The sequence below is a fragment of the Mercenaria mercenaria genome, chromosome 3 (genome assembly GCF_021730395.1).
Source record: "Mercenaria mercenaria strain notata chromosome 3, MADL_Memer_1, whole genome shotgun sequence".
Lineage (NCBI taxonomy): Eukaryota > Metazoa > Mollusca > Bivalvia > Venerida > Veneridae > Mercenaria > Mercenaria mercenaria.
Window position 1 is genome coordinate 2,398,224 of NC_069363.1, and position 72,089 is coordinate 2,470,312.

The 72,089-nt window shown below is 36.4% G+C and overlaps 1 long non-coding RNA gene across 1 annotated transcript; it reads right to left on the reverse strand.

Moving 5' to 3' along the window:
• Positions 1–8,763: 8,763 nt before the first annotated feature.
• On the reverse strand, positions 8,764–25,040 carry LOC128555463 (uncharacterized). Its single transcript, XR_008370074.1, has 3 exons — positions 23,171–25,040; positions 18,607–18,766; positions 8,764–9,097 (listed from the first exon to the last, which is right to left on the reverse strand). It is a non-coding gene; the product is annotated as an uncharacterized LOC128555463 (long non-coding RNA).
• Between the last annotated feature and the right edge of the window lie 47,049 nt (positions 25,041–72,089).

A 72,089-nucleotide genomic window follows, 5' to 3' on the forward strand; every position in this document is an offset into this window, starting at 1 on the left:
GTGGGACTATTTTTTTTTTGTTTTTTTTCGTTTAGGGCCCAATCCTTTTTAGGGGGTGGGTTTAACATATTTTATGATATTAAAAACCCTAATAAATTTAAAACGTGTAGATGGTATGAAAAAAAAAGGTTTCTTTTTTCATCGGGGAAAAAAGCCTCGGTTTTTCAAACGGAAGAATTTTTGCGCTCCAAAAATCGGGGAATATTTTCGCTTTAAGAACTTGTGCATATTTCCCCGATTTCAATGCAAAAAACCTATAAATTAAAACCCAAAGATCCAAAAAATATGTTTTAACAAAACACCTGGGTTAAAATTTGTATTTATAAAAAACCTAAAAAAAACATAAAAGTTATTTTTTAAAAAAGAAAACACAAAAAAAACCCAAAGTTCCAGAATTTCCCAAAATAACGCCCCCCATAGCAAATTAAAACCCAAAAAAACCCTTTTTTTGCAAAAGGAATTTTTTAAAAAATTTTGTGGTTGTGTAGTAATTTTTGAATTCTTTTTCCTTTTTTTTGAATCCACAAAAAAAATCCCTTTTCCCGGAAAAGATACCTTAAAATTTCACCTTAAAATTTTTAAAGTAACATCTATGTTTTTACCCCCAGAAAAGTGGTCTTTGGGTTTGTCCCTACGGTCAATTATATAAAAAAGTTAAAAATATAAATTAATTTTTAGCAGAAGTTAATTTTTAAAATAACAACTAAGGGGAAATTTAAACTTTAAAAAAAAACAAAGGCAAGAATGTCAAAATATACGCCCAACGCAGCAAATTTAAACAAAAACCCAAAAAAAAAAAACACAATGAAAAAAGTCCCTTCCCTTTTATCTGACCTTTGGCCCTAAGTGTTTACCTTGACCTTAGACCTATTCTTGTGCAAAACCCCCATTTCGTGGTGGGAAAAAAATTGTTGGGCCCAAAATTAATCAAAAAACCCCCCCATCATGAAGAAGAAATTTCTCCTTTGGACAAAGTTTTCATTCTTGTATCCTTTGACCTCTGTGACCTTGACCTTAGACCTAGGGACCTGGTTCTTGCACATGATACTCCGTCTCATGATGGTGAACAATTGTGCCAAGTAACATCAAAATCCCTCCATGCATGAAGAAGATATGGTCCGGACAAAGTCATTCTTGAATCTGACCTTTGATCTCTAAGTGTGACCTTGACCTTACACCTAGAGACCTGGTTCTTGCGCACGACACTCCGTCTCATGATGGTGAACAACTGTGCCAAGTTTCATCAAAATCCCTCCATGCATGAAGAAGATATGCTCCGGAAAAAGTCATTCTTGAATTTGACCTTTGACCTCAAAGTGTGACCTTGACCTCAGACCTAGGGACTTGGTTCTTGCGCATGACACTCCATCCCATGATGGTGAACAATTGAGCCAAGTTTCATCAAAATCCCTCTATGCATGAAGAAGATATGCTCCGGAAAAAGTCTGTGGACGCTGCTTGCCTGCCAGGGGCGTTCCCATAATACGTCCCATTTTTCAAACAGGCTTATAAAAATTAAACAAGAGGGTCATGATGACCCTGGATCGCTCACCTGAGTAAAATGAGCTACATGTTTAAAATGTCAAATTGATGATAAAATATTAAGTCAGTAGGTCACATTCATGGTCAATGAAATTCAGTTTTACGATTTGTGTGCTAAACTGTGTATGTCATCAAGAAAGTAGAAAGTAAGGTCAAAAACAAGAAAGTAGGTCAGTAGGTCAAGGTCACAGTCAAGTGACATCATATTACTTGGGGTCGTCAGGTAATTATAATTAAACAGTCTTGGAAATAAGATCAGATGATTTTTAAGTATTTTTCCTAACTCACATAACTAAATCACCCCAGGGCGAGCCTCTTTTAATCCCAGGGGCATAATTTGAACAATTTTGGTAGAGGACTACTAGACAATGCATCATACCAAATATCAAACGCCTAGGTCATATGGTTTCAGATAAGAAGATTTTGAAAGCTTTTTCCTATACAAGTCTACATAAAAGATTGGACCACCAGGGCAGGGCCTTTTTTCACCCCAGGGGTACAATTTGAACAATTTTGGTTGAGGACCATAAGACAATGCTACAAACCAAATATCAAAGGTCTAAGTGTTCTGGTTTCAGACAAGAAGATTTTTTTTTCTATATAAGTCTATGTAAAACTTGGGACCCCCAGGGTGGGGCCACATTTGACCCTAGGGGGATAATTTGAACAATCTTGGTAGAGGACCACTAGATGATGCTACATACCAAATATCAAAGCCCTAGGCCATGTGGTTTTGTACAAGAAGATTTTCAAAGTTTTCCCTATGTAAGTCTATATAAACCATATGACCCCAGGGGCGGAGCCATACTTGACCCTTGAACAATTTTGGTAGAGGACCACTAGATGATGCTAATACCAGATATCAAAGCCCTAGGCCCTGTGGTTTTGGACAGTAAGATTTTTAAAGTTTTTCCTTTCGGTTGCCATGGCAACCAGAGTTCCACATGGAATTCAATTCTTTGAACAATTTTGAAAGGGGGCCACCTAAGGATCATTCCTGTGAAGTTTGGTGTAATTCTGCCTAGTGGTTTTCAAAAAGATGACTTTTTTAGAAATTGTTGACAGATGACTGACGACGAACATCAAGCCGTCACAATAGCTCACCTTGTCACTTCGTGACAGGTGAGCTAAAAAAGACAACAAAAAAAAACAAGAGGGCCATGATGGCCGTATATCGTTCACCTGAGTACCATTGCTTTAACCAAAAACAAAAAGAAACAAGGAGCTGCGTTCATTGAACGCTTGATGCCCCCGGTGGCATCCTTGTCAATAAAAAGCAACATAAGTCCAAAATGAGGTCAAGGTTAAACTAAGGTCACATGATGTTTGAAGATGAGGAACGGTCACAGGTTACATCTGTATTAGTATCAATTCATTCTTGTAAATGGTATAAATGCTCGACAAAAAGGTCCCATTTGGTTAACCAAGAGATGGCCCATATAAAGCAACCTAAGTCCAAAATGAGGTCAAGGTCAAACTGAGATCAGGTGATGTTTGAAGATGAGGAATGGTCACAGGTTACATCTGTAAAAGTATCAATTCGTTCTTGTAAGCGGTATTGATGCTAGACGAAACAGTCCCATTTGGTTAACCAAGAGATGGCCCATATAAAGCAACCTAAGTCCAAAATGAGGTCAAGGTCAAACTGAGGTCAGGTAATGTTTGAAGATGAGGAATGGTCACAGTTTACATCTGTATTAGTATCAATTCATTCTTGTAAGCGGTATTGATGCTAAACAAAACGGTCCCATTTGGTTAACCAAGAGATGGCCCATATGGAGCAACCAGAGTCCAAAATGAGTTCAAGGTCAAGGTCACACTGAGGTCAGGTGATGTCTGAAGATAAGGAATGGTCACAGGTTACATCTGCAATAGTATCAAGTCATTCTAGTAAGGGGTATTGATGCTAGACGAAACGGTCACATCTGGTTAACCTCGTACGGACTGACAGACGGAGGGACAGGACGATCACTACATGCCTCCCGCATCAGCAGATGCCGGGGGCATAAAAAGTTACTAAATAAGCTATTTATAGTAACATAAAAGGGAAGTAATTAAAACAAAATTATTGTAAGCGAACAAAAGAAGGATCTGCCAAATAAAAACAAGAGCACTGCAATGCAACGCAAATGCAGAGCAATATTCACACAAAACAGAGTCATATGACCTTTGACCCCCAAGTGTGACCTTAACATTGAAGTGAGCCAGGTGAACATTTGTGTTGGGTTTCTCTGAAATCCATCAAGGGGTTCAAGAGTTACAGAGCGGAAGGGAAATTGCTAACCAACACACAGACGGACACAGCGGCGATAACATTATACATCCCTGCAGGCATATAAAGAGGAATTGAGATTTTATAGCGATACAAGTTGTGTGCAAGTTTGATTAAATTCAAATCATAAATGAAGCTACTATTGTGAAGGTCAAAATAGCTAATTCTGGCCCTTTCAGGGGCCATAACTCTGGAACCCATAATGGAATTTGGCAGTTCAAGAAAGGAACTAAAATCTTATGGTGATACAAGTTATGTGCAAGTTGGGTAAAAATCAAATCATAAATAAAGCTGCTATTGTGCAGACAAGGTCAAAATAGCTAATTTTGGCCCTTTCAGGGGCCATAACTCTGGAACCCATAATGGGATCTGGCCAGTTCAAGAAAGGAACCAAGATCTTATGGTGATACAAGTTGTGTGCAAGTTTGGTTAAAATACAATCATAAATGAAACCATTATCGTGCAGACAAGAAATTGCTGACAGACACACGGGTGGACGAAGGGTGATCACAAAAGCTCACCTTGTCACTATGTGACAGGTGAGCTAAACAAGAGGGTCATGATTACCCTGAATCGCTCACCTGAGTAACAGCAGTCACATGTTTCAAATGGCAAACTGATGCTAAAATATTAGATAGTAGGTCAGTAGGTCAAATTCATGGTCACTGAAAGTCAGTTTTAAGATCGTATGCAAAACTGTACATCTCATCCAAATTTGAAGGATGTATCTTAAAAAACAAGAAACAGGTCAGTAGGTCAAGGTCACAGTAAGGTGACTGGCAATCACTTGGGTGCATCAGGTAAATATGATTAAACATTCTAGAAAATATGATCTGATAATTTTTGAAGTATTTTTTTCCTACACAACTGGTATAACAAGTGAACCCCAGGGCAGGCCTCTTTTTACCCCAGGGGCATAATTTGAACAGTTCTGTTGGAGGTCCACTAGGCAATGCTACATGCCAAATATCAAAAGCCTAGGCTTTGCAGTTTCAGACAAGAAGATTTTTAAAGTTTTCTCCTATATAAGTCTATGTAAAACTTGGGACCCCCGGGATGGGGCCTCTCTTCACCCCAGGGGCACAGTTTGAAAAATCTTCATAGAGGACCACAAGGCAAAGCTACATACAAAATATCAAAGGCCAGGGTCTTGTAGTTTCAGACAAGAAGATTTTTAAAGTTTTCTCCTATATAAGTCTATGTAAAACTTGGGACCCCTGGGGTGGGGCCTCTTCTCACCCTAGGGGCACAATTTGAACAATCTTGATAGAGGACCATTAGATGATGTCACTTGCCAAATATCAAGGCTCTATGCCTTGCAATTTTGGACAAGAAGCTTTTTAAAGTTTTTCCTTTAGGTTGCCATGGCAACCAGAGTTCTGCATAGAATGAAATTATTTTAATAATTTTGAAAGGGGACCACCCAAGGATCATTCCTGTGAAGTTTGGTGTAATTCTGCCCAGTGGTTTTCAAGAAGAAGATTTTTTTAGAAAATGTTGACGGACACACGACGGATGACTGACACCGCACGACGGACGACGGACATTGACCAGTCACAAAAGCTCACCATGAGCCTTTGGCTCAGGTGAGCTAAAAAAAAAAATCAAAAAGAAAAAAAATTCTATGTCCACACAAAAATCCTTACCTGAGGTAGAGATAGGTCAAAATACACATCAACTACAGAAATTCCCTATGACTAGTAATGAAAAAGTTACAATATAAGCTATTTATAGTAATAACAAAGGGAAGTAATTCTAAAGAAAGGACCTGTGCATGACACTGTCTCATGATGGTGTACAATTGTGCCAAGTTACATCAAAATCCCTCCATGCATGAAGAAGAAATGCTCCTGACAAAGTCATTCTTGAATTTGGCATTTGACCTCTAAGTGGACCTTGACCTTAGACCTAGGGACCTGGTTCTAGTGAACAACAATCCGTCTTATGATAGTGAACATTTATGCCAAGATACATCAAAATCCCTTCATGAATTAAGAAGAAATGTTCCAGACAAAGTCATTCTTGTATCTGACTTTTGGCCTCTATGTGTGACCTTGACCTTCGACCTAGGGACCAGGTTCTTGTGCATGACACTCCGTCTCATAGTGGTAAATATTTATGCCAAGTAATATTCAAATCCTGTTTTGCATAACAAAGTTATACACCAGACAGGAAAAATGTCCCATTGACCTTCGATCTCCGATTGTGACCTTGACCTTTAAGCTAGGGTTCTGAGTATTGTGCATGACACATCATCTCATCATTGGGAACATTTATGCCACCTAATATTAAAATCCCTTGATGAATGACAGAGTTCTGCACTGGACAGGAAAAACTAGATGCCCATGGGCAACATGTCCAGCCCGTCAGCTGTCAAAAGGACTGGGAGCTGCACACAACACTCTGTCTCATTGAGGCAAACATTTAAAAGATTGCAAAAAGTTACAATATAAGTCATTTGTAGTAACAACAAAGGAAAGTAATCTAAAAAAAAAAATAAAATAAAACTAGAAATGTGTCCATGAGACACAGATGCCCCCACTACATGACAAAGGACACAAATTTTTTCCTAGGTCAGGGGCCATAACTCCTACAATACTGAATGAATCTGGACACAAAACCCCAAATGCACAACTATACATGCTGACCAACATTCCTGTAAACTTTGGTGACTCTAGGTCAAATACTTTTGAAGCTAGGCGCGACACAACATTAAAATGACCAATTTTTTGCTAAGTCAGGGGCCATAACTACTACACAACTGAATAAATCCGGACACAAAACCCCAGGTGCACAACTTCACATGCTGACCAACATTCCTGTAAAGTTTTGTGACTCTAGGTCAAATACTCTTGGAGCTAGGCGCGACAAAACATTAAAATGACCAATTTTTACAAAGTCAGGGGCCATAACTCCTACAAGACTGAATGAATCCAGACGCAAAACCCCAGGTGCACAACTACACATGCTGACCAACATTACTGTAAAGTTTTGTGACTCTACGTCATATACTTTCGGAGCTACGCGCGGCACAACATTCTCGGACGGACGGACGGACAAGGGCAAATCTATATGCTGTAAAGTTTGGTGACTCTAAGTCAAATACTTTTGGAGCTAGGCACGACACAACATTAAAATGACCAATTTTTTACTATTTCAGGGGCCATAACTACTACACAACTGAATGAATCCGGATGCAAAACCCCAGGTGCACAACTACACCTGCTGACCAACATTCCTGTAAAGTTTTGTGACTCTAGGTCAAATACTCTCGGAGCTACGCGCAACACAACATTAAAATGACCAATTTTTTACTAAGTCAGAGGCCATAACTCCTACATGACTGAATGAATCCAGATGCAAAACCCCAGGTGCACAACTACACATGTTGACCAACATTCCTGTAAAGTTTTGTGACTCTACGTCATATACTTTTGGAGCTACGCATGACACAACATTCTCGGAAGGAGGGACGGATGGAGGACCGACAAGGGCAAATCTATATGCACCCCTCAAAAGTGGGGGCATAAAAAAAATTCCAAGTCCACACAAAAATCCTTACTAGTAGAGAAAGGTCAAAATACACCTCAAAATTGGATGTCACATGCATGTTGTACTACAGAAAAGTTGTCTTGATTTTCCCTATGACCAGTAATACAAAAAGTTACAATATAAGCTATTTATAGAAACAACAAAGGGAAGTTATTCTAGATTTTTGCGCATGACACTCAGTCTCAAGATGGTGAGCAATTGTGCCAAGTTACATCAAAATCCCTCTATGCATGAAAAAGAAATGCTCTGGACAATGTCATTCTTTTATCTGACCTTTGACCTCTAAGTGTGACCTTGACCTCAGACCTAAGGACCTGGTTCTTGCTCATGATACTCAGTCTCCTGGTGGTGAAAATTTGTGCCAAGATACATCAAAATTCCTCCATGCATGAAGAAGAAATGCTCTGGACAATGTCTTTCTTTTATCTGACCTTTGACCTCTAAGTGTGACCTTGATCTCAGACCTAATAACCTGGTTGACCTCTAAGTGTGACCTTGACCTCAGACCTAAGGACCTGGTTCTTGCTCATGATACTCAGTCTCATGGTGGTGAACATTTGTGCCAAGATACATCAAAATCCCTCCATGCATGAAGAAGAAATGCTCCGGACAAAGTTGTCATTCTTGTTTCCTTTGACCTCTAAGTGTGACCTTGACCTTAGACCTAGGGACCCGATTCTTGCACATGACACTCCGTCTCATGATGGTGAACAATTGTGCCAAGTTTCATCAAAATCCCTCCATGCATGAAGAAGAACTGCTTCAGACAGTCATAACTGAATTTGACCTTTGACCTCTAAGTGTGACCTTGAGCTTTGAGATAGGAACCCAGGGTTTGTGCATGACACCCCGTCTCACTGAAGTTTACATTCATGCCAAATATAAAAAGATTGCTCCATGCATGTCAAAGTTATGGTCCAGACAAACAAATCCGGAGAGACGCACGCACATACACAGCACAGACATTTGGAAAACTAGGTCTTCGCTTCTGCAAGCGGACTCGACAAAAACCTACTGACCTTTGACCTCCAACTGTTACCTTGACCTTTAAGCTAGGGGTCCGGGTTTTGCGCATGACACGTCATCTCATCATGGGGAACATTTGTGCCAAGTAATATTAAAATCCCTTCATGGATGGTAGAGTTATGGTCCAGACAGGAAGAAAGCCCTGTTGACCTTTGACCTCCAATTGTGACCTTGACCTTTAAGCAAAGGGTGCGGTTTGCGCAGGACATGTCGTCTCATCATGGGGAACACTTGTCCCAAGTAATATTAAAATCCCTTCATGGATGGTAGAGTTATGGTCCCGATAGGAAAAAAGCCCTGTTGACCTTTGACCTCCAATTGTGACCTTGACCTTTAAGCTAAGGGTCCGGGGTTTGCCCAGGACATGTCTCATCATCGGGAACATTTGTGCCAAGTAATATTAAAATCCCTTCATGGATGACAGAGTTTTGGACCAGACACGAAATTGCGGACGGATGGAAGGACAGATGGAAAAGTGATTCCTATAGTCCCCAAAACTGATTTTCAACCAGTAGGGGACTAATAAGGTGAAAGCCATGTGTCTAAGTCGGACAACTGATTTAGCTAAACCCTGTCTAAATAAGTTCTGTAATACAATACTCACTTTAAATTGAAGGTATACATCTGGTTGATCCGTTCATAGATGTCTTCCACACAAGGCAAGGTGATTTCATGCTTACAGCCATTGGAATACAACCACTCATCCTGAAATTATTAATAAAAAGAAAAGAAAAAGCTGCCAAAAGAATGGAAGAAACATGGCCTAAAATATTTGAATCTAGTAGATGTCAAGTTATCAAGAGATACTATCAAAAGTTTTATATTTAAATAGAGAAAGTATCAATTTTCAGAGAATTGGCAAATAGACACTGTCAGGAACTGGCTATTAAATTTGAATAATTTCTACTGTGATACTGACTTACTTCCAAGAAAATTCTTTTAGTTACTGAACAGATGCTATTAACTGTCACAATTTTTACCATTTCATTGATCTAAACTATTTGACCTATGTGTCGTTTTGGTATAAAGAATTATATTCAACAGGAGAGTATAACATAAGTCATAAGTATTTTTTATAATTATGAAAGTGTATGTGAGCTTGTTCTGCATGAGCAGCTACACCAAGGCCTTATGTCCAATAAACTTAAAACTGCTTACATTATAACACTTCTTAAAAGAAATTAGACTGAATACAAAAAATTAAAAAAATATTTGACAGTACTTGGTAAAAATTCAGATGGCTTACAAAACAATTCTGTCATATTTATCATTTGAAAATTAAGTTTTGGAAAGTCCTTGAAAAAAGAAGTTCTGTCCAGTGTAATTGCAAACAAGTTAAACAGATATCAGCAATTGCTGGCAGATTAAGACCTAGTACAGAGACAAATCTTGAAAATCCTTGATTCCATCTCTCTCAACACAGGAACAACAGTCGTCTAGCAAACCGCTGGCCCAGAAATGTAGTTCTGTTACTCCCAAACGACATCATGTTGCGGATATATTGTCACCAGAATCCTTAATGGCACCGTTAGTAGTCTTGATTGGTTGTCAAAAGGATCAAAGAATTTATCACAGACAGACCTTGAAATATGGAAAAGAAACAAATGCTGAAAATGGAAGGCGAAAAGAACCTGACAATTTCCAATTCCCATCTCTCTCAACACTGGAGAAACCTTCATCTAAACACTGCCGGCCAAATATTGTAGACCAGTATCTCCAACACGATTCCATGCTGCGGATATACTGTCACCGGGATCCTAAATGGCATCGATAGCTGTGTGGATCAACAGTAAAGGGATCTGTCAGGCCTCAACACCAGTAAAAAATGGAGAAAAAAACTTGGCCACAGCCAGAAAACAGCACCAATGGAAACCTATCATATCAGAACTTTACTTATCAAAGTTAACAATAATAATTTACTGCTAAATCTTAAAGACCATAACAAAATTTAATGAAGCAAAAATTATAATAATTCAAAGACATGTTTAAAAATCTCCAAGGTGTAGCAAACTCATGACTATCTTAAATCTACTGGCACTACATTATGCATTGCTATCATTTCAGCTTCCTACATTTTAACCTTCACCTGAACAAATATTGCAAAGATGACTTATCAAAAGAAAACTGAAAATGAAAGATATACTTTGCCAATGTTTTGAAAAATTAACGTTTGAAAGATAAATCCTAAAGCTGATACTGGCAACATGTAATTTATTTCAAAATGTACTTTTCTAAACTTTTACTCTATCTCAATAAAAAAAAAAAACTTACTTTGTAGTAAAATGGAGGCTGATTATGTGAGTGACTTGAAATCAGCTCAACAGAGTAACCAAACTTTCACTTCATTGCAGAAAAAATTGGCTACTGTACAACCATTCTATACTATATGAAATACAAGGTTTTTGCCACTGATTTATTTGAATAATACTAAATCCTATTTTACCTTTGAGTGGCATTCTATTGAAAGACAAAAATGCAAACTTACTCGAGTTTGTGCATTATCCACTGTAACTTGAAAACTATTTGAAATTAAATCCACTTAAAAATACTTTGCCAGAATGATAAAAAATTAAATCAACTTTAACCTTGCCACTGTGTTTTACAAATTAAATAAACTCAAAAGTTCTTACCACTTTATAAAACAAAAAATTACAAATACGCCATGCCACTGTCCCTAACAGAATAACCTAACTCTGCCACTGCTTTACAAAATCATTAGTTCTACTGTCTGGTCATTGTGTTTTATTATACAATTTACTTAAAACATTTTGATTTTGATATTCACTCACACAATTTTACAATATAATTCATTTAACATTCATTCACTGCACTTTCTTACACTGCATTATACAATGTAATTCTTTGACAGTCATTCAATGCACAAAAGCATTACATGGCACAACATTATTCTAGTAACTTTTTTCATTTAACATTCTCTGAACTGGCTACAGTAACTGTTACAGAATTGAGCAATAATAATGATATGGTATTCTATTGTCTGGACTGTCAAGTTCGACAGTGGCTATGAAACAGTACAGTCCACAGTACAGTCCAAAATACAGTGAGTCCGCAGTACAGTCCACAGTACAGTCTAGGAGGTAAGTAAACCTCACAGAAGTATCTCCTCAGCAGTCAGAATGTTAAGCAACACAATCACACAGCTCAAACACACACAAAAATGAATAAAAAATGTCTGTAGGAAGACCACAACCGAACAATTTTGTACTTTACCTTCAACTCTAAATAATATCTTACTACCTATAAGTATCAAGATTGTCTTTGAAACAGAAAACTAGAAACTCAGTTGCCAAAATGCTGCCATTCCTAAACAGATGTGCAGGCAGTATGTGGAGAAAAATTCTTTGAGCAGACTGTCTAGCAAATAAAGAATTTTGAACTAAACAAAAGCTTAAATGCATTCTATTGTATTATATTATATTTGAAGACACAGTACAACCAATTTTTGATACACTATTGTACACATTGTGAAAATGATGAAAATGATTACAGGCCCAAGGATTTTAAGTAAATTTGTCATTTAGGCAACAGGTTGCTGGACTACCTTAAACTAAACAAACACCTCAATCTTTTCTGTTACAATGGAATGATGACTTGGTATCTACAAGACTATATTTTTCCAGAACACTTGTCACTAAATTAAGTTATTATGCCATCACTATGCAGAACTAAATATGTACTAAACTGACCTGCTGATGAAAATGTTCTTCCTTTGTTGTGCTTCTACACCTAGGCAGTAATTAAGTGTATTGACAAACTGACTCTAAATTGAAATTTTACTTTGTTTAGTAACATGTAATTATTTCAATTTCTTTTAACAACTCCAGCTTAGAAAACCAAAAATAAATTCCTTGCTGATTGGCCCTTGATATTACATGAAGTATCAAATCTAAACACAAGTTGAGCAAAATAGTTTTTCTCCCATCTACCACTGTTAATCTATCCTCATGGCAACAGTAACGGTAAGCTGGCTTAGTGGAATTCCGCTTCAATAGCTGTACCCGACAGATGGATTACTAGAATCCTTCCAAATAGTTGTACAGGACAGATGGCTCTTCTCCCACAACAGCTGGTTAGGACAGATGGCTTGGTGGAATTCCTCCTCAACAGTTGGTTGGGACCTTTAAAAGCTGTTTTGACAGCCTACTTGGCTGTAAATATAGGACATTAGATGGCTTGGTGGAATTTCTCCAAAACAGCTGTTGGGACAGCTGGCTAGGAAGACTTGCTCAGCAATAGCAGGTTGGGTCAAGTTGCTTGGTGGAATTCTTCCTGCAAAAACTGGATAGATGGGACAGCTGTCTTGGTAGAATTCCTCCTTTTGAAGTTGTCTCAACAGCTAATTTGGAAAGAAGTATAGGACATTAGGGGGTTTGGTGGAATTCCTCCCACAACAGCTGGACTGTACAGCTGGCTTGGTAGAATTCCTCCTTCTGAAGTTGTCTCAACAGCTTATTTGGACAGAACTATAGGACTTTATTGGATAGTAAAGGGCAGGTGTATGGAGGTTTGCTGGCTTGTGGAATATCCTCCTCAGCAGCTGAGAGAGAGCTGGCTTGGTTGAATTCTACAAGGCAGCAGTTTTGGCCACAACCAACTGGTCTGAGTTTCCACTCTTAGAAGAAATGGACAGCTATTTGTGGGAAAAGTGTGGGACAGCTACCATGGTTGAATATCTACCCCGACAACAGTTCGACAATTGCTTTTGAGCAAATAGCCATGAGGACAGAAAAAGCAAGTAAGTAGAAGAGACTGACTTATTCTATGTAAAACAGACTTGATTCCATCCCTCAGTTCTTTCAACAATTTCAATCAATGAGTCAGTTAGTAATACCTATTTCAAAAGAGAATGTTCAGATTTCCTTGATGGTAGAATTATTCTAAACAAATAATATCTAATAATCATAAATAAAACCTTTGAACTATGAAATTATGGACAATTATTGACCTCTTTTTTTCAAAATAATATTTTAGAAGTGAATCCAGCCATTAACCCAATGCCTAATTTCTGTACCAGTAAATACTGTTGAAATACTCTGTCGACAGTAGTAGTTTTAAGGTTAAGCTCCCTTTATCAATCTTTAGAACAGGTCTCTCAACTTTTATTTAAATGTATAGGTAAAGCTATATGAGTATGGGTGTAATGTTAAGAAAATCACAATGTGTTCATTATTTATCTTGCAATGCAGATATTTATATCATACAGCTTCAGAAAGAAGTGAATGGCTGATGATCTTCCTACATTCTACCATATCATCCCTATTCACTGAAATTTTGTCCAAATATATATGATGGCCAAATTTACATTGCCCTTACAATGTGTTGATATGGCAGTTTTCATACAAAACCAGTAGCCAGAATTGAACCTTTGCCTTATTCTACCATATCCCTAGCAGCTACAGGATTTAATCATTAAGAAATTATCAAATATGCAAGAAGTAGTTTAGTTTAAATTTTAACCAGAAGCCAGTTTTTCTTTGGCTTTTATCACCAGTACCAGAGTCCTAGCAATGAAATTCAGTGTTCTCCCTGAGATTCTGTGATGTACGATTATCTGAATTTTGGACAAATTTTGGATGAATCCCTCAAAGACATTCAATAATTGAAAAAAACACACTAGGATTAGTGAGTTATGAATTAAACGAATGTTCAGGTAGGACACTGAAATAATATAAAAACAAGAGTGCCAGAATGTCACAATATACGCCCGTCACAGCAAATTTCTTTACTCTAGTACCTGTATTTGCAAATGGAATTTTAATTTTGTGGTTGTTTAGTAATCATTGTAAGTCATTTGTTTTTCTAAGTCCACAAAAAAACTCCTTACCAGGTAGAGATACCTTAAAATACACCTAAAATTTGAAAGTAACATCCATGTTGTACCACAGAAAAGTGGTCTTGTTTTTACCCTACGGTCAATTATAAAAAAAGTTACAATATAAGTTATTTATAGTAACAACTAAGGGAAGATAATCAACACAAAAATCTTTACCAGGTAGAGATTAGTCAAAATACACCTCATAACTGGATGTAGCATGCATGCTGTACTACAGAAAAGTGGTCTCAATTTTTTTCTACGACTAGTAATGAAAAAGTTACAATATAAGCTATTTATAGTAACAACAAAGGGAAGTAATTCTAAAGAAGGGAATTGCCCATGACACTTCGTCTCATGATGGTGTAAAATTGTGCCAAGTTACATCAAAATCCCTCCATGCATGAAGAAGAAATGCTTCGGACAAAGTCATTCTTGTATCTGACCTTTGGCCTCTAAGTGTGACCTTGACCTTTGACCTAGGGACCTGGTTCTTGCGCATGACACTCCGCCTCGTGGTGGTGAACATTTGTGCAAAGTTATATCAAAATCCCTCTATGCATGAAGAAGAAATGCTCCGGACAAGGTTTTCATTCTTGTATCCTTTGACCTCTAAGTGTGACCTTGACCTTAGACCTAGGGACCTGGTTCTTGCGCATGACACTCCGCCTCGTGGTGATGAACATTTGTGCCAAGTTATATCAAAATCCCTCCATGCATGAAGAAGATATGCTCCGGACAAAGTTTTCTTTCTTGTATCCTTTGACCTCTAAGTGTGACCTTGACCTTAGAGCTAGGGACTGGTTCTTGCGCACAACACTCCGTCTCATGATGATGAACAATTGTGCCAAGTTTCATCAAAACCCCACCATGCATGAAGAAGATATGCTCCGGACAAAGTCATTCTTGAATTTGACCTTTGACCTCTAAGTGTGACCTTGACCTTAGACCAAGGGACCTGGTTTTTGCGCATGACACTCCGTCTCATGATGGTGAACAACTGTGCCAAGTTTCATCAACATCCCTTTATGCATGTAGAAGATATGCTCCGGACAAAGTCTGTGGACGCCGCCATCCCGCCCGCCAGGGACGTTCCCATAATACCTCCCGTTTTTCAAACACGCGTATAATAAAAAATTGATGGCAAAAAAAAAAAAAAAAATGTCCTACAAATGCCAAAAAAAAAGATATGACCAGCAACCCTCGGATTTTGATGTGTGGATTTTCACTGAACCAAGTAAATGGCCTGGCTACAACTGTTGCACACACACTGTATGATATGGTAGTACCTATTACATTGTTATTTTGAGGGCTGACTTAAACACTATTGTACAGTTCTCTTTCACACCAACAGTGGCAGAAAAACACCTTATTCTACCTTATCATCCCTATCCAATGAAATATAGTCCAAAAATACAGCCCTTAAGATGCAGTGATATGGTAGTTTCTAGAAACCTGTAGCCAGTATGCCTTTGTCTTATCCTACCATATCCCTATCAGATTATTTTTAAATGTAGAAAGTTGTAGCTTTTCAGTCTTAATTGTAGTCAGTTATATTACCTGGCCTCTGCTTGACTTTGTTTAAACCGGCCTGGCTATCTATAAGAGTTGACCAAGTAAATGATAAGGTAGTATCTTGAACTGTATTTAACTGTGGGGCATAAAGCATATTGGCAGGCATCTTTCCTAAAACACTACTATGATTACTGCATTTAATCTAGAACATTATCAATGCCTGCATTTAATTAACATTATATGCTTTATTCAACCTAACCAGCTCTAACTTAATTAATGTGGTGATATGATATAACTATAGTCAACATTGTTAGTGACTTAATTTTGACCTTCCCTAATGCAATGGCTGGCACCTTCCTCCTAACAGTGTCCGACACTTCAAAAATATGAATTTACTTACTAAAACATTACAGTGGTTGTAACTTTTCTTAAAATATTTTTTTTCTTTATGTGGTTAATGATTAACTAATGTAATATGAAAATTACATCCAGTATTGAACCAAATGGTTGAAAATAAAATTAATGTACTTCATGAAATATGAGCATGAAACTCAACCTGCATAATACTATAATAGCAGTTCAGTAGCCAAACATTTTTGCAATAATAATTAAGTTAATTCTTATAACATGTAGCCAGTACTTAATGACAATGTTTGTTACAATAAAGGGTAAGCACCAAGTTAATACTTATAAATGTAGCCAGTACTTAATTAATGACAAAGTTTGTTATAATAAAAGGTAACCATCAAGTTAATACTTGCAAAATGACTAGCCAGTACCTTTTAACAAAGTTAGTAACAATAAAGGGTAACCATCAGGTTAATATTTATAAATGTAGCCAGTACTTAATGACACAGTTTGTTACAATAAATGGTAACCATTAATACTTATCAAATGTAGCCAGTACCTATTAACAATTTAAGTTCATAACAATAAGGGGTAACCATTTAGTTAATTCTTATAAAATGTAGCCAGTACCTGACAAAGTCCGTAACAATAAAGGGTAAGCTTAATTGGTAATATTCCTACATCTCTGTCTGCCTTAATCAGTCATAAAACATTTAACAATAATGAATAGCCAGTACCTTAATCATTCAAGTATTTGAAGAAGAGCAGCCAGGATATTTGGATCAGACATGAATTTATTAAATGATTCATTATAAAAATGCCCGAATAACGATTAATCACCTTGAAAAACAGAGTCATTAATTCTAGCCAAAATATAATGAAATAACATAATTCCAGTATTCCAATTTGTAACACAATGGCTAGGAATTGTTAAATCTTTACTTCTTAATGCAGTCATGCATTTACCTGCACTGATGATGGGTATTTCAAAATGAAAGAGGAGTCAGTTTATTTATCTCTTTGCCTTATTCTGTTATTATAATTACAAATAACCAGTAACCAGAACATTGAATGGCAGTTTTGAGCATTAAATATATGAATTTCATGGAACTTTCCATTTTGTCTGTTCTACATTAAATAAGAGAAAGTAAGATTACTTTCATGATGATCTTAAATGAAATGAATGATGGATGATGACCTAGTGGCTAAGTGTGTGACGCTTCCCTAAGGACTACTGGTTAGAGCCAAGTGACACCAGTATACCTCCAGATAGCAGATTATGGATTGATAAACACCACATACTAAAACACTGCTTGTTTACTTAATTTAAATAATTATGAAAAACTAGACAAATCTTCCCTCCCAATTTAGGCATACTTATTTCTCCAACACTTCAACTTGAAATTTCTACTGAGAAAGCAGCAAACATGCAAAGTGCAGTGCAAGGGAGGGAGGTGTACAGTGCAAGGGAGGAACGCATGCCACCTTCTCAACTGAATGTTCCTTGTCAAAGATCAGAGAAATAAATGACTGCAAAAATGTTTTTCTTTCATTTATGAAAGAAAAGCTCAAAAATAAAAGTTTGTAGATTAAGCAAAGCAAGCTTGGATTCAGTACTTGGTGAAAAATAATATACACCTTTCTGGAGTTACCAAGATGGAATTCTCCATGATTATATTCTCAAGACCTAACCAGATCATATCTGTACATTCAGTTACATAGTGCCAGACACTACATATAGCACATTAATTTGGACTTTAGAACATCCTTCTTGGAATTAATTTATCAACACTGCTGATCAATGCAGTAACTCTTAGAGATCTGCTCTGGAGTTGTATTGTTTATAAATTCAAGGGACATAACTCTGAAGTAACTTCTCTAAACTGGCATTTTTATCAATCTTCAGACCTACATTTTTGCAGAAATAAGTAAGATCAATATCAAAGAAAATATACCAAAGTTGTATTAAGTGCATACACAATTTTCTGAACATACAGTAATTCAAGGGCAGTAACTTTGAAAATCCTTGCATTTTACTGAGAATCCTATCGTGTATTGCCATAGCCAAGATAAATAAACCTATCCTTTCACCGACTCCTATTCACATTCAATTTTAACAAAATCACATGTCATTCAGTACAACAATAGCTGAAAGTGACAAACCTGCTTCAAAGTCCCATATAAAACCTTCACTAAAATTTCTATGTGATAATAAGGCAGGACTTTGTCAAAATTTCCAAACAACTATACTTTTGCTTGATTTTGCTGGAAGTTGACACAAAGTTCCTAAAGGCTGCTTAAAATTCTACACTATTAAATGTAATAATAACAAATTCACAGGATGCCTACAGATAAACTGGCAAAAAGTAAAGAATGGCAATGACAAAGGCATTGTTTTTAAATTTTAGTGGTTGCCACTCAAGCTGAGAAAAAAGTATCAAACTGTTTTAGAGAATCTATATTGTAAACAAAAAATCAAGCCAAAATCATGATATTCTAAAAAAAAAAAAAACCTTACCTGTCCAGATGCACAGCTTCCGCATTGACACACCTTGTCGCTTGCTTAGAAAAACATACATGCTGGCATTACACTGTACAGCAATTGCTATGTGGAAATCACAATTCAACTGTAACCATGTTGAAGATTGTAGAATATTTCCTCAGTGTCATCACAGTTCCTACAAGATACAAACAAGAAGAATCATTTAACCTCAGATACAATAAAAGAATTTAATATTAGTAATATTATCTAATTTCAAAGTCCAACAACACACATATTAACCTTAACCTTTAGCCTGCTGGCAGCAAGTGATAGTGCCTTTGCAGCTAGTGCAGACCGAGATCAGCCTACACATCCTTGCAGGCTGATCAAGGTCTGCACTGTTCACTATTCAGTCAGTAAATTTTCAGTTAACATCCCTTCGATAAACAAGTGAATGAAGTATTGCCATTCAATACAAAGTCCCCTACTGGCAGGCAACTAATTTTCTCTACAGCAGTATAACATAATGAACTGATATCTGTCAATAATGTATAAACAATATTGTACTATATATACAATATGTTATAACAAAACACTTGGATTAAAATTTGTATGTATAAAAACCTACAGTTTGGCCAATTATCAAAAAGGTAGATCTATTATAGAAGTTATAGTAAAAAAAAAACAAGAGGACCATGATGGTCCTGAATCGCTCACCTATCCCCACATGACCCAGTGTTGAACTGAGTATGACGTCGTTATTTTTATTATTTGACATAGTGACCTAGTTTTTGAGCACATGTGACCTAGATATCATCAAGATAAAAAATTCTGACCAATTTTCATGAAGATCCATTGAAAAATTTGGCCTCTAGAGAGGTCACAAGGTTTTTCTATTATTTGACCTAATGACCTAGTTTTTGAAGGTACGTGACCCACTTTTAAACTTGACCTAGATATCATCAAGGTGAACATTTTGACCAATTTTCATGAAGATCTCGTGAAAAATATGGCCTCTAGAGAGGTCACAAGGTTTTTCTATTTTTCGACCTACTGACCTAGTTTTTGACCGCACATGACCCAGTTACAAACCTGACCTAGATATCATCAAGCTGAACATTCTCACCAATTTTCATGAAGATCCATTGAGAAATATGGCCTCTAGAGAGGTCACAAGGTTTTTCTATTTTTAGACCTACTGACCTAGTTTTTGACCCCACGTGACCCAGTTTCGAACCTGACCTAGATATCATCAAGGTGAACATTCTGACCAATATTCATTAAGATCTCATAAAAAATATGGCCTCTAGAGAGGTCACAAGGTTTTTCTATTTTTAGATCTACTGACCTAGTTTTTAACCCTACGTGACCCAGTTTCGATCTTGATCTAGATATCATCAAGGTAAACATTCTGACCAATTTTCATGAAGATCCATTGAAAAATATGGCCTCTAGAGAGGTCACAAGGTTTTTCTATTTTTAGACCTACTGACCTAGTTTTTGAAGGCACGTGACCCAGTTTCGAACTTGACCTAGATATCATCAAGGTGAACATTCTCACCAATTTTCATGAAGATCCATTGAGAAATATGGCCTCTAGAGAGGTCACAAGGTTTTTCTATTTTTAGACCTACTGACCTAGTTTTTGACCCCACATGACTGAGTATCGAACTTGACCTAGATATCATCAAGGTAAACATTCTGACTAATATTCATGAAGATCTCATGAAAGATATAGCCTCTAGAGAGGTCACAAGGTTTTTCTATTTTTAGACCTACTGACCTAGTTTTTGACCCCACGTGACCCAGTTTCGAACTTGACCTAGATATCATCAAGGTGAACATTCTGACCACTTTTCATGAAGATCTTGTGAAATATATGGCCTCTAGAGAGGTCACAAGGTTTTTCTATTTTTAGACCTACTGACCTAGTTTTTGACGGCACGTGACCCAGTTTCGAACTTGACCTAGATATCATCAAGGTGAACATTCTGACCAATTTTCATAAAGATCCCATGAAAAATGTGACCTCTAGAGTGGTCACAAGCAAAAGTTTACGGACGCACGCACGCACGGATGGACGGACGACGGACGCCGCGCGATCACAAAAGCTCACCTTGTCACTTTGTGACAGGTGAGCCAAAAAAAACAGCAACAAAAAAGCAAGAGTGCCAGAATGTCACAATGTATGCCAGTCATAGCAAATTTCTTTACACTAGCACCTCTATTTGCAAATTTTATGGAATTTTAATTCTGCAGTTGTGTAGCAATTATTGTAATTCTTTTGTTTTTCTGAATCCACATAAAAACTCCTTACCAGGCAGAGATACCTTAAAATACACCTAAAATTTGAAAGTAACATTATGTTGTACCACAGAAAAGTAGGGGTGACTATTGAGGCCAATTTTGACTATTGCAATACTACTGATATTGCTGAAAAACTATTGCGATGCTATTCTATTGCAGGTTACTATTGCAATACTATTGCAATAGTTATCGGCCACCATGTTTTATACAGTAAAACTACCAACTGGCATTATTACACAGTGTAAGACACGGCACTGTTTATAACTGCTGTTAATACACATTGAGATGTCTGTATAATTGAAATGGACAGAAATAAATCTAACATTAAATATTTTTAACATTTTTTCTATTTCTTGCCTTCCTTGGCTTTGAAACAATAAGTAAAACAATAAACCTATGCAAGGTATACTCATACGAATCGGCCATTTTGTTGCGAATGTCAACATGTTTAATAACCCAAAGCGTTGAAAAAGACGAAAATTGACGGATCGGACTAAGGTGTACCAGCACAAAATGAAGGGCCCTACCGAACAGTTTGCTATATCATACAAGTAGCTTACTTTCTCCATGTCCACAGTACTTTTTCTCATTTAAGATTAACAGGTTATTTAAATATATTTAATCAAAGTTTTTAAGAAACTAAATTTATTAATTATCTCCCAGACTTCTCAGACCTTTATGGTAGTTTAATACAGTGAGGTTATTTATTGTAATGGAGACGTAAACTAGGCGCAAATGAAAGCTGGCTCTGTTTCTTGGTTTATAAACATGATAAAGTATTGATTATTTCTGTATTTACTAAAATTTCAAAACTATCGATTTGATTTAAGGAACTATCGGCGATTGTTATTGGATCGTGACTTTTCTATCGATGCATGCTATCGGGACACACAATATCGCAGTGCATCGATATTTCGATGTATCGTTACACCCCTACAGAAAAGTGATCTTGGTTTTTCCCAATGGTCAGTTATAAAAAAAGTTACAATATAAGTTATTTATAGTAACAACTAAGGAAAGTTAATCTTAAAAAAAAAATCAAATAAAAATTCTAAGTCCACACAAAAATCCTTACCTGAGGCAGAGATAGGTCAAAATACACCTCAAAATTGGATGTAACATACATGTTGTACTACAGAAATGTGGTCTCGATTTTTCCCTATGACTAGTAATGAAAAAGTTACAATATAAGCTATTTATAGTAACAACAAAAGGAAGTAATTCTAAAGGGACCTGCACATGACACAGTCTCATGATGGTGTACAATTGTGCCAAGTTACATCAAAATCCCTCCATGCATGAAGAAGAAATGCTCTGAACAAAGTCATTCTTGAATTCTGCATTTGACCTCTAAGTGTGACCCTGACCTTAGACCCAGGGACCTGAATCTTGCGCATAACAATCCGTCTTATGTTAGTGAACATTTATGCCAAGTTACATCAAAATCCCTCCATGAAAAAAGAAGAAATGTTCCAGACAAAGTCATTCTTGTATCTGAACTTTGGCCTCTATGTGTGACCTTAATTTTTGACCTAGGGATCAGGTTCTTGCGCAAGACGCTCCGTCTCATAGTGGTGAACATTTATGCCAAGTAATATTCAAATCCTGTTTGGCATGACAAAGTTATACACCAGACAGGAAAAAAGCCCTGTTGACCTTTGACCTCCAATTGTGACCTTGACCTTTGAGCCAGGGTTCTGGGATTTCTGCATGACAAGTGGTCTCATCATGGAAAACTTTTGTGCCAGTGATATTAAAATCCCTTCATGAATGACAGAGTTATGGACCTGACACGAAACAGACCCTGTTCAAGCCATGTTAACATCTGACTGCCAAGTGTGACCTTGACCTTTGAGCTAGGGGTCTGAAAGTTGCGCATGACACAATCTTATTATGAGGTATAAGGGAACATTTGTGCCAAATAATATTAAAATCCCTTCATAGATGGCAGAGTTATGAACTGGACAGGAAAAAAGCCCTGTTGACCTTTGACCGCCAATGTGACATTGACCTTTAAGCTAAGGGTCCAGGGTTTGCGCATGACAGATTGTCTCATCATGGGGAACATTTGTGGCAAATAATATTAAAATCCCTTCATGGATAACAGAGTTATGGACCGGACACGAAATTGCGGACGGACGAAATGACAGACAGAAATGCTATAGTCCTATAGTCCCCGAAACTGGTTTTCAACCAGTAGGGGAACAATAAATGTTATTGCCCAAATTGAATGATGGACAAATCCATTTAAGGAAATTGTTGAATTCAGTAAATTTAAAAAAGATATACTTACCTGTACTAACTGAAGATACTGAAGATCCAGGCAGTAGTGGTGTAGTAGAGTGAAGGCAGAAGACATACACAACACTTTGCACCATTTCACATCACCTTGGGAACAAAGTGTCTGGATCTCTACACAAGGACCGTCATCATTTCAGTTTCCATGCATGGAAATAATGAAAGTCTCTGCTCTCAAGCCTGAAATTAAATAAGCCAAAACAGGAAAAAAAATGCAAAATTATTTTATGTTAAGTTTGCTTAAATAAGGAAAGAATTCAATATTGCAGAAGTGAGCTACATGAAAACAATTCTGACAGACTGGCCTGTCCTGGTAGAGGAAGGCAAACATTCACAGAAATCTGAAAGAGAGAAAATCCTGCCCGGTCCTGGCAGGCCTTGAACCTGAAAAAAATACAAAACCTGCCCAATGTATGTTCCGTCCAAGTAAAACATGCATTTGAAGACATAGGCAGGGTATTGACCTGAAATAAATAAGAAATCCTTGCAATCCCTGGTTTCCGTCTCACTCAACAAAGGAACAACCATCATCTAGCAACCCGCCGGCAAGGATTGCAGATCAGTCACCCCCACACGCTTATATCTTGCGGACATATAGGCACCGGGTCCTCGATAGTCACGATAGCAGTCTTGATCAACAGTTAAAGGACCTGCAAGGCCTTGAAACCTGAAAGAAATATTCTGCTGCTTCTGTATCTTCTGCAGTCTTAGGCAGACCTTGGACCTGGAAAAGATGAAATCCTGCCCACCTCTTAAAGGTTGTCCTAGGCAGGTCTTGAGGCTGAAAGAAAATCCTGCCGACTGTATGTATGGACGGGACACACAGTCAGTTGTCACTGGCAGGCTGTGTACCTGAAAGAAATTAAAATCCTCACAATCCCCGATTCCCATTTCTCAAAACAAAGGAATAACCTTCATCTTAACACTGCGGGCACAGAATTGTAGAACCAGTTACTCCAACACGTCAAAATCTTGCGGACATATAGGCACCCGATTGTCCTCGATAGTCACGCTAGCATGTCTCGATCAATAGTAAAGGGATCTGTCAGGCCTTGGCAGCTGTAACAAAATGCAACTCTGCCAATCTTCTGAAGCAGCATCTCCTCCTCAGCAGTATGGAAGATTGGCAGAAAAATAAAACAAAAGGAAAAAAGCTCACTCCTACTATCTTAACAAGAGGACCATGATGGTCCTGAATCGCTCACCTATCCCCACATGACCCAGTGTTGAACTGAGTATGATGTTGTTATTTCTATTATTTGACATAGTGACCTAGTTTTTGAGCACATGTGACCTAGATATCATCAAGATAAAAAATTCTGACCAATTTTCATGAAGATCCATTGAAAAATATGGCCTCTAGAGAGGTCACAAGGTTTTTCTATTATTTGACCTAATGACCTAGTTTTTGAAGGTACGTGACCCACTTTTGAACTTGACCTAGATATCATCAAGGTGAACATTCTCACCAATTTCCATGAAGATCTCGTGAAAAATATGGCCTCTAGAGAGGTCACAAGGTTTTTCTATTTTTCAACCTACTGACCTAGTTTTTGACCGCACATGACCCAGTTATGAACCTGACCTAGATATCATCAAGCTTAACATTCTCACCAATTTTCATGAAGATCCATTGAAAAATATGGCCTGTAGAGAGGTCACAAGGTTTTTCTATTATTTGACCTAATGACCTAGTTTTTAAAGGCACGTGACCCACTTTTAAACTTGACCTAGATATCATCAAGGTGAACATTCTGACCAATATTCATGAAGATCTCATGAAAAATATGGCCTCTACAGAGGTCACAAGGTTTTTCTATTTTTAGATCTACTGACCTAGTTTTTAACCCCACGTGATCCAATTTCGAACTTGACCTAGATATCATTAAGGTAAACATTCTGACCAATTTTCATGAAGATCCATTGAGAAATATGGCCTCTAGAGAGGTCACAAGGTTTTTCTATTTTTAGACCTACTGACCTAGTTTTTGACCCCACGTGACCCAGTTTCGAACTTGACCTAGATATCATCAAGGTGAACATTCTCACCAATTTTCATGAAGATCCATTGAGAAATATGGCCTCTAGAGAGGTCACTAGGTTTTTCTATTTTTAGACCTAATGACCTACTTTTTGACCCCACGTGACCCAGTTTCGAACTTGACCTAGATATCATCAAGGTAAACATTCTGACCAATATTCATGAAGATCTCATGAAAAATATGGCCTCTAGAGAGGTCACAAGGTTTTTCTATTTTTAGACCTACTGACCTAGTTTTTGACCCCACGTAACCCAGTTTCAAACTTGACTTAGATATCATCAAGGTGAACATTCTGACTAATTTTCATGAAGATCTTATGAAATATATGGCCTCTAGAGAGGTCACAAGGTTTTTCTTTTTTTAGACCTACTGACCTAGTTTTTGATGGAACGTGACCCAATTTCGAACTTGACCTAGATATCATCAAGATAAATATTCTGACCAATTTTAAAAAGACCCCAAAAAAAAAGGGCCCTTCTAATTTTCACAAGGAAAATTTACGCACGGACGGACGACGGAGCTGCATGATCACAAAAGCTCCCTTTTCACTAGTGACAGTGAGAAAAAAGTAAAAAAAAAGTCCTTCCCCTAAAAACCCATAACAAATGCAACATCAATTTTAAAAAATTTTTCAAACCCCAAAACTTTCCCAAAAATTGCTTAAAAATTGTTTAAAATTTTTAAAAAACTAAGCGGCCCAAAATAGTGCTAGATTGCCTGACCTGTTACATCAAAAAGGTAATATAACTAAGGAAACCAAGGTTTTTTCGTGAATTTTTTTTGACCCAAAGGGTTTTAGTTTCCAACCGAGTCTTCCCCCTTTTACAAATACCGGGTGACTTTAAAACACAGAGACCAGTTGAACATAAATTTAAAATCCTGAAAATTTTCTATTTTGCCCTTTTAGACAGGTAAAAATATCTCTACTACCCTTTCAGGGACTAAAATACCATTTTTTTAAGTTTTTTTTTTTTACCCAAGAAAACCCAAAAGCTTGTATTTGACCATTTTACAATTTTTCTGAAAGATAGGTAAAAGATGCTCCCTATGGTGCTAACAGGGATTTTTTTTTTTGGGCCCTAGTTTATAGCTGTGAAAAAGTAAATACATTACTCTGTATCGCTTTTTTAAAAAAAAATTTTTGATTTGGTTTCCTATTAATCGACAGAAAACAATAAGAATTCCTATTAAGAATTACTCAAGAGCAATGACTCAGGGGTTTTTGGGGATCAATCTTGAAAAATTTGTCTTGCAACAATTTGTACCTGTTTTTATGTTCTAAAAGACTTTTAAGGGGCCGCAACTTGGGGTTTAAAAAAAATGATCTTGCCAAAAATCTTATCACAAACATTCTTTAACATTCTTTGACTTTACAAAATTTTGCCCATAGGAAAATTTTTGAAGAAGATAAACTCTTATCCTTTTTCCCCCATTCACCTTGCCTTAACTTTCCATATAAAATTCAACTTTGACCTTCCAATTTCCCTTAAAAAATATTCCTCAAACAGATTTTGCAAATCCAATAATTTAAAAAAAAAATTCATTTCAGTAAATTTGTTTCATACGGAAACTTTCCCAATTAAAGCCTTCATACACAATTTTCTATCTTTTTAATTTTTTCTTGGCCTATAACCCAGTAACCTAGTCAGTATTAATGAACCCTTTTTAAAATGAAATGCACCTTTAACCCAAAAATAATCAACTAATTCATGCCTTGTTTGTTTTTAAAAACATCAGCCCAAAAGATTAGTACAAAAAAAAGAAATACAACCACTTCATTAAGTGAACCTTTCAAACAATTAAAGGTTAAAGGTTTAAGAAAAAATATAACCCTTAAAATTAATTTAATTTTTATAATTTCTTCTTAATAATTTAAATTTGCAATTTTGATTTTTTAAAGGGGCTTTACTTAGAAAATGGCCGACTAGCAATTATCAGAAAGCCCTAAAAAATATCGGGTATCATGAGTCAAAGAAAAAGAGTGCCCCTTAGACATTAATGCTCTACTTTTTAATCGGGAATAAAACCCTTGTTTTTAATACCTAAGATTTTAAATCAAAACTTTAACCAGGATTTATTTAGTCCAAATGGGGGGGGGGGCGCAAAATTTAGAAATTTTGGCAAAATAAAATGTAAGAGTTCGGGGATCTGATGCTATCTCTATTTTTTAACCCTATAATATAGTCTTTTGTAAAGTTTAAAAATTTAAATAACATTACTGAAAAAAATGCTTCATAAAATTTTTAGAAAACACCATTGAGCGATTTTAAAGCTTCAAGTTTTGCTTTCTTACATTTACTAAAAAAAGTTTACAAACAGGAAAATCAAACAAGCTAACGTTTTAAATTTACTGTCTGTGGTAGCTTAAATTGAAAGTTTACTTTAATTTTAATTTGTTTGGTCCCATTTTCCCATTGTTAATTTAAATTTTCTGTTTAAACATTTGCTAAATACTGAAGCTGAAACTTCGCAAAGGCAAATAAAAGACGGAATTTATACAGCCTGTAAAAAAGAAAGAAACTACTTGCGTATAAAACCATACAAGGTAGAGGTTTGCTAGCCTGGGGATGAAATAACGCCGGGTAGCACAGGAAGCTATTAGATTAAATGTATAACCAAATGAAATATACACCAATAAGACCCATAGAATAATAGCTTATGGGAATATATGGTGGTTGTAAGAAGCAAAGTGTTAAATGCTCCCTAGAAAAACATGGGCTGGCTGGCGTATGCACCCTTCTCTTGGAGAGCTTTGGTAGTTCAAAAAATAAACCCGGCGCAAGGGACAGCTACAAATGGATATATGGGTCCAGGTAGTTACAAGGAAGAAATTTTAAAACCCTTTAGCACTGGAGGGACCCAGGAAAGTAAAATATGGGCTAGGGGGTTGGTAGTAAGCGGAAAAATATAAAACCCCCATCATCAGGGGGACACCAAGGATAGCAGAGTTACAGGGAAATAATAGTTAGCTTGAAGACAATACCCAATAGACAGGAGGGCACCAGGGATGGCTAGATTTGGGTGGACAGATAGTTAGCAGGAAGAAATAATCCCACAGCATATGGGGGGGAACACCAGGGACAGCTAGCAGTTAGGGGATATCAGTGGAATGGAACTAAAAAAGTTAGATGGGAATGTAAGCTAAAGCAGAACAAGCACAGCGAAAAAGCCATTGAAGAAAAGCAACAGGTGAAAAAGAAAACTGATTTATCTTTCAGTCTTTAAAAAGGTTTTTTTCAAAATAGTACAAAAATAAGTCATGTGATAATAATTTTCACTCAACTTCAAAAAAAATATATGAAAAACTACTTACAGTAACCAGTGCTTATGCTATTTGGGGGGACAAAAAGGTATAGCACATTCATTACCTCCAAAACTTCCATTTGTGCCAAGTTCTAGTAGGTTTTCCGCGGAAATTTCTTAACTTTTTTTTTCCAATTTTTCACAAAATCATTTAAAGACTTAACTGTCGCATTTTGATACAAAATTGACCCTCGATTTTTTTTTATTTTGGGATAATATTTTAAATCTGCACTAAAATGGTTTTTCCATATATAATATTATTTTGTATCAAGAAAAAATAAAATTTTTTAAAAACAAAATTCAATCCTTTTCTGTGTTTTTTTCACCACATACACTTTTCTTTTTAAATTTTGAAGAGAAAATTTCGTTACTTTGAAAAGCTGTCCCCCAATTATTTAAAAAATTTTTCCTAAAATAAAAATTTAGACCTAAAAATACCGCCTTATGACCTTTCAATGTAAACTTGACCCCAAAAAATGTACAACCTTTGACTGGTGCAAAATGCAAATAATTTTGCAAAAGCTAAAAAAGATATCTTACACATGAAAACCTGCCTTTTTGCCCTTTTTGATCTCACAATATGACCTTGAACTGAACAAACATGACTGAAAGTGTGTCTTCAGGTCATTTTACTTTGGAAACCTTTTGGGCAATTTCTTGAAAAATTTCAAACTCGGGAAAAAAGAAAAAAAGCACCTGTAAAAGGGTTCCCTGTGTGGCCTTTGATGTACCAAACCACGTAGTGACCTTGACCTTGAATTGATAGACTTAAAAACTTTCCCCCAAATCATTATACAAAATTTATGAGCAAAGCAACCCCGAATTTTTTAAAAGCATACTTTTATTTTTAGCCGAATTTAAAAGGACAAATTAGTGAAAATGTTGGTCTCTTTTTCAAAAAAAAAAAGAACCACATGATGAATATTGTGAAGTAAGCAGCTAAGTTTAAACCGGGGGAAAAGTAAAGCCCGAACATTTGCTTTGCTTATGTCAGTGCTGGCTCGTATTTTTTGCTCAATCATTTTCATTTTCCAAAAATTTTAAATTTTTTTTTTTTCAAAGATTTTAAAACACTTTCACTGCAAAGACAAAAATTTCCCCTACAAACTGTTCATATTAAAAACCTTCAGTTTTTGCGACAGGAATCTGTCTTAAAATTTAATTTTTTGAATTTCTATAATTTTACGTTTTGAATTTCATAAAAAAAAAATCTGAAAGAAAATTAACTGTATCAATTTTTTTTATTTATTGAAAAATTTATCAAAAGTATTCTAAATAAAACTTTCATGCCCACAAATTAAAACTGCAATTCGGTAAAGAATACCATTCAAAATAAGGAAAGGTCAAAAGCAAACAATAAAAAAATTCCCTTTTCCCCTTATTACCCCATTTGCATAAAATTTAAAAAACGAAACACCAAAAATTTTATTCTATACTCCTGAATATTAATAAAAAAAAGTAAAAGGGCAGATAGGACAGATTTTTTTCAAATTGTATGAAAACTATCTTGAATAAATATAAATATATTTGATGTGGTAAATGGGGTTGGCAGGCCAAATGGAAAACGACCACTCATTTCAATTTTAGTCAGTGCTAATTTTTCCCTTAACCAGAAAGAAAAAAAATAAAGTGTAAAAAAAATTGTTTGAAAATTTTAAAAATGTTTGATTATATGAAGTTTATAAAAATTTTTTTAAAAGTTTTATCAAAATGAGTTTTGTTTGATAATTTTTGGGAGAAATGTGCTTTTTAAAATGTGTTAATTGAAAAATGACCGTAATAAAATTCCATTTGACCTGAAAAGAATGAAGGTGTCTTAAATGCATTTACATAACCACAGCCTTTTGTAAATGCTTTCAGGTTTTTGAAAGATTGGGGGCATTTTGGCAAAAGTGTTTGATTTTTGGGAAAACCATTAATTTTGATAAAAAAAAATACATTAAACATACACAGGTTTCTTTCAATTTCCCATACCAGCTATAAAAGCATTGTAAGATTACAATGCCCCAAAAATGAAGACATGTCCCAATAAATTTTTAAACCAAAATCGAAAGCTTCCCCCTAGAAATGTATAAAAAAATTTACAAAAAGATTTAATAGCAAATCCCCTGACCCTTTTCTTTATTTAAGAATCCTTTCCCCTTTTAAAAATATTTTTGTAACTTGTAGCCAAAAATAAATAATTCGCCACTTTGTTTATTCATAAATCTTTAACCAGCCTCTTTGCTAGTTTTCTCGGAAATTTTTGACCAAAACTGTTTTTCTACTTATATCATGACCTGACCCCAGTAGCCTTTAAAACAAACTGTGAAGCTTAAAAAACTTGCTTTACACTAATTTTGGGTGACAAATGCTGTTTATAAGGTGACCCTTGACCTCATTGGACTGGAGCCCCTCAGTCTTACCTTTTCTCCTCAAAAGCTTTCGATCAAGTTTCATTGAAATACTAATTCAAAATTTCAAATTTGCTACACACCATGTTTGGTGAAACTAAATTTTTTTGACCTAAACCCCTTTGATGCGGAAACCTACCCCCGAAAAAAACCTTTTTTAAATTTACCACAATTGCAAAAAAAAGGGGATACAGGCCCCCCAACTCCCTCAACACAATCCCAAGCTAGGCCAAAAACAAATTTTGGGAAATAAATATCAATTTAAAACTACAACCCAGTTTGACCATGTTGTCAGTAAAACTTGGAACGGATTTTCAAATTGGACCTGTGAAAATGATTCTTTTGAAACCCCTTGAAATCTTAAAGTTATTTCTGAATGAACAATCAGGAAAAAAGGGGCCATTTTCGTGTCCAAATCTTTTGGGGGACAAATTGACTCCAACTAGTTCTAATTATGCTTTTGAAAAGTTCTTTGGAATCCAAAATATTTAAATTTTAAATATTGTGAGCACAAAATAAGTTTACAGTCCTTTTAATTGTAATACGGGTGGCCTGACTTTGTTGTATGACCTCAGCGACTTTTTTCCCAAACATAACTCATGCTGAAATTTTTATTTAAAAATTCACAGTGTTTTGGGGAAACAACATGCGAATTAAAAACAGATTATCAAAAAAATGGGACATTTACTAAATTTGACTTGGAACTTTTTGAGGGAAGTGGCAAGCATAGTGCAAAGGTCAACTGGGATGCTGAAAATGCAGGGGAAAAGTGCAAGGGGAAAGGATGCAAAGGGAAGGAAAAATAAAGTCCCAGGTCAAAATGTATATAATAAATTAAAAATTTTGGGAACCATAAAAGATAATGAAAAGCAGACATATATCAAAAACCGCCCCCAATTTTCTGAGTTTTTTTAATTTTTAAAAAAGTTTTTTTTATTTTAAACAAACGAAAAAAAGCAATTTAATTAGGCTTAAAATTCAAAAAATTTAGAAATTAAAACAGAAAGATTAATGCCAAAACAGGAACTGGTTTCAGAGAGCCAATCAATCTGTTTTTAAATTATGACAAGGGTTTTAGATTTGGAACCCAAAAAGTTCCCAGTTAAAACAATGTTTTTCAAAGGGAAAAAAACTTTTTTCAACCCCCTGCAAGTAAATGATTTCAAAGTGATATGCTTAGTTAGAGCCTGACATACTTTCCCCCTTAACTAGCAAAAAGTGTAAAACCAAATTTTATTGAGAGGGCATTGTTAAGACCTACATGTTTTCCCAATTAACATTAAAGGATTCTGGGTTCACATCATTGTAAACCAAAATTTACAAAAAGGAATGTCGAGATCGTAGGTTTTTTCCCCAAATTTAAATTTTTTGGGGGGTACCCGGTTCAATCTATTGTAAACCAAGTTTATATGCCTGCGGGGGTTAGACCTGATTGTTTTCCAATTTAAATTTTAAAGGATGCTGGTTCACATCTATTGTAAACCCAAATTGACGACAGAAGAGTGGTTTAAACCGGGGGGGGGGTGGTTTTTCCCCAATTTTAAATTTTTGAAGATCTGGGTTTAAATCTATTTTAAACCAAGTTGAATACTGAGAGAATACTGGTTTAGACCGTTGGTTTTCCAATTTATTTTTGGGGGATACATTCAATCTAGTGCGCTCAAAAAAATGTCTTAATCTATTAAGATATTGTTCCAACATTAAAATGTTTTCCCCAAATTTAAAATTTTTAGAGTACCGGTTCAATCTATTGCAAATCAAAAAACGAATACAAAATTGAGGTACACTTTTTTAAAGATGATATGTTTTTCCCCCAAATTAATTATTGTGAGGATATGGTTATTTCTTGGCAAATTAATTTTGCAAGCCCAGTAACCCCTTTCATGTTTTCGATACCTGACCCAAACAAAATTTTTACCAAAAAATTAATATAATCGGCATATAGATGTGCTATGTAAAATAATTGAGTTTGGCCCTTTTAATGGTAACTGCTCCAAATATCAATATTATAGTAAAACCCAAAATGTTTCATGATTAAATTTCTTTACAATCTTTAAAATAATGCCTACATAAACTACTACTTGCAATTAAATTTTTAAACAGCAAAACCATACAAACCAATTATTTTACCTTTTATTGACAAATAGAATTGGGCCCTTGCAAAGACATTGAACCAAACAAAATTTTGGATGTATACGTTTCATCCCCCTTTTTAGGGTGCAATTTTTAAAGTAAAAACAAACTCAATTTAATGAATATTTACAGAGGGAATGAGAAGAAATGCAATTTGCAAGCCTAACTCTGAATTGATTTTTAAAAATTTTTTTTTTTCTCCTCTTATATTTTTATGAATTTTTATTGAATTCATACAATTTTTTTTAATGTACTGTTCTAGGATGAAACTAAAATTTTAGGCCAAAAGGGAAATATTATTTGTTGGCAGAAAAAATATATTTTCCAAATTTAAAAAAAAAAAAACGCTCCTTTCATGCAAAGTTACAGCTCAGAAAAGATCTAACTTTTCCTTGACCTCTTTTTTAATGAAAACCTTTATCTTTGAGATAGAAACCTGATTTACCCAAAAAACTATTTCACTTGGCAAACAGTTTGGCCCCGACAAAGACCTTTCATGAAATTTAACCCTAAATTTACCTTGACCTTCAAGAAATAATATGAAGATGACCAGCCTGTCAATTTGCAGTTTTGGGCATGCTGTTATTCCCTTTTGTCCCTTTAAGGGACCATAACCTTTGAATTAGGAGCCGCAGCTTTTGCCTATGGCAAATAAATCGCAAAATAAAGACATACGTCATGCATGTCAAAGCTATCTCCCCCATAAAAGATAGACAAAGACCTAGCAAAAACCATGGATTTTTCGAAATGGTTCAGCCCAAACAAACTACCACTGCACAATCAAAAAAAAAATACCTATGCCAAATCACTTTTTAAAGAAAACTAGAAAAAACACAATCGATCAACCAGTACAAGTCTAAACAAAACTCAATTTTAAATATTTATTTTTTTAAAAATTTTTTTACCTTTCTTTTCCCTTGCTTTGTGTTCGTTTTTTTTGTCCTTTCCAACTGTCTGCTGAATGAAATGCACTTCAACAACGTCACACGATTAGCTGGTTAGCTGTAAATAAAGGTTAAAAATAGTAAATAAATTTACAATATTTTTATACAAAAAATTTAAAAATTTTTGAGAGCGTAAAAGTCGTTAATTCATAAAATATTGGGCAAAGTTTTGCACCTGTCCAATGGTGGGGGTGATGATGTGGAAAACACTTAAGTTTGAATCAAAAATCCCTTTTGTAATAAAACATAATATAGTGAAAAAAGCATCAAAAAAAACCCCTTAAATTTAAAGTAAAAGGGGACACAATTCATTTAAAAAGAGCTGTTGGGGACATTTCAACGCCTTGTCAAATTTAATGAATACAAAAGTCAACAAGAGCTACGTAAGACAGGGGCGCTCGACTTTTCCAGTCTTGACTCAAATTAGAGCTTTTTCCATAAAAAAAAAAAAACCCGTTAAAAAGGGGACGTAATGTCAAAATTTAAACAGTTCGGGGAATTTTGTGTCCGTTAAAACTTTAATAGTAAAGTTTTTATTTTGGTTTAAAGTAAAACTTTTTAAAAGTAACAGAATATTTACTTTTTCATAAATTTTAACAAAAAATTTATTAAAAAGGGGGCACAATTCTGTAAAAATTTTAAATCAGAGGTTTTTGGGATGTTTCCCTGATGAGACTTTGAGGTAAAAATTGTTTAAAATTTCAGTCAATAGCTTTTATAGTAACAGAGAATTTTGACTTTTTCAAAAACTTTTAAAAACGGCGACCAACGTTGGGGGGGTACAATAGCCAAATTTTTTCCTCGAAAAGTCGAGCTAAAAGGGACATAATTTTGTCAAAAAAATCAAATTTTTGGGGACTTGTAGACTTTGATAGAAAAAAAATTTAAGTTTCAATCAAAAGCTTTAATGTAACAAGGTATTTGATTTTGCAAATAATTTAACCCCAAAAAAACAAATTTTAATATTTAAAAAGAGCTGTCCGAACAGCCAAGCTCGACTACGAAAAATGCACAGAAGCGGAAATTTTACCCAAAATTTTAAAAAATCAAAAGAGTTTTAAAATTCGAAAAGGGGGCATAATTTTACTAAAATACATATCAATTATGGACTTTAGTTATCAACTTTTTTATAAACCCGAAGAACATGTTAAGTTTTAATTCAATATCTGCATTTTTTTGGGATAGTAACTTTCATGTTAAACTTTAAACCCGAATTTTCTAAGTCCAAAAAGGGGGGGTAATTTTCCAAAAAACATTTAAGAAATTTTGGAACTTTACCCCCGTAGGTTGGTAATTGACCTTGAAAAAGAAAAAAAAAGTTTTTAAAGCTTTTGCCTTTGGGAAGCTGTATGATTTGCACGCAAAACTTTAACCAGGATTTTCAATCCAAAAGGGGGCATAAATTTTCCCCAAAATACATGTCAGAGTTATGGACTGGTGCTACAACTAGTTTTTTTAACCCCGAAACATTTGTGAAGTTTTTAATTTAATATCGTTTAGTTTTGGAGATAGTTTCTTTCATGTAAAACTTTAAAACCCAAAATTTTTTAATCAAAAGGGGTATAATTTGCCCCAAAAAAATTCAGAGTTTTTGGACTTTACCCCGTGAGGTAGGTAATTGACCTAGAAAAAAAAAAATAAGTTTCAAACTATATCCCTTTTTGTAATGCATTACTTCACGCAAAAATTTAAAACCCGAAATTTTTAAAGTCCAAAAGGGGCATAATTTTCTCAAAATACATTCAAATTATGGGGCTTGACCCAGTGGTGGTAATTGATCTAGAAAAAAAAAAAAATAAGTTTCAAATCTATACCTTTTTGTAAAGCTGAAAGTACTTGCACGCAAAACTTTAACCAAATTTTCTAAGCCAAAGGGGGGATAAATTTTGGGCCAAAGAAGGTCAGAGTTTTGGGGCTTGGGGGCATCAACAATTTTATAACCCCAAAACACATGGAAATTTCAATTCAATACTCATTTGTTTGGAGAAAATAAATTTCAGTAAAACTTAACCAAAATTTTCAAGTCAAAAGGGGGATAATTTTCTCAAAAACTGTCAGAGTTATGGGGCTTGACCCAAGAGGTAGGGAATTGACCTAGAAAAAGAAAAATAAAATTTCAAAACTATACCTTTAAAAGATACTGTAAGTTTTGCATGCAAAAACTTAAACCAAGGTGTGCCCGACGCCGACGCCGACGCCGACGCCGACCCAGGGGGGTAGAAATGCTAGGGCTATTCTTTGAAATCGAGCTAAAAAGGGCAAAATTTTGAAAATTCTTCAAGTTATGGGGTTGTTTTATTGGTGTAGACTTTTTGGTTAATAAGTATTCAAGTTTTAAATCAAAAGCTTTGATAGTAAAGATATTTGACCCCTTTACCCCCTTGACCTTGACCTTTTTCCTGGAAACCCAAGTCAATAGGGGTCGTGTACCAAAAAATACACCATTGAAATTTTAAAGGGCCCGGTAAAGTGGTTCACTAAAGTGCCTTTAGCAAAAAGTTAAGTTTTGACGAAATAAGGACGAACATTTGAATACTAATATGCCTCCCTTTGGGGGCAAAAAAAAAAATCTGAAACTCAAGTCAAAAAGGGAAAATTCAGAAAAAATTTTGGGGCAGAAGTTATGGCCCTGTGCCATATGATTGGGGGATGTGTTGAACAATTTTTTTCGTTTGAATCAAAAACATTCAGTAATAAAAATGAGTGAAAGTGCACCAAAAATTTCACCAAATTCTTTAAAAACGGCATAATTTCTGAAAAAATTTTTGCCAAAGTTATGAAACCCGATCATAAAATGTGGATGATGATAAGAAGAAAAAAATTCAAGTCTGAATCAAAACTATTCATCATAACTGAATAAGAGTGAAGGGGCACCAAAACTTTTTCCCGAAAATTTCATTTAAAAAGGGGGGAATTCATGAAAAATTGGTGCCGAGTTTTTGCACTTGTGTCATAGATTGGGTGATGATGTGGAACAACTATTTTAAACCAATCAAAGAGTGATAACCGGGGAAGTGAAAGTGACCAAAACTAACCCGAAATTTAATATAAAGGGGGAATAAATCATAAAAAAATTTGGTGGAGTGCTTGGCTCTTTGCGATGAGTGGGTGATGGGGAGGGGAAAAACTATTTAAATTTTAAAGCAAATCCTCCATTAAAAAGAGAGAAAGGTGAAAAAAATAAAAGTGTAAAAAGAGGGGATAAAGACCCCGGGTCGTCCCCAGATTTAAAATGAGCTACATGTTTCAAAGTCAAACTGATGATTTTTAGAAATTTTTTGAAAAATTTTCCAAAGTACAATCCGAACCCCTGGGGCGGGGCCAATTTTAAAACCCCGGGGCATGATTTTTATCAAAGTTGAGAAACAAGGAAAAAATTTTCATAGAAATATCAAATCTAGGCTTTTGGTTTTTTTTTAGCAAAAATTTATGAAGATTTCCCCAAACAATCAAGTTACCCCTGGGCGGGTTAATTTTTACCCCAGGGGTCAAGATTGAACAAATTTTGTAAGGTCCCTAGGCAATGCTACAGGTCAAATAACTAAGCCTGTACAACCAGAACCCCAGGGGCGGGGTCAATCTGACCCCGGGGGTATGATTTGAACAAAAAATTTTTTATAAGCATTAGGGAATACAAAATTCAAAAATCTAAGCCTATGCCTTCTGGTTTATTTTTAGAAAATTTTTGAAGATTTTCCTATGTAAAATCAAGTGACCCCTGTGGCGGGTCAATTTTGACCCCGGGGGTCATGATTTGAACAAATTTTGTAGAGGTCCACTAGACAATGCTACACATGAAATATCTAAGCTCTAGGCCTTCTGGTTTATTTTTAGAACATTTTTGAAGATTTTCCTATGTAAAATCAAGTGACCCCTGGGGCAGGTCAATTTTGACCCTGGGGGGGGTCATGATTTGAACAAATTTTGTAGAGGTCCATTAGGCAATGCTACATGTCAAATATCTAAGCTCTAGGCCTTCTGGTTTATTTTAAGAAAATTTTTGAAGATTTTCCTATGTAAAATCAAGTGACCCCTGGGGCGGGGTCAATTTTGACCCTGGGGTCATGATTTGAACAACTTTAGTAGAGGTCCACTAGGCAATACTACAAGATTTTTTAAGATTTTCCTATGTAAAATCAAGTGACCCCTGGGGCGGGGTCATGATTTGAACAAACTTGGTAGAGGTCCACTAGACAATGCTACACATGAAATATCTAAGCTCTAGGCCTTCTGGTTTATTTTTAGAACATTTTTGAAGATTTTCCTATGTAAAATCAAGTGACCCCTGGGGCAGGTCAATTTTGACCCTGGGGGGGGTCATGATTTGAACAAATTTTGTAGAGGTCCATTAGGCAATGCTACATGTCAAATATCTAAGCTCTAGGCCTTCTGGTTTATTTTAAGAAAATTTTTGAAGATTTTCCTATGTAAAATCAAGTGACCCCTGGGGCGGGGTCAATTTTGACCCTGGGGTCATGATTTGAACAACTTTAGTAGAGGTCCACTAGGCAATACTACAAGATTTTTTAAGATTTTCCTATGTAAAATCAAGTGACCCCTGGGGCGGGGTCATGATTTGAACAAACTTGGTAGAGGTCCACTATGCAATGCTTCACACCAAATATCTAAGCTCTAGGGCTTCTGGTTTTTGGGAAGAAGATCTTTAAAGTTTTTCCTTTCGGTTGCCATGGCAACCAGGGTTCTGCATGGAATTCAATGCTTTGAACAATTTTTGTAGAGCTTCATCGAAGGAACATTCCTGTGAAGTTTGGATGAAATTGGCCTAGCGGTTTATGAGGAGATGTCGTTTAAAGTAAAAGTTTACAGACGATGGACGGTGACTGATCAGAATAGCTCACCCTGAGCCTTTGGCTCTGGTGAGCTAAAAAAAACTTTAACCATGGTGGAGACATGGAAAGCCGCAGACGCCAACACAGGGTGAGTAGGATAGCTCTCCTTATACTCTGTACAGTTGAGCTATAAAATAAGGATTCTCTTTCTGCCATTTTCCAACCAGCCTGAAACTGCTGCTTGATTACTTGTTTAGTACTATTGTACAAATACAGGAGCTGTCATTTTTGTAGATTCTTAGCTCATTTTTTAAATATCAAATAGCAGAAAAACAAATATATCTAGGAAAATGGTGCATTTAGATTCTTTAAACTTAGCATCATTTTAGACTGAAAAAAAAAATTGTAAAGACATTCATTCGACTTTTTTACAAACCATCTCTAGAAAAGCATACAGATTCTGTCCAAAACTTATCTACATGTACTCACTTGAACAATAAAAATGTCTTGGCTTTCACTGAGGTAATTGTTCTGGTTCCCATTCTGGCAGCTGTTACAAAGTTCACCACTGTGAGAGTTAACTGGAATGATGGCAGACATCAGAACAAACTTGGGTTATGAAGAAGGTGTAGATCACCTATCATAGACTCATCAGCCTGAAATAAATTGTTTATTGTTCTTGACATTGCTTAGATATAGAACTAGAGATTAATCAATGACACAAATAATCCTACCTTGCATTTATGTATACACCTGTATGAGGTAGAATGAAATACCTTTACAGTTAAAAAGTTAGTGTTTAGTCATTTCATTCTATTGTCCATTTTCACAGTACCTATTGATAGCCTCGTTCTGACGACCCTTTCGCTAGTCAATCAGAGCTTAACTTACAACATTTTGCAAATCTACATTTAGTCTTGATTTTTGATATTTACAATTCTGATGACTTAATGTGTCAGATAGCCAGTTAGCTCAATCAGTAGGCCACTTGCTCTGTAAGAGAGGGGTCCCGGGTTCGAGCCCTAGAATGACTGCACATTTTTCTTACTCTTTGACATACGAACAAGTCGTCTGATTGGTTCAAGTAAAAATAGCAATACTGGAAATCCAAAATATACAGAAGACGTATGTGAATGGGTCCTTCTCAGATCTTCGTTTAGAAGATCAAGTACTAAAGTCAGATTGCAGCACCAAGTACATGGAACTTAAGAAAATCTTAAACAAGAGCACATGTACGCAAGACAGCCAATGCGCGACTATTCGATTGTAGTCCCAGAAGCAGGAATATTACCCTTAAAAGTTGAGATATCTAAACTTTTAAACCAATATCTGAATTATAGTTTTGGAGATAGTAAGTTGCATTTAAAACTTTAAATAGGATTTTCTAAGCACAAAAGTGGGCATAATTTGGCCAAAATGCAAGTCAAACTTACAGGACTTGATGCTATCACCTAGTTTTATAACCTAAAGACACATGTGAAATTTCAATTCAATGTCTGCATCAGTTTTGGAGACAGTTAAATTTGCAGGACTTTCTATGTCCAAAAGTGGACAAAATTTGCCCAAAATACAAACAATTCAGAGGAATGTGACTTGACCCAGTATCGTTGCAGATTTTGACAGTAAATTTCAAGTCAATATCTTCGATAGTAACAGAGATATTTGACTTTATCAAAAACTTTAACCAACGGCGACGCCCATGCCAACACCGGGGTGAGTGCAATAGCTCTACTTTTTCTTTGAAAAGTCAAGCTAGAAATGCTCTATACTGTAAAAGTTACAGCCCTGACAATATCTTACATTACTTTTGAATCCTAAATGTGACCTTGACTTTCAATAAGTATTTATGCGAAATAATGCATGTCAATATTCCCTTTGATCCCCAAAATATGACCATATCCTTCGAATTAGGAGCCTGGAGCTTGTGCTCTCTGCCAAATTAAATAGCTTTTATAAAATAATTAGGATAGCTTTAGTCATTTTTTCCATTACTAGTTTAAAATCCACATCTAAACAAACTTCCCAATTTTTTTTTATATTACTATAAAACTAATAATGGAAAAAATGACCAAAGCTATCCTGTACACCCTAAATCAGGTGCATTTGTAAACAATGGCATGGAGAGAAAAAACATGAATTTCTATTTAAAGCTGAATGTTTTGAAAGTATACCGGTTTTCTGTCCGATATACAGAAAAAAACTATTAAATTTCATTTCTTTGAACTGGAATACAGGAAAAATTAGTTAGCTATCTGCTATACCCTGAAGCACTGTACTGAGACACTAGTCAAATGTTTTACCACTTGCTAACCGACGAGTTACACAGGATGCACACATATGCTAGCATATAAATATTAGGCGCAGCTAATTCGGTTCAGGAGTACCAAACGCACGGAAAATAAGCAGAATAAGGAAAATGGACTAGTATCTGCAAGCTGGAGGACAATATTGTCCTTGGCCACACAAACACACACAAAAGTGCTCCAAATGAGCTGACAGTCAGTTACAAAATTCAGGCCTGTATTTCTCAAAATCTGAGATTTATACAAATCAAACACTCTAAATAATCATGATTATAGGCAACCTTCACCTCATGAAACTTGTTCAAGCCTAACACATCATCAGAAAAAAATCTTCCCGCCATTGGCGCCAAATCACTCTCGAGAAAATCTAGAAAAGTGATGCATATTAAAAAAAACATCTGAATATCAAATAAAAGTCTAACAAGTGAAACTGTAATTAAACATTTCTTTTTTAATATATTTACCTTTCTTTCCCGCCTTGTGTCCCTCGCTGCTTCGCTTTGCGTCCTTCCTCGTGCTTTACTGCCTACTGAATGAACACGAGTTCACTCCCAACATATGTCACGTGATTCGCACTTGGCTAGCTTTAGAATAAACTACACTTTTACTAGCCGTTACCTGCTACACTAGGATAACAATTCGACCGAACGTGCGGTGTTATACAGTGATACGTGCATGTCATATGGAATACGATTTATTTTCTTGAACGCTGTTAATTTTTTCTGCACCACAACTCAGATTTTTGCTATGACTAGTTTTGAAAGAGTATAACTACATTGTCCGATATGGAATTCCATGGCTAAAAATCAAACTTCCCTAGGTTAGTCCTTGGCCCTCTTTCTTAAAGAAATTGAACAAAAATTCTCAACTGGTATTAGGAAGCGCGACATAGCTTACAACTGGATTTTAAATTCTTATATGTACGGATTTCACCCAGTTACTGACCATTTTTCGACCGCGGGTCTTGGCATGAACTACATTATTGCAGTCGCGAAGAGTTACAACAAACAGAACTTTTCTGTTCGTCAAAAGAACGCTCTCATATACATATGGGTGAAATGATGGAACTCGTGCGGCAGATATAATGATGGAACAAACGATTATGATTAAGAAACAAACGGGACATGAATTATGGAACAAACTGGTTATGATGAAGGAACAGGTGTGGAAGACGTATGGTTCTAGACATGATATCATTTATCAACATAATAGAACTCACGACCCCACGGTCCATTTTATTAGCTGGGTCGTGAGTTCGATTCATGGGTGAGGAGTTTGTACACTGTGATGGTTTGATAAAAGACAATTGTTTCTGAAACCATTCGTCCTCTGCGTCTAACTCATGTAGAAAAGTTGTCAGTTACTTGTGGAGAACAGTTGATACTGGTATAGAATCCAGGAACACTGACGGGATACGTTCGGTCAAAAGGTATACATGTATAATGATAAAAAAGACAGGTGTAACGAAAGAAACAGACGGGTTACATATATTATATATTTTATTACACCAGATTTATATGGCTTCCTTTTCATGCATGATAAACAAAGACAGCCACTCGGGGTGCCCGAATCGAAAGAGAGAGACAATTCCTTTTAGATACAGGCCTGTCCGGCTGGTTCTTTAACGTGCCCGGTGTGAAGCACTAATACACGCAAAGTCGTCCTTCCTGGAAGAACCAGTACTGGCCTCTTAGTTAGGTGGGAGACACAGAAGAGCATCTCGGAAATTTCCAGTTTCTGTACCGGGATTCGAACCCCGGACCTTTCGAATCCCGGACCACTGAATTGACAGTCAAGCGTGTTACCATTTCACCATCGGGCGATAGTGACTGAACAGACGGGAGAGAAATAGGGTAATTTGGATTTCTAATTTTGTATTTACATTGAGTGTAGACACACGGATCATACTGTAACTCACGTAGCAGATAATAGTATGTGGGTGATTTCTCTACACATGTAGATCAGGGGTGTTGAACGCAATAGCCGCTAATCCTATTGTAGAAGCACACCACGGAGTGAACGAGTGCCGTAGGGAATATTATCAAACTTGTTTGGAATACCTTTAAAAAGAACTACATGTAGATCTATATTCTTGTCAATCACATAATAAAATTACAATAAAGTCATTTTTTTACCACAGTGATCTTTTCTAAATACATTGAAGGCCATTTATGAGGAAATAGTGGAATAGATATTTCATTTTTACAAGAATACGGTAACTCACTAATTTGGTGTAAGATTCCTACGTATATGCAGGTATCATAGTTTCCAAATAATGAAATTCGATTTTACAGAAAGTTCACACAGTGAAACTTCGATTTCCATGAGTTCTTAAAGAATTACAATTTTGGAATTATGCTTTTAATAATTAAAAGACATGTACAAATTTAAGTGTCAGGTAATGTATATTCCTGTACGGATCATCAAAAGTCCTTCACAAATGAAAAAAACATGGGGCCCTGTGGCCGAGTGGTTAAGTTCTCTGACTTCGAGTCACTTTCCACTCACAGATGTGGGTTTGAGCCTCACTTGGGATGTTGAATTCTCCACGTGAGGAAGCCATCCAGCTGGCTTACGGAACCAATGTGCCCGCCCGTGATGAAATAATGCACGGAGGGGCACCTGGAGTCTTCCTCCCCTATCAAAGCTGGAAAGTCGCCTTATGACCGATAATTGTGTATATACCCAATGAAACAAAACAAGCAAAGGAAAAACATGGTGCGGCTTCCTGTGTCAAGGGGAATTTGTCCGGATCCCGCCAAGGCAACGTGACCACTGGAGTCTGTCAATCTTTGATTATTTTTTCAGACAATGTAAGCATTTACAACTTATTATTTACTTTTTTTAAGAAACAAAAATACGAAGAAAAATGAAACCTGTGAATCTGGTCATTTAATTATATATGATGGAAAATACATCTGAATATGAAAAATACAGTAAACAATTAAACAGTATTCTAACAATATAAATGACCGAAGGTAAGAAGAAAACGCGCACCTCCTTTTTAGCATTAAAAGTATCATCATATTGCAATATTTAATAAGATTTTATCAAATTGCTTGCGATAACAATTACATTTAAACCTTAAATCATTTAGTCGAATAAAACATTCAAGTCACTAAATTCACAATGGCCATAGCTTTCGCAGAAGCGGTGGTTTCAGAAACGTGGATTAATATGGCCAGGTGAGTGTATTTCCGCGGTCATCGGTTAGTTTTCTGAAGGGTTTATCTTATTTTTGTCACTTTTGGCTGAAAACAACAAGTGACTCACTGAGACAGGAGCCCACTTATGTACTCTTCCAGCCACAAACACTTGTTTAGTGCTATTCCTTGCCAATAATGTAAACACTTCTGTACAATTTGATGAGGGACTTCTGATTTTGTAGAATTTTGATAAAAATGGTAACATTTTTGTGTAAAAAGGCCCCTGATTACGTTTGCATCATAGTGTAAGTATGACTCAAACCTTTTGATCACGATACTGCATGGTCACGCGGCATTATGTATCGTATGAATATGACGGTATTTGGGTTCATCAAATTTTTTGTTTTGCGATAATGCAATATATAGATCTATCATTCAAAGATACATTAACTGGGAGGAAGAAATCGCTTGCAGTCATTGATATACCTCGCAAAACGTTGGCTGCTTTACATAAACTCATGCATGACACTGCACATAATTATACAAAATAAAAGGGAGAAAATGATAAAAAAGATGGCTTAAGAGTAGCATTTGAGGAATCAAATGTTGAACATGGATATTTGTTTGCACTTAGATCTAACATTCTGTTTTTAGCATTTTTGTTATTAAGTAAAATGTGTGCATGCCCTTCTTATTGTACCAATTAAGTGTACAAAGAAGGATATCTTCTACTAACATTAGTAATTGAGTTTGACAAGGCCTCTTTTTTCGGAAACGATGCTGCAATTCATACTACGGAACATATCGTTCTTTGTGAAGTGTTTTATTATGCTTGAGGATACAATGTGTTCCAGGGTTTGACACAAGATACTGGTAAGAGAGATCGGGCGATAGTTGGCTGGGTATGACCTAGAGCCTTTCTTAAAGATGGGAGCAATATTTACCATTTTCCATATATCTGACAGAGTACTGGACTGCAGGGATTTTTGGGAGAGTTTTGTAAGGATGGGGGAGATCTCTCGGCTAATATTCTTAAGTACGACCGGTCTCATTTGGTCGGACCCTGCAGCTTTATAGGGATTAAGGTTGTTGAGAAGTTCGTCGATACCTTGTGTTGAAATGTCAATATCAGGCCCAGCATAGGTTTGTGTGGGCAGTAGGCCCAGCATGCATAGGTTTGTGTGGGCTGTGTATCAATAAGACCCTAGAAGCTAGTCTACCTTTACAAAAATACCCCCTATATACACTCAACAAAATTCCTAATTGGTCAGTTTATATTGTATAACTATTTTGTTAATAATGCATGTATTTACAAGAAATTTCACATACCGACATTTGAATAGGTACTGCAGCTAATTATTACTTTATTTTTGGCCGACTCGCGGCCAAAGTAACCGCATTAGGCGTTTTGACTAACATGATATATTTTGCACGGCTATTATACCCGTGAGGGGAGTCCAGCCGTCTATAAAGTAGATAGCACGTGCAGGGCGTGTGCACCAACATGCACGTGTTCGTTTACACTTTTGGCATTACTGACGTGTCCCGGCTAGCAACATTCCGACAGCTCGATCGCGTTGCTCTTGTGTCAATTTCACCATGATATGTGTTTTTCTAGTAGGCCTTTCGTCAGTAATGCCGAAAGTGTAAACGAACACGTGTATGTTGGTGCACACGCCCTGCACGTGCTATCTATCTATCTTTATATACGGCTGGACTCCCCTCACGGGTATAATAGCCGTGCAAAATATATCATGTTAGTCAAAACGCCTAATGCGGTTACTTTGGCTGTGAGTCGCCAAAAATAAATTGATAATTAGCTGCAGTACCTATTCAAATGTCGGTATGTGAAATTTCTTGTAAATACATGCATTATTAACAAAATAGTAATACAATATAAACTGACCAATTAGGAATTTTGTTGAGTGTATATAAAATAATATTATGGTTAAAAGTTGTCAATCAAAAGCATATTATATGCCCTGAAACTTTGTAAACTACATCTACATCTTCACCAACGTCGATTTCGACTATATGGCGCAATCTATACGGTTATTGGCATAGTATGGAGTTTTGACAGCGCACAGTTACTGCCCTTTAACCAAATGCGCCATTTGCACAGAAGGTGGTCGCAATTCGTCGTATGAGCAGTCAAACAACACATTACTTATAAGCACATGACTTTAAAGTTATTAAAGGACTTTAAATGAGGTCTGCGACATTCTGCTAATTTAGTGTCAGGATATACAGTACTGTGCTGGTTTGGACCAGTAGCCGGACAGATTTTCATAATCAAATTATGGAGCATAATTTGTCGCATCAAACATCACTAAACATTTCCAGGCCAACAACATACTTTATCACCTTCAACATGGCTTCAGGTCAAAACGGTCATGCGAAACTCAACTATTAGGACTTGTCGAGGACCTATCCAGGAATTTAATTCAAGGTCACCAAACAGACTTAATACTCCTCGACTTCTCAAAGGCGTTTGATAAGGTTAATCACCTAAAGTTACTATACAAGCTGCACCAACATGGCATCCAGGACTGTACACTACAGTGGGTCAAATCATTTCTCATCGGTCGCCGTCAGTCCGTCTTAGTCGATGGTGATAAGTCGGATGACGTCCCGGTCACATCTGGTGTCCCACAGGGCTCTGTCCTCGGCCCTCTTCTCTTTCTGCTATACATAAACGACCTGCCTGAAAATATTGTTTCACATGTCCGGTTATTTGCTGATGACACTGCTGTTTATATCACAGTCAACAATGTTACACAACAACATACTCTGCAAGAGGACTTAATCAGGTTACAAAAATGGGAACACACATGGGACATGGAATTCAACCCATCCAAATGTACAGTGATTAATATTTCCAAGTCTAAACATCCTTACAAATCCACTTAGACACTACATGGGCAGACTAGCAACCGTGAGTGATGCAAAATACCTTGGTGTTAGCATCACTTCAGATCTAAACTGGAACAAACACATAAACCAGGTCACTACAACAGCTGGTCAAACACTTAACTTCATTAAGCGCAATATTCCCTCCAAACAGCAAAATATTAGGGAATTTGCCTACAAAACCCTTGTTAGACCACAACTAGAGTACTGCAGCTCAGTGTGGAGTCCACATACACAGCTGAACATACATAAAATTGAGATGGTCCAACGCAGGGCCGCTCGATGGGTCATCAGTGACTATTCAAACTACAGCAGTGTCACACACATGTTAAAGCAATTGGGGTGGCGTTCCCTTGAAAACAGAAGAAATGATGCCAGGCTACTGATGTTTTACAAGATTGTCCATGGACTGGTTGCAGTGCCAATGCCATCTTATGTTTTACCTCCTACACGGCTCACAAGACACATGCATTCCCTATCTTTCCGGCAAATTCAAACACCCTGTAATTATTACAAGTTCTCTTTGTACCCGGCTACCATCGTTCTCTGGAATTCTTTGCCGGCTGACTTTGCTCAGGCACCTACCCTGGACCAGTTTAGGCAAGGGGTAACCAAACTGGGCCAGGACTTCTGAGCGACCAGGCTGTTTTTAATCCTTTTACTGTACATTTCGCCTTTTTATTAGCACTATCAGCTTTGTCTCAAATTCTCACAGATACTTTATGTATTACTTTATTTCTCCTGTACATTCCTGCTTTTAAACTCTTATGCACTGACGCGCACCTGCATAAAATACTCGCAAGGGTGTTATGCAGTATTTATAGATAGATAGATAAATTTCGGCGCCAATATTTCCACAAAAACTTCATTGAAAAGTTACCAGTCCAATTAATATATACCTCTTTACTTTTTTATGCAATATCGACGTCACTTTTTCATGGCCTGTGCGCGGTCTATTACTATTACTCATAGACCCTGCCTGATCATGTCTCCTAACCCATTTCATGACTGGTGAGAACAGCAGCAGCAGCACATACGACGTGCAGTTTCACGACATGAAAGTTCAGCGTCAACCATGCCAATGGCCTGATGGCGTTAATCGTGCCTTAAACGTGGCATTCTTAGCAAGGATATTCTGTTTGTTTGTTTTTTAAGGTGTTCCTTTTAGTCTGTCGACTAACTTTCAAGTGCGATGACTGATTTGCAATAGAATTTTCGTACATGTCGACATTGCTTGAAAAAGTCATTTTGCAAGTGCAGTCCGTGCTTCAAATGGAGTTGACAAATCTTTACACCAGTGACGTCTCACTTGTGTCAAAAATGTAGTCATGTTATGCTGTAGTCTAATGCGATTTTTAAAATATAAGGGCGATTAGGGTGGTAACTTTTCAGTGACGCTGAGTATATTTGACAAAAATGAAGCCCAAACTGTACAAACTTCGGCTCCTTCTTCATCCAGTGTTGAAATAAGTGTCCCGCTGTTAAGTGAAATATAGGTTCCATGGGGCCTCAAATTGGGTACCTAAAAAGAAGTTATTTTCCCCATGAGGTAAACCAGTAGCCAGATGAATATTTTGCTGTTATTTTGATATCTGGTCCAACTAATTTGATGCGATCCTAGGAAATGTCAGGGTACAGACTTGGTCACATAAGGTTAGAATATGTGTCAGGCAGCCGGTTAGCTCAGTCGGTAGAGCACTCGTCCTGTAAGCGAGGGGTCCCGGGTTCGAGCCCCGGACTGACTTCACATTTTTCTCACCCTTTGACATTTGGCGCCAAACATGGGACCGTGGCTTGCTTGTTTGGTCAGTCTTACGACGCTTGCAATATGTACCTCCGGAATTCAAGGACGAATTTCCAGTTTGTGGGGGTGTATGTCACGGTATGGATAGAATGTGTCAGGCAGCGGGTTAGCTCAGTCGGTAGAGCATTCGTCCTGTAAGCGATGGGTCCCGGGTTCGAGCCCCGGACTGACTGCACATCGTTCTCGCCCAGTGACAGAAATATTGAGATATTTTTTCATATGGGCAATATCCCCACTCGCGTCAAACACTTGAAAGACCAAAATAGTTGAAGCAACTTCTGATGACATTTTCATCGTTGCTGACGCTTTACATGCTGTAGGTTTGACTGCTTATTATTTCACTAATTGGCCATAAATTAAAATTAAACTTACAGTATCAAAAGTGGATTCAATTCCTCATTAATCCATGTACAAATTATCAAATAATATCCAAAACTACAATTTTTCTGATTTAAACTTTCGTATGTACTATACACGATCAACGTTTACCGTGTGTTTACACGCCATATAAAACCAGTAACTTAACATGACTGTGTACTGTGATTTAACTTCCGTTATTTTGGTCCTTCAAAGTTTTGATGTTTAGATTGCCTGTCACAAATATAAGACAATCTGAACATTGAATTATTTTGACTGTTTGATATCAAAATAAGTAATTGAACTATTTTTACACATTTCTTTATCCTTAATCTCTTCAAAGATAACCCGACTTTCAATAGCAGCTACGAAAGCAACGAGAGGCTTACTACAGAAAACTTAAATTTCATTTAAAATTAATTCAAATTCTTGATAGTTCATATAGATATAGAATAAAATTAGTGCAATATTCGACAGCCCTGTATTTTATATAACTGTTACCATGAAGTTAAAAGTAGCGCATTTTATCAGCAGACAATTAATATTATTATTATTATTATTATCATACCAGATTTATATAGCGCCCTTTTCATGATCAATTTCACATTCAAAGGCGCTTTACATAGTTCAAATGCAGCCACACAGGGCGCATAATTCATCCTCTACTAGTACAGACACAGAGCGATCTGACCAGAGGAACAGAGTGAGACAAAGCCCCCACGACAGAGAGATCAGAAACAGATACAGGCTCGTCCAGCTAACTTAGCTTAGCTCATTGGGAATAGACAGCCTGGTTCTTTAACGGCACAGTATAGCACTGATACACGCAAGGATTACCTGGGTTCCTGACCAGTACACCTCTAGTTGGGTGGGAAACACTGAAAAGCGTTTCTAAAAATTCCCGAGTAGCTGCCGGGGATCGAACCCCCGACCTCAGGATTGGAAGGCCAGTGTGCAAACCACTGAGCTATTCGTCCATCCAATATGTAGTTCCACTTGAAGCCTCGACAAGTGTAAACTACTGTGCATGTGCAATTCTATCTTCCTGCCCTATTAAGACGGAAAGTAGTTTTGTAAACACAGGTGAGGTATCATCATTAAACCTAACATTATACAGCCTTGTAAAGCAGTGGTTAGTTGTAGACATGAAGAATAAACATCCAAAGATGAAACAACTGCGTGAATAATGCCAAAATAAAGTGGTTATTACATGTGTCCGGAAACTGGTCCTGTGTGGATACTGGTTTCAAACCAGTACAAAGTTGTGTACCAGTAAGCTGTACTTGCTCTTTTAATTGAACAGTAAAGAAGGCAGAGTTTACAGACACATGGATAGTTCTGGCTAATATAACTTAACTGGCTATGTTTTTATTTTCTGATGGTCGCGTCCAGATTTTAAATTTTGAATCCTTCAAGTACATGTGGTTATTTAATAAAATTGTCTTGGGGCCAATACAACTGCCCTAAGACAAGTAAGAGGGCTAATATTAAATCACTTATTTATTAAATATAATACTAGTATGAGCTGCGTCATGAGAAAACCAACTTAGTGTATTTGCAGATGCGTAGGCTGGTCTGGATCCATGCTGTTCGCTTTCAAACCCTATTGCAATAAGAAAAAATGTTTGTAAACAGCATGGATCTGCGTGGATAGGCAGGCTTGTCTGGATCCATGCTGGTCGTAAATGCACTATGTTGGTTTTCTCATGGTGTGGCTGATGTAAGTTTGCATGAAAAATTGCATTAACATGCATTGTATAATTAATATACTAAATGTATTTATTAACTAACATTTATGTACCTTATTAGATCTATGTTATATAGGGAAACATTTCTTTTGTATGGTAGATCATGCTGCAGTGAGAAACCAAGAAATTCCTATTGTTGTGTGCCATTGAGTGTCATGGAAAAAGGATATGGATTCAGGGATAAGGATGTGGTATGTACTTGTTGATAAAATTGCTGGAATCAACATTATTTAGTTGTTTTACTTTGTACACTATCATAGCAGCTTTGAGTTGTGAAAATCATTTACAATATTTCTTTAAATAAAAGGCATATTTTAGTTTTCATTTTCCAGTGTGAGGTCTAAACCTAGAGATTATATTTCATAAATAGGGACTGACTTTATTAAATAGAAATGATTGAAGGGAGGTAACTCATTTTCAAATTTTCTTACAAAATTTCATTATCATGGTATTTTGTATACCTGTTTTGATTATTTTGAAAAATGTGTCTTTTTATAGTGAAGCTGCAGGAAAGCAAGCAGGAAGCTATATACCCAGAATTCCAGGAGAATAGGGGCTGTAGGTCTGTGAAGGGTATTGTTATGAGATGTAGGGAGTTGCTCAACAGATTGAATTGTTAATGTAAGAGAATAAGTATTAAAAAATGCTGATCTAAATTCAAAATAATTTCACAGCAGTGTTCCTTAGGTGATCTACCAAATTCAATCCTCTAAAATAATGGCAGATGGGCCAAGCTAGTTTTCTCTCTAATGGCTATTTTGAAAACTCAGAAAATACCACAGACTCGATTTCAAAATAATTTCTACTTTCCTTCAAATCATTCTGTTTTATTTAAAATGATAGGGCAAGTTTTCCCTTTTCTGAAAAAAAAAAATCTTTTCTTCTGAGACTGCTGGTTTGATTGTACAATAAATTTACACAGATGCTTTTATGCCCCAGGTGGGCATATCAACATCACACTGTCTGTCCATCTGTGTGTCTATGTAAATTCTTGCCTAGGCTGTAACTCTGTTATCCATTATGGGATTTTGAAATAACTTAGCATAAATGTTCACCATAATGACACAACATGTCATGCGCTAGACTCAGACCCCCTACCTCCAAGGTCAAGGTCACACTTAGAGCTCTGCCATCCATGAAGGGATTTTGAAATAACTTTGCATAAATTTTTACCTTTTTACCATAATGAGATGACATGTCATGAACAAGACCCAGACTCCAAGGTCAAGGTCATACCTAGATGTCAAAGGTTAACAGGGTTCATTTTGTGTCCGGTCCATAACTGCGCCATCCATGAAGGGATTTTGAAATAACTTGGCATCAGTTTTTACCTTTTTACCATAATGAGACGACGTGTCATGTGCAAGACCCAGACTCCAAGGTCAAGGTCATACTTAGATGTCAACGGTAAGGTTAACAGGGTCTGTTTTGTGTCCAGTCAATAACTCTGCCATCCTTGAAGGGATTTTGAAATAACTTGGCATAAATTTTACCTTTTTACCATAATGAGACGATGTGTCATGTGCGAGACCCAGACTCCAAAGTCAAGTTCATACTTAGATGTCAAAGGTTAATAGGGTCTGTTTTGTGTCTGGTCCATAACTCTGCTACTGACGAAGGGATTTTAAAATTACTTGGTATAAATGTTCCCTATATTAAAATGACATGTCATGCGCATGACTCAGATCCCTAGCTCCAAGGTCAAAGTCACACTTAGAAGCCAAAGGTGTTTCTTTTCTGGTCAATAACTCTGCCATTTATCAAGGGATTTGAAAATGATTTGACACAAATGTTAACAATTTTGAGAAGGTATGTCACACTTATGACCTGGGTCTACTTGGTCAAGGTTACGAAATGATGTGTGTTTTTTGTGCAGACAACTGTAGCATTCCTGGGCATGCTTCAGAGGCATTTGCCACCAATATTGACAGCTCTTGTTAGGCGACTATTTACAAAATTTCTTCAAGCTCTCACCCACATTATCCCCACCCAGTCCTAGCACTCAGCATCGAAGGTGAACTTTTAGGATCATTGAATGACTTGATCATCTGTCCTGTTATCAATAATTTCTTTAAAAAACATCACCTAAGACACCAAGCCAATTTCATCCAAACTTCCAAGGAATGTTCCTTTGATGTTCACATTTCAGATTCCTTCAAATCTAGGTTAATATTGAAGAATCTTTGTGCCATTGCAACAAAAAGGAAAGATTAAAAATCTCTTTCCCAAAAACTGCAGGCTTAATTATTATGAAATATTTCCTCAGAAATGTGCATCAGGGAGGGGGGGGGGTGCTAGAGGGTGGGGGTGGGGGCGCTGGAGCTTAAAATAGAAATATCATTAAATGACTTCTTTTCACGGCTTGATGGTTCTTCACTAAAACTTGGTCTGTAGCATCTTTATAAGGTCCTCTCCTAAGTTTGTTAAATAAGGGCCTTTTAGGATTGCTAGATCTAAAAATAGAAAAGTATGTTTTAAATGACTTTTTCTCCTAAACTGCTAAGTGGGTCTTCATGAAGCTTAGTCTATAACATCATTGTAAGATCCTCTCCAAAATTTATCCAGGGGCCACTAGTTTATTGTTGAGCCCGCTTGCCGAAGTGAAGACATAGTTGTCCAAATGGCTGTTCAGTGTATGTGCGTTGCGTCTGCGTGCATCTGTCCGGATTTGTTTGTCTGGACCATAACTTTGACATGCATGGAGCAATCTCGTTTATATTTGGCATGAATGTTAACCTCAATGAGATGGAGTGTCATGTGCAAACTGCAGGTTCCTATATCAAAGGTCAAGGTCACACTTGGAGGTCAAAGGTTAAATTTAATAATGACTTTGGACTTACAGGTTATGTTACTATTTATGTATAGTGTAGTTGACGATCGTTGTGAGCTATCTCTGTAAACTCTGTAGTGTATTTGCAGATTGATTTCCATTACTTGATTAAAGTTATTATAATAAATGCAAGCGTTTCATAAGATTTTGAATCACAAAATGTCATCTCTTTGCTGATATATCTACTGAAAAGTGTCAGAAATGCTGTTTTCTCTTTTGTAAAGTGTGCAGTACAACATTTTCAACACATTAAATCCCAACCAGTACCGTGTATCATTTTTAGCTCACCTGTCACAAAGTGACAAGGTGAGCTTTTGTGATCGCGCGGCGTCCGTCGTCCGTGCGTGCGTGCGTGAGTGCGTGCGTGCGTCAGTCCGTAAACTTTTGCTTGTGACCACTCTAGAGGTCACATTTTTCATGGGATCTTTATGAAAGTTGGTCAGAATGTTCAACTTGATGATATCTAGGTCAAGTTCGAAACTGGGTCACGTGCCGTTAAAAACTAGGTCAGTAGGTCTAAAAATAGAAAAACCTTGTGACCTCTCTAGAGGCCATATATTTCACAAGATCTTCATGAAAATTGGTCAGAACGTTCACCTTGAGGATATCTAGGTCAAGTTCGAAACTGGGTCACGTGCCATTAAAAATTAGGTCAGTAGGTCAAATAATAGAAAAACCTTGTGACCTCTCTAAAGGCCATATTTTTCATGGGATCTGTATGAAAGTTGGTCTGAATGTTCATCTTGATGATATATAGGTCAAGTTCGAAACTGGGTCACGTGCGGTCAAAAACTAGGTCAGTAGGTCTAAAAATAGAAAAACCTTGTGACCTCTCTAGAGGCCATATATTTCATAAGATCTTCATGAAAATTGGTCAGAATGTTCACCTTGATGATATCTAGGTCAAGTTCGAATGTGGGTCACGTGCCATCAAAAACTAGGTCAGTAGGTCTAAAAATAGAAAAACCTTGTGACCTCTCTAGAGGCCATATTTTCCATGGATCTGTATGAAAGTTGGTCTGAATGTTCATCTTGATGATATCTAGGTCAAGTTCGAAAGTGGGTCACGTGCCGTCAAAAACTAGGTCAGTAGGTCAAATAATAGAAAAACCTTGTGACCTCTCTAAAGCCCATATTTTTCATGGGATCTGTATGAAAGTTGGTCTGAATGTTCATCTTGATGATATCTAGGTCAAGTTTGAAACTGGGTCACGTGCGGTCAAAAACTAGGTCAGTAGGTCTAAAAATAGAAAAACCTTGTGACCTCTCTAGAGGCCATATATATCATGAGATCTTCATGAAAATTAGTCAGAATGTTCACCTTGATGATATCTAGGTCAAGTTTGAAAGTGGGTCACGTGCCATCAAAAACTAGGTCAGTAGGTCAAATAATAGAAAAACCTTGTGACCTCTCTAAAGGCCATATTTTTCATGGGATCTGTATGAAAGTTGGTCTGAATGTTCATCTTGATGATATCTAGGTCAAGTTCGAAAGTGGGTCACGTGCCGTCAAAAACTAGGTCAGTAGGTCAAATAATAGAAAAACCTTGTGACCTCTCTAAAGGCCATATTTTTCATGGGAACTGTATGAAAGTTGGTTTGAATGTTCATCTTGATGATATCTAGGTCAAGTTCGAAACTGGGTCACGTGCGGTCAAAAACTAGGTCAGTAGGTCTAAAAATAGAAAAACCTTGTGACCTCTCTAGAGGCCATATATATCATGAGATCTTCATGAAAATTGGTCAGAATGTTCACCTTGATGATATCTAGGTCAAGTTTGAAAGTGGGTCACGTGCCATCAAAAACTAGGTCAGTAGGTCAAATAATAGAAAAACCTTGTGACCTCTCTAAAGGCCATATTTTTCATGGGATCTGTATGAAAGTTGGTCTGAATGTTCATCTTGATGATATCTAGGTCAAGTTCGAAAGTGGGTCACGTGCCATCAAAAACTAGGTCAGTAGGTCAAATAATAGAAAAACCTCGTGACCTCTCTAAAGGCCATATTTTTCATGGGAACTGTATGAAAGTTGGTTTGAATGTTCATCTTGATGATATCTAGGTCAAGTTCGAAACTGGGTCACGTGCCGTCAAAAACTAGGTCAGTTGGTCTAAAAATAGAAAAACCTTGTGACCTCTCTAGAGGCCATATATATCATGAGATCTTCATGAAAATTGGTCAGAATGTTCACCTTGATGATATCTAGGTCAAGTTTGAAAGTGGGTCACGTGCCATCAAAAACTAGGTCAGTAGGTCAAATAATAGAAAAACCTTGTGACCTCTCTAAAGGCCATATTTTTCATGGGATCTGTATGAAAGTTGGTCTGAATGTTCATCTTGATGACATCTAGGTCAAGTTCGAAAGTGGGTCACGTACCATCAAAAACTAGGTCAGTAGGTCAAATAATAGAAAAACCTTGTGACCTCTCTAAAGGCCATATTTTTCATGGGATCTGTATGAAAGTTGGTCTGAATGTTCATCTTGATGACATCTAGGTCAAGTTCGAAAGTGGGTCACGTACCGTCAAAAACTAGGTCAGTAGGTCAAATAATAGAAAAACCTTGTGACCTCTCTAAAGGCCATATTTTTCATGGGATCTATATAAAAGTTGGTCTGATTGTTCATCTTGATGATATCTAGGTCAAGTTGGAAACAGGGTCATGTGCGGTCAAAAACTAGGTCAGTAGGTCTAAAAATAGAAAAACCTTGTGACCTCTCTAGAGGCCATACTTGTGAATGGATCTCCATAAAAATTGGTCAGAATGTTCATCTTGATGATATCTATGTCAAGTTCGAAAGTGGGTCACGTGCCATCAAAAAGTAGGTCAGTAGGTCAAATAATGAAAAAACGTTGTGACCTCTCTAGAGGCCATATTTTTCATGGGAACTGTATGAAAGTTGGTCTGAATGTTTATCTTGATGATATATAGGTCAAGTTTGAAACTGGGTCAACTGCGATCAAAAACTAGGTCAGTAGGTCTTGAAATAGAAAAACCTTCTGACCTCTCTAGAGGCCATACCCTTGAATGGATCTTCATGAAAATTGGTCAGAATGTTCACCTTGATGATATCTAGGTCAAGTTTGAAACTGGGTCACGTGCCATAAAAAACTAGGTCAGTAGGTCAAATAATAAAAAAACCTTGTGACCTCTCTAGAGGCCATACCTTTCATGGATCTGTATGAAAGTTGGTCTAAATGTTCATCTGATGATATCTAGGTCAGGTTTGAAACTGGGTCAACTGCGGTCAAAGTAGGTCAGTAGGTCTAAAATTAGAAAAATCTTTTGACCTCTCTAGAGGCCATATTTTTCAATGGATCTTCATGAAAATTGATCTGAATGTTCACCTTGATGATATCTAGGTCAGTTTCGAAACTGGGTCACGTGCGGTCAAAAACTAGGCCAGTAGGTATAAAAATAGAAAAACCTTGTGACCTCTCTAGAGGCCATATTTTTCATGAGATCTTCATGAAAATTAGTGATAATGTTCACCTTGATATCTAGGTAAAGTTCAAAACAGGGTCACGTACCTTTGAAAACTAGGTCAATAGGTCAAATAAGAGAAAAACCTTGTGACCTCTCTAGAGACCATATTTTTCAATGGATCTTCATGAAAATTGGTCAGAATTTTTATCTTGATAATATCTAGGTTAGGTTCAAAACTGGGTCACATGAGCTCAAAAACTAGGTCACTCTGTCAAATAATAGAAAAAACGACGTCATACTCAAAACTGGGTCATGTGGGAAGAGGTGAGTGATTCAGGACCATCATGGTCCTCTTGTTAAAAGATATTTCTTGTTTTGTGTAAGCTGGAATGTCAGTAACCACAAATGATATTGGATTGAAAGTATCAGATATGCAATTCTACAGTTACACAAATCTGTTCCCCTAAGTTGTTCATCATTTGTTGAAATTGTTTTGACTAAGTGTTCATTATCTGAAATTATTTAGTGACATGGCTTTTAACCCTAACCCTGCTAAATTTCTATAATGAACTTGTCCATCTTTGAATTTGGACAGTACAGTTAGCTGTTAGAAGGGATGCTTACCAAAAAAGATACACACTGAATAGCAAACATGCCTAAACCCTAGGTTCCTATCTCAAAGGTCAAGGTCACAGTTGCAGGTCAAAGGTCAGATCTTGTCCGGCCCATAACTTTGACATGCATTGAGGAATCTGGATTATATTTGGCATGAATGTTTAACTCAATGAGAAAGACTTTATCTTAAAGGTCAAGGTCACAGGGGTGAAAGGGCGAGCGTGTTGTCTGTGGGCATCTAGTTTCTTCTGGTGTATGGAATTTCAAATAGCTGAAATACTTTTAGGTTGCATGGAAGGTCAAGTGACATGTTAAGCCAAAGACTTGTTTAGTTAGTTTGTTTGTTTGTTTTGGGTTTAACGTCATTTTTCAACAGTATTTCAGTCATGTAACGGCGGGCAGTTAACCTAACCAGTTTTCCTGGATTCTGTACCAGTACAAACCTGTTCTCCGCAAGTAACTGCCAATTTCCCCACATGAATCAGAGGTGGAGGACTAATGATTTCAGACACAATGTCGTTTATCAAATAGTCATGGAGAACATATGCCCCACCCGAGGATTGAACTCACGACCCTGCTATCTGTAGACCAACGCTCTTACCTACTGAGCTAAGCGGGCGGGCTTTGTTTAGTTTGATCATTTTTGTTTTGCATGACTGGCTGTTTAATAACCTTACATAAAATTTCTTCTCTAATTTTAAGATACAGGTCATGAATGTTAGGTTGTTATTATTAAATTGCTCAATAACTTCTTTTAGTAACATCTAGTAGTCTATATATTTTCTGAACAGTTAGAAAAAATGTTTCTTCTTTTGTAGTGTGAAATAGCAGTGAGGCAGAATGGCTACAAAACATAGACTTCAAAAGAGAAGGCCTGTATTCTACATGCTGTATTGAGGGAACAATATTGGATTTTCAGATTTTATGCAAATGATAGAAAACATTTAACAAGTAAATAGATCATTTGTATTTAGAAAAGTTATTGTTGGCATTTAATCTCCAGCATTGAGTGTACGCACACCTTAAACGTACACTGTTAAACTTATAACAAACCTAGTCCTAACCTTTAGTCATCATATAGTACACTCAGTATGAATTTCAGGTTGAAGTTTTGGTGCAGTTATTTCTAAATGGATTCAAACTTAAAATAGTTGTTCCAAATTCTCCCACATGATATCACACAAGGTACTCTCTGGCACCAATTTTTCATGAATTATGCCCCCGTTTACATAGAATTATGTCTCCACCAGGAGACATATTGTTTTTGCCCTGTCCGTCCGTACGTCACACTTCATTTCTGAGCAATAACTGGAGAACCATTTGACCTAGAACCTTCAAACTTCATAGGATTGTAGGGCTGCTGGAGTAGACGACCCCTATTGTTTTTGGGGTCACTCCATCAAAGGTCAAGGTCACAGGGGCCTGAACATTGAAAACCATTTCCGATCAATAACTAGAGAACCACTTGACCCAGAATGTTGAAACTTCATAGAATGATTGGTCATGAAGAGTAGATGACCCCTATTGATTTTGGGGTCACTCCGTCAAAGGTCAAGGTCACAGGGGCCTGAACATTGAAAACCATTTCCAATCAATAACTAGAGAACCACCTGACCCAGAATGTTGAAACTTGATAGGATGATTGATCATAAAGAGTAGATGACCCTTATTGATTATGGGATCACTCCGTCAAAGGTCAAGGTCACAGGGGCCTGAACATTGAAAACCATTTCTGATCAATAACTAGAGAACCACTTGACCCGAGTGTTGAAGCTTCATAGGATGATTGTACATGCAAAGTAGATGACCCCTATTGATTTTGGGGTCACTCCATTAAAGGTCAAGGTCACAGGGGCCTGAACATTGAAAACCATTTCCGGTCAGTAACTTGAGAACCACTTGACCCAGAATGTTGAAACTTAATAGGATGATTGGTCATGCAGAGTAGATGAACCCTAACGATTTTAGGGTCACTCTGTTAAAGGTCAAGGCCACAGGGGCCTGAACATGGAAAACCATTTCCAATCAATAACTTGAGAACCTCTTGACCCAGAATGTTGAAGCTTCATAGGATGATTGTTCATGCAGAGTAAATGACCCTTATTGTTTTTGGGGTCACTCTGTTAAAGGTCAAGGTCACAGGGGCCTGAACATTGATAACCAGTTCCGATCAATAACTTGAGAACCACTTGACCCAGAATGTTGAAACTTCATAGGATGATTGAACATGCAAAGTAGATGACCCCTATTAATTTTGGGGTCAGTCTATTAAAGGTCAAGGTCACAGTGGCCTGTTCATGTAAAATCACTTTTTGGAAATAACTTGAGAACCACTTGACCTACAATGTTGAAACTTAATAGGATGGTTGGACATGCAGAGTAGATGACCCCTATTTATTTTGAGGTCACTTGATCAAAGGTCAAGGTCACAGGAGCCTGAACAGTGACTTGAGAACCACTAGGCCACGAGTGTTGAAATTTAGCGGGATGACTGGACATGCCAAGTAGATGATCCCTATTGCAGCCAACCATCAGTGTCTCTTTGACTTTCGCTCCTGACCCCTATTTACTTCTTGCCTATAGGACTTTGCATTGGGGGAGACATGCGCTTTTTTACAAAAGCATTTTCTAGTTAAAAGTTGATTTTGATGCATTTTCACTCTATCTCTGTTATTTGCAGAAAGGATTTGATTTACACTTAAAATTATTGTTCAGCATCATCACTCATTAATATAACACAAGCGCCATAACTCTTGCACAGTATTTCATAAATTTTCCCCTTTTTAGCTCATCTGATTTTTTTTGTGGAAAAAATGATGAGTTATTGTCATCACTTGATCAGCGTCGGCATCGGCGTCAGCGTTGCCTGGTTAAGTTTTATGTTTAGGTCAGCTTTTCTCCGAAACTGTCAAAGGTATTGCTTTGAAACTTGCAACACTTGTTCACCATCAGTAGCTGACCCTGTACAGCAAGAAACATAACTCCATCCTGCTTTTTGCAAGAATTATGGCCCCTTTTGGACTTAGGAAATATCAGATTCTTGGTTAAGTTTTATGTTTAGGTAAACTATCAAAGCTATTGCTTTGAAAACTTGCAGCATTTGTTCACCATTATAAACTGACCCAGTACAGCAAGAAATATAACTCCAGCCTGCTTTTTGCAAGAATTATTGCCCCTTTTGGACTTAGAAAATCAGATTTCTTGGTGAAGTTTTGTGTTTAGGTCAGTTTTTCTCCTAAACTATCAAAGCTATTGCATAGAAACTTGCAACACTGATTTACCATCAAAAGCTGACCCTGTACGTCAATCAACATAACTCCAGCCTGCTTTTTGCAAGAATTATGGCCATTTTTGGACTTAAAAAATATCAGATTTATTGGTTAAGTTTTATGTTTAGGTAAACCTTTCTCCTAAACTATCAAAGCTATTACCTTGAAAGTTGCAACAGTTGTTCACCATCATAAGCTGACTCTGTACAGCAAGAAATATAACTCAATCCTACTTTTTGCAAGAATTGTGGCCCTTTTTGGACTTAGAAAATCATGAGTAGGATGATATTTCTATTATACAGAGACAAAAAAATCCGATGAGCGTCTATACCTGCAAGGCGTTGCTCTTGTTTACTTAGGCTTTATCTCAGTTACTAAATGGATTTGATTTAAACTTAAAGTAGTTGTTCCACATCACTTGACACAAGGACAGTCACTCTTGCCTCAATATTTTGTGAATTATGCCCCCTTTTTGCTAAGAATTTAGTTTAGTTTTGATGTACAGTACAATCGCGATCCTACGAAAAGCCAAGGGACCGGCCATTTTTTTTGTAATATCGCATTTTCGTTTGAGCGCAGCATAGGAAATTTCGCTTTACAGCATCTTAATATTTACACATTGTAATCCGTGATATTTAAATATGTGATTTTCGTATCAGAGTACATGTATACCAATTTTATATGTACTTCTGGGTTTCTACAGATCTTATTCGAATTTGAGCTCAGATGGTATCTGGAATGTAAAATATGTTGTATTTTTCTTCTATTTTTATTCGCTGTACATAAAATATATACAGGGTACGTTATTGCACGAGAAAAAACTCGCAATTGCATATACCGATTCAGCTACCCTTCACTGAATTTTTCGGAATAATAAAACGACAGTTTACAGACGATCAGGACTTAAATATGTTTTTATCTTCTTTATGCAGTGACTGTTTGAGGCGTATAGATATCAAAGCAAGTGTGACTGGTATGCCATCTGATCTGACAGTTATAGGAGAAAAAAAAACTACTAACTTGTGTCATAGTGTACAGCGTTTGTTTCGAATTTAATTACTAAGTTTTCTCACTTTAATTACTGTTTACACCCAGCTAATTGATATTTTCCACTCTAAAGCGTTTTTCACACTTATGGAAGGTGTGAAAACTTAGACGATACAGGTATTCATAAAATCGCAACTAAAACAAGTTGAAAACAGGCTTAAAGGGCATAACAATACATTCGTAGGAGCGCATTTTTCGTAAAATTGCATTTTCGTAAAACCGCGACTTTTTAACATATAAATAAGTAGGAAAGCAGCCGGGACCACAACACCTTTTCGTAGTATGCTGATATTTCGCTAAATTGCGATTCGTAGCGCCGCGAATGCACTGTATTTTCACCACGTCCCTTTTATACTTATTTAATGTTTTGATACACTTTATCTCTCTTATTACTTAATACTTTTAACACAGACTCAAACTATATTGTGCAATATCTTCATTCACATTGGAGTCTGGCAGCTCCAGCTTCTTCAGATATGCCCAGTGTCACTAACTAGCATCGAAATAGTTGAGCATGCTGTCTCCGGTGACAGCTCTTGTTTAGCAAGCAGCAATGCCATATGTCTTAGCTTAACTTACACATAATACCATATGCTTGAGTCTGATTTTGGACCTCTGTGGCTAAGTGGTTAATGTGGGTGACTTAGAATTACTTGCACTGGACCTCTGTAAGCTCTAGCTCTGCTGCGGTCATTATACGAGAAAGTCATGCTGCTGACTTGCATAAGGTCTGGTTCTATGCAGATTCCTGCTCATGTCTGAAATAATCATCACAAAAGCAGCTTGGGTCTCCTTCCACAAAGCTGGAATGTGGCCGTATCACCTGAATTGTGTCTGTGTGACTTTATACCAAACAATCTTTCATTATTTTTGAAAGGTTTATACTGGGTACTGAACAATGTGGCATACAGAAGTTTGGATTGTTTTGGCTGGATAGTTTGTACAGTATGGTGAAACTAGAGGATGAAAGCTCACATACAAGTATGTATATGATTGTAATCAGTAATTTGTAATCTGTAAATTTTATTCAGTAATTTGTAATTGGTAAATTGTAATCAGTAATTTGTAATTTGCAATGCCTTACTTACTAGCATGAAATAATGCCCAGAGGTTAAATTAGGTTGTCCACCAGTTTTAATGCTGAAGTTGGAAAAAAATCACCAGATGACAATGTTACAATGAATTGAAAAAACAAAATCATTGAAAACCCAAGAGAAAATCTAGTTTAATTATAAATAGATTTTAGATTACATTACCTAACAAGGATGATATATAACATTTCAGTAACTTGAAGATACATGTACATTAGACTTGGTGTAGTAATAAAGCTGGATTTCCCCATCAGTTCCATTATTGTATCAACAGACACAATCCATTGAAGTTACCGAAGTTACATTTTGTAAACAAACCGATTTCAGTATTGACAGTTCATAGCCTAATTGAAATTACGTCACTAATCCTTGTTCATTTATTTTAGTAACATATCCCAACTGTTCCAAACTTAAAGCATGTTCATTTGAAGTTACAGAAGCAAAAGCAGATTTTGAAATTATATGAATAAAAACAGGTTAAATTATAACTTCAAAATACTGTTTAAAAATATCATACAATAATCCCAGTATTTTGAATAGAACAAAAAATCACATCTATTCCAGGTAGCAAGTCCTCAGTTTCTAGTTAGGATGAGTTGACAGTGTTTGTGCAAGGGAATACCTTGTCAACGTTTATGATTGGTCAATGTCATCTGAATGTGTCTAGCAACACAGTCCAAAGAATACAGGAACTTCTCACCGCTGCATACAACTATGACTATGAACCTTACTCGAAACCCCATAAAGGTAATGTATTTTCATCTAACTTCATTGCCCTTAAATTTTGTGGTTTGAGTCAAAATATCTTGTCAATTCAAAAATCTTCACACTTATGTAATGTATGGTTTACTCAGAGAAAACAGTATTGCAGGGGGTATTAACCCCTTCAGTGATAGCTCTAGCTGACTCAGATATACGCTATTTCAGTATTGAGATACTAAGTAGAGTGTCCTGTTTATTCCGACCACTCTTGTTTCAATCAAACTTTAGTAACACATGTACAGCAAAAAGTTAATGTAAACAGAGAAATTCAGCTGTTCTTCATTTTATAGTCAAGACTGATACAGCTGTTTTGAACTAAGGAGTCAGAAATTTTTAAACAGAAAATCAAATCAAACACTATTGTAGAGATTTTAATGTAGCATTTTGGTTGCCTTGTGTAAATTTCTATATCTGTTTGCAGCAAGATTTAAATTACAGCCTGTCAATATGTTGTTGTTTAAAAGTCAGTAATTCCCAAAAGCCAGTAATTTAGAAATTCCACTGTATTCCATTCCATTTTGGTTGCCATGCAGGGCCTCAGCTGGGCCTCAGAAAGTTGTAGCCACTTTTTGAGAGAAACTGCCAAACTGAAGCTAAATTGCTGAAATTTGGCCACATTTGAGTAAAATCTGTAGCCATTTAGCTCACCCAAGGCACAAAGTGCTCACAAATGAGCTAGTGTGATCCCTCACTGTCTGGCGTCTGTCTGTTCTGCATCACATTGTCCAGCCACACTTTTTAGCTCACCTGTCACATAGTGACAAGGTGAGCTTTTGTGATCACCCTTCCTCCGTCGTCCATCGTCTGTGTGTGCGTGGGTGCGTCCATCCGTCAACAATTTCTTGTCTGCACGATAATGGTTTCATTTATGATTTTATTTTAACCAAACTTGCAACAACTTGTATCACCATAGTATCTTGGTTCCTTTCTTGAACTGGCCAGATCCCATTATGGGTTCCAGAGTTATGGCCCCTGAAAGGGCCAAAATTAACTATTTTGACCTTGTCTGCACAATAGCAGCTTTATTTATGATTTGATTTTTACCAAACTTGCACACAACTTGTATCACCATAAGATCTCGATTCCTTTTTTGAACTGGCCAGATCCCGTTATGGGTTCTAGAGTTATGGCCCCTGAAAGGGCCAAAATTAGGTATTTTGACCTTGTCTGCACAATAGCAGCTTCATTTATGATATGATTTTAACCAAACTTGCACACAACTTGTATCACCATAAGATCTTGGTTCTTTACTTGAACAGGCCAGATTCCATTATGGGCTCCAGAGTTATGGCCCCTGAAAGGGCCAGAATTAGCTATTTTGACCTTGTCTGCACAATAGCAGCTTCATTTATGATTTTATTTTAACCAAACTTGCACACAACTTGTATCACCACAAGATCTTGGTTATTTTGTTTGAACTGGCCAGATTCCGTCATGGGTTCCAGAGTAATGGCCCCTTAAAGGTCCAAAATTTGCTTTTTTGGCTTTTGCAGCCATATGAAGGCTTCATTTATGGTTTGATTTGATACAAACTTCCAAAATATCTTCAACAACAATAAATCTTGGATTCCATGATTAATCTGTCAGATCCAAAAATTATTTTATATCTGATTACCTCCCCTGATTGTAATCAAAATGGATTTATATCAGTAAGTCCTTATAGGACTTATTTGAAATTTCATTATTGTCATTAGTTGGACTGAGACAATCAGGGTAGATAACTATGGACTGATTTTATGTCAAATTACCTCCCTTTATTTCAAATTAAAATGGGTATTTCTCCATAACTAATGAAGATACTGATCTGAAATTTCAACAGATGGACTTGGAGAATCAGTGAATATACATATTGACAAATTACCTTATAGGACTTATTTGAAATTTCATTATTGTCATTATTTGGACTGAGACAATCAGGGTAGATAACTATGGACTGATTTTATGTCAAATTACCTTCCTTTATTTCAAATTAAAATGGGTATTTCTCCATAACTAATGAAGATACTGATCTGAAATTTCAATAGATGGACTTGGAGAATCAGTGAAGATACATATTGACAAATTACCTCCCTTTATTTTTTATCTAAATGAATACACTTTAGCAGCTTCTAATGAGATTGGTTTGAAACGATCATATCATTTTGAGCAATGGTACTCAGGTGAGCGATATAGGGCCATCATGGCCCTCTTGTCTTCAAACAACATCTCCTCTGGTGAAAGTTGATGAAACTTTGTCTTGATGCTTCCTCTTCTAAACTTGTTCAAACTGTTGTGTTCCACATTGCCAGAGCTAAAAGTAGAAAAATCTTCAAACAACATCTCCTCCTAAACCACTGGTCTGATTTTGAAAATAATTTTAGAAGTTCATATTGCATTTGTCTTAAAACTTACTTATCCAGCGTGTGAAGTTGTTCACCAAGGTTCTTAATTGGGATTTCTGTCTGTCAGACCCAAGTTTTGGCCTTTAATTAAGTCAAAAATAAGCATGAATGGCATACAAGTTTGTGTCACATGACTTTGTATCTCAAAAAGTATTCATAAGGGAATAGTGGATTGTTATACAGTGTGTGAAGTTGTACACCTGGTGTTCTGTCTGTGATTTCACTCAGCCATACTAGAGGTATGGTCCGTTACTAATTGTGAAAAATATACATTGAATGCTTAAAAGTTTGTGTTGCATTTATCTTAAAAAATGTCAACTAGAATCTTGTAACCATCTAGAAATATTGCTCAGCTTGTGAATTTGTGCACTTAGTTTTTTTTTTAGATGGCCCTTGTTTAGGTCGAAATATGCATTAAAGGTATGAAAGCCAGTGTCCCTTGTTTCTCAGAATGTTTTTGACTTAGAGACATAAAGCATTTTAATAGGGGATTGTTATATAGCATGTGAAGTTGTGCATCTGGTGTTCATTTTCAGATTTCACTCAGCTAGACTGAATACTGGTTCTTGACTTAGTGAAAAATACACATAAATATGTTTATAAGTTTGTGTTGAATATAATTTTAAAAAATATTACACCTAGAGTCATGGACAGGACGTGGGGGCACAGATGTAGTTTTTTCTTATGTTCCAGAATAGAATTTTTCCTGATTATAATTCACATTTATGTCCTTTGTTTATCATTGTATAAATCCTACATAATATTTTATTATCCCCCGAAGAAGTCGGAGTTTAAACCAAATTAATATTAACTCTCAAGGGTGGGTTTACGTTATTTCAACTTCTAATAAATTGGTTGTGCACGACAACGTGGTGGTCACATGACCTTTTATACTGGTTTCTGTCCCATGAAATATCGCGAGGATATCCATGGAAACGATCTTATCAAGAATATTAATCCTTATTATTTGCTTCTTAGTAACATCCTTAACTTTTTGCCATATATATTATTTTGCCATTCCTCACCACAAACCCTTTCAGTAGGGGATACTAATTCATCAAATTTGCTTGTTTTATCCTGCTGTCATCATCCTTCAAGTCAGAATAGCTGAAATAATGGTAAAACCTGCTTTTTGTGGAATTTCCATATCTCTTATTTGATTCTTGCAACTATGATCAGTATAACAAATAATTAGTAAATACTTCAATTTACAGAACAAATCTCAACAAGCTACAGTATTACATCGGTGTTTGGTCTGCAGATAACAAGTCAGCAGTTTGACCTCCAGATCACGTCACCAGTGTACCCTCGTAAATTGGTACAGCTTGTGAGCAAGATAGCAGGTCCGTCTAGCAACCTACTGCATCACTGCCACTTACACACTCAGATGAAGGTAGTTATTACGATTAATTAGATGTTGTTAAATTTGTTGCATTTGAAGATACAGTTTTAGTTTTACTTCTTTGTCAGAGGCTTAGCTCAATAGGGAGAGCACAGATCTACATATCATTGGGTTGTGAGTTTGATCCCAAGTATATGTTTCCGTGATGAATTGATAAAAGACATTGTATCAGAAATCATTCCTCCTCCACCTCTTATTCTTGCAGTTACTTGCTGAGAACAGGTTTGTACTGCTACAGAATCCAGGAACAATGGCTAGGTTAACTGCCTGTTGTTGCATAACTGAAATACTGTTGAAAGATGGCACTAAACCCAAACAAGCAAATTGTGATAATCTTGGGTATCTATGGTTGTTTGGTTAATTGCTTTTGATTTTGAATCACTTGCCGAGCACCTCTGCTAGCTAAGAACCCAGTGTGTGGTATAGAATTCTTTAATGTGAGGAAGTCACCCATTGGCTTATGGAAGGTCTTTGGTTTTACGCAGGTGCAAGTTCTTGCCTGAAATTTGATTTACTTCTTTATTACAAACTGCTTTTTAGATGGTATTAGTGTTTAAAGAATACCACTAAAAATACATGAATTTATAAAAGAAAATTTGTTTGTTTCAGTGTAAGGTTTATATATATGTCACTTGTGAGCACTATAATACACATTTTCAATTAAAACATTGCATTATGTTGTTCACTTGGAGAAAAATATTTCAATCTGACATTGAAATAAACAAATATTCTCTATACATTTTTCTTCATTGATAAAGTTCTCATTATTTGAAGAGGCTCGTGAGTGTGTCAGTGGACCACCTAACTGTTATGATATGACATATACAGAAAACCTGCTTTAGCAGTCACCTCTATTAAGCAGCCAGCCTGTCTTAAGCAGCCAGTGTCTCATTTCCCAAAATGGTCATTCATTCTATATATTACCTGTATTAAACAGCCACCTGTTGTAAGCAGTCACATTTTCCCACTCCCTTAGCTGGCTGTTTAAGACAGGTTTTACTGTACTCTGAAATCAATAATATTCATGTGTTTCACAGTTGATTCATTATTAGCTTGACTTTTCGAAGAAAGAATAGAGCTATTGTACTCACGTTTGCGTCAGCGTCGCTGTTGGTTAAAGTTTTTGATAAAGTCAAATATCTCTGTTACTTTCAAAGATATTGACTTGAAACTTAAAATAGTTATTTACTATCAAAGTCTACACCAGGAGAAACAATCCCCATAACTCTGTTTGAATTTTGACAGAATTATGCCCCTTTTTAACTTAGACTATCAAAGCTATTGACTTGAAACTTAAAATACTTACTTACCATCAAAATCGACATCAGGAGAAACAATCCCCATAACTCTGATTTGAATTTTGACAGAATTATGCCTCTTTTTAACTTAGAATTTTTAGCTCCACTATTCGGAGAATAGGGGGGCTATACTACTCGCGTCAGCGTCGGCGTGACCCTTCTTGGTTAAAGTTTTTCGGCAACCTTTGTTTTTCTGTCATATCTTTGTTACTATTGCTTATATCTTACTGTAACTTCACATAAACATTGTCCAGTATGCAAACAAATTATGTGTAGTGGCTGAGCCCATTATACCCAAGGTCAAGGTCACCAAGTTGTTATACTTAGGTTATTTTTAAGGTTAAAGTTTTTCGGCAATCTTTGTTTTTCTGTCATATCTTTGTTACTATTGCTTATATCTTACTGTAACTTTACATAAACACTGTCCAGTATACAAACAAAGTATGTGCATGGGGTGGGCCCATTATACCCAAGGTCAAGGTCACCAAGGTCTTACACTTAGGTTATTTTTAAGGTTAAAAGTTTTTCGGCAACCTTTGTTTTTCTGTCATATCTTTGTTACTTTTGCTTATATCATACTGTAAGTTCACATAAACATTGTCCAGCATACAAACAAAGTATGTGTAAGGGCTGGGCCCATTATACCCAAGGTCAAGGTCACCAAGGAGTTATACTTAGAATTATTTTCATGTTATTTTTTTCGAAAGCTTCGTTTATAGACATATCTTTGGTACTTAAAAAGATAATGACTTGAAATTAAAAGTATTTGTTTATGATTCTCTGCATGTGTGGCTGACTCTGTGTTTTTGACAGAATTATGCCCCTTTTGTACTTAAACTTTTTTGCAATCCTCGCTCTCTGGATACTACTTTAATGCAATACAAGATAAAGAATTGAAACTTAAAGTGTATCTTTATCATCATCATCTGCATGTGTGGTAACAATCCCCATAACTCTGATTTGTATTTTTGACCAAATTATGCCCCTTTTATACTTAAATTTTTTACAAACTTCGTTTTCTGGACATAAATTTGGTACTATATAAGATAATGACTTGAAACTCAAAATATATCTTTATCATCATCATCTGCATGTGTTGTAACAATCCTAATAACTCATATTTGTGTATTTGATGGAATTATGCCCCTTTGTGTATCTTCTTTTTAAAGTAGAGGTCTCTTATTCAGACATATATTCATTTTACTGTCAAATCCCCGAATAGTGGAGCGCGCTGTCTTACGGACAGCTCTTTTTTGTTAAAATTTTTGAAAAAAGTCAAATATCTCTGTTACTTTTAAAGCTTTAGACTTGAAACTCTAAATAGTTATTTACTATCAAAATCTACACCAGGAGACACAATTCTAATAACTCTGGTTTGAATTTTGACAGAATTATGTCCCTTTTTAACTTTGAATTTTTGGTTAAAGTTTTTAATAAAGTCAAATATCGCTGTTATTATCAGAGCTTTTGACTTGAAGCTTAAAATACTTGTTTACCGTCAAAGTCTACACCAGGAGAAACAATCCCCATAACTCTGATTTGAATTTTGACAGAATTATGTCCCTTTTTAATTTAGAATTTTTTGTTAAAATTTTTGATAAAGTCAAATATCTCTGTTACTATTAAAGCTATTGACTTGAAACTCAAAATAGTTATTTACTAGCAAAGTCTACACAAGGAGACACAATTCCCTTAACTCTGATTTGAATTTTGACAGAGTTTTGCCCCTTTTTAACTTAGATTTTTTTTTACTGGCAAAGCTCTAATTCAGAGTCAAGCACTGAGAAAAGTCGAGCGCGCTGTCTTATGGACAGCTCTTGTTTGTTTTGGGTTTTATGTCATCTTTCAACAGTATTTCAGTTATGTAACGAGGGGCTGTTAACTTAACCAGTATACCTAGATTCTGTTCCAGCCTGTTCTCCGCAAGTAACTGCCAACTTCCCCACATGAAACAGAGGTGACGGACAAATAGAAATCATCCTTCAGGTCATATATAGATTACATATATTTTTTCTGTTCAAAATTTTGATTAAATAAAGGATATTACACAAGAGTCTTTTCATATTGAATTTATTAAACAAGTTGAATAAAATAATAAAATGTGAGGCTCTGCCCAGCATTTTAAGCTCACATGTCACAAAGTGACAAGGTGAACTTTTGTGATCGCGCAGCGTCCGTCTTCCGATAGTCTGTCCGTAAACTTTTGCTTGTGACCACTCTAGAGGTCACATTTTTCATAGGATCTTTATGAAAGGTGGTCTGAATGTTCATCTTGATATCTAGGTCAAATTCGAAACTTGGTCACATGCAGTTCAAAACTAGGTCAGTAGGTCTAAAAATAGAAAAACTTTGTGACCTCTCTAGAGGCCATACTTTTAAATGGATCTTCATGAAAGATAGTCAGAATGTTCAGCTTGATAATATCTAGGTCAATGTTGAAACTGGGTCACCTGCCTTCAAAAACTAGGTCAGTAGGTCAAATAATAAAAAAAACCTTGTGACCTCTTTAGAGGCCATAATTTTCTTGGGATCTGTATGAAAGGTGATCTGAATGTTCATCTTGATGATATCTAGGTCAAGTTCTAAACTGGGTCAACTGCGGTCAAAAACTAGGTCAGTAGGTCTAAAAATAGAAAAACCTTGTAACCTCTCTAGAGGCCATATTTTGAATGGATCTTCATGAAAATTGGTCAGAATTTTTATCTTGATGATATCTAGGTCAAGTTTGAAACTGGGTCACGTGCCATCAAAAACTAGGTCAGTAGGTCAGATAATAAGAAACCTTGTGACCTTTCTAGACGCCATATTTTTCATGGGATCTGTATGAAAGTTGGTCTGAATGTTCGTCTTGATGATATCTAGGTCACGTTTGAAACTTGGTCAACTGCCTTTAAAAACTAGGTCAGTAGGTCTAAAAATA